This window comes from Gossypium raimondii, chromosome 9 (assembly GCF_025698545.1).
Source record: "Gossypium raimondii isolate GPD5lz chromosome 9, ASM2569854v1, whole genome shotgun sequence".
In the NCBI taxonomy this organism is placed as follows: domain Eukaryota; kingdom Viridiplantae; phylum Streptophyta; class Magnoliopsida; order Malvales; family Malvaceae; genus Gossypium; species Gossypium raimondii.
The window spans coordinates 10,439,495-10,505,302 of NC_068573.1; the positions used below are offsets into that span (position 1 = coordinate 10,439,495).

Consider the following 65,808-nt stretch of genomic DNA (forward strand, 5'->3'; position numbering starts at 1 on the left):
CTCTGTCCTCTCATACTTGAGTCAACATTATTTAATTTCATGAAATAAATACATAGTTGCTGAAAAATAACAACATTAATAATAATTATTAAAATATTGCATTTTTTACCGTAAACTTACCTTGGTACAAAATACAATCAAATATATCAACTTAGTCCTCAACCTTTTTCTTTCCCCAATCTAACTCCGAATTTCGTTCCTCTTGATCTACAATAGCAAATTTAGCTTATTTAATACTGACATTCATCAAAAAATTCCTTGACTCAAACTTTGGAAAAATTATGATTTTGCCTCTAAACTTTTAGATATTTACACTTTTGCCCCAAAGCTCAAAAATTAAACTTCATCCCTTGTTCTTATGTTTTGTGACATGCTGAACATCTTTCCCTTCTATGGTAACATCAAATTCCCACTCTAACATTTACTTATGAACATTAGGTATTTTTACCCATTATGTCATTTTACTCGTTTTCACTTAAAATCGCCTAGCAAAAATTGTTTAACAAAATAAACACAGTTCACCTATGGGTACTTTTCCAAATATGAAACCTAACATGAATTAATGGTAGAATAAGCTAAATCGAGCTAGAAGGACTCCAAAAACGTAAAGAAAACATTAAAAACGGGGCTTGGATGCACTGACTACGAGGCTTGGAAGCTTGAACAAAACCCTAGCCATGGCTTCCATGACATATTCGGCCTTATGGAGAAGATGAGCACATTTTGCCATCTTTTTCCCTTTTTAATTCTTTTTATTACCAAATGACTAAAATGCCCTTCATTAAAACTTTAGTTATTTTTATCTATGCATGCCCAGTTTTGTCCATGAAAATCTAATGGTCTAATTACCATTTAAGGACCTCTACTTTATTTATGCACTTCAATTAACTCCTTTATTATCTAAAACTCATATTTACCCACTTTTGCAATTAAACCCTAATATGCAATTCAGACATGCAATTGCTAAAATTTCTTATCGGTATTCTAACACATGCATCCAATCAATCGGTAAATCATAAAAATTAATCACAATAAACTTTTATATCTCTAATTTGTGGTTTCGTAACCACTGTTCCGTTTAGGCCCTATTTCGAGTTGTTACATAATGGACAAGTTGAGGTGTCTAATCGATAAGTTAAACAAATAATAGAAAATGCAGTCAATCTAAATAAAAAAGATCGGGCACTCAGATTGGATGAGGCATTATGGGCGTACAGAATGGCATATAAAACTCTTTGAGGTATGTCCCCTTACAAGCGTGTATATTAGAAAAATTTCCATTTGCCAATTGAATTAGAAAAGGTGTACTGGGCAATAGATGAATTGGACTTAGACCCCGAATTAGCCAATTAAAAGAGATTATTTCAGCTACAAGAATAGAAAAATCCTTATTTATGGCTTATGAAAATGCAAAGCTATATAAAGAAAAGAGTAAACTCTGACATGATGCAATAATAAAAAAAATGAGATTTCTTACCGGGATAGAAGGTACTCTTGTTCAACTCAAGATTAAAATTATTTCCTAGCAAATTAAAATCAAGATGGACAGGACCATACATTATAAATCAAGTGATACCCACGGTACGATAAAGCTCATTGGAAATAAGGGACAACCTTTTCTTGTCAATGTCCAAAGGGTAAAACATTATTTCGGAGGAACAACTAAAGAGGTAATCAAGACACAAGATTTTCAATGCAAAGTCATATAGACTCAATACGAAGGGAGAAAAGCTCCAGAAGAAAATTGGGAGATGGATGAAGTGTTAGGAAATTCTACAGCCGACGAGGAAAATATTGAATCAAGGGAGGACTTTCTATCAGAAGAATAGAAAAACCTAGTGAACATGGAAACTATTCTACATGTCACGACATCGACACCTCATATTGCGACATGGAAATAAATTCAATACAAGTACACTTCCCTTGACTTCACGACAATGGATGGGGATGTCACGACACCCCAACGTAACCTGCTATTTTGGCTTTATTAACTTAGGACGTAATTGTAGAAGTACTGTAGTAGAATTCAAACAGTTAACATAGTATATATTCATTATAAAAAGAAACTTTAACTTATAATTAACCCTTGAATTTTATCCATTTCTAGAAATTCACATCAAATCATGTGTGATTTCATTAATCCCAACTTTGTTTTATATCATGAATACATCTTTTTAGTTTTAAATAGAAGATGTGGACATATATCTACTCCATCTACAACCCAAAATGTTTGTCCAAGAACAAGGTTTTGATCCTTTAATGAGAACTTTCAAAAGAGTATGTGAAATTATAACCAAAATCAAATGGACTACCTTCTATCTAGCACCAGAAGAACCGGTGGTAATACCAGTTGTGTAGGAAATTTTTTTAGCATTAAGAGAGAGATAGAGAGGAAGAGAGGCCATATAACGAGATGCTAGCACATGTTACAGTTAGGGAGATCGTTGTTTTAGAAACTCCTCACTATATTTGCCAATATTATGGTCACCATGCTATTACAGAGATTTCCTATTCAAAACTGATTTACACTAGTTGAAGAACATAAAAATGGAGTATGTAGAAATGTCCTTAACCGAAGGAAGAGAGGAATGGACATATCAAGCGAGCACTAACCTCTCAGCGACATTCAATCAAGCATTGATGACTCCTATGCCAAAAATCTAGATGCAATTTATTTGTTCAAGAATACTGCCTACATTAGACATCTCCAATATCACTCCTTTACAAGCTACTCTGGTGTACGCAATACGATAGAAGAAACATATATGTATCGGTACTTGGATTTATCACAGTATGCTTGAATGCGTGCGGGATCAAACCAAGGGAACATTATTTCCACACTTCATAATGGATTTATGTAAGGAAGCAAGAGTCCCTATGTAACCAATGGAAAAATAGATGAGCCCTCTGAATAAATTACTACGGATAGGACATACCAGCAATTTTTCATCCTCTTCAAAAAACAAATCAAAGAGATAAGGAAACGAGGCTTACAATAGGGGAATGAAAGATTTGAAACCTAACCTTTTCAAAAATAAAATAACATAAAATTTCTACCTCAACATGAAGAAAGCACCTAATTCTCATTCATGAGCTTCAAGTAAACGAGGAAGGAAGCACCCGTAAAAAGACTACAATAATGTCACGATCAATCGGGTAACTTCATTCTTTATTTATTAGCATTGTACATTGGGGACAATTTGCTATCTAAAGTATTGGGGGAAATTGAGGAAACTAATGTCTTAATTTTGAGGATTGTTAGTCTGATTTCTAAGATGTTTATATTTTTATTTATTTCTTGTCAAAAGTGTGCTTGAGCTTGTAGAAATACAAGTGATTGATTAGGAGCATGTATATAGGTTGATTTTATTTACTCTAAATTTAGCATGATAGTGAATAATTTTAAATTTTTAGTTATTAGAATATTAAGTTCTATATATTACACTATAAATAGACATTAAGTAATTGAATATACCAAATGACAAAGAGAATATAGGTAAATGAGCATGCTAGTATGAATGATAAATGATTAGAATTGTGATTGTTTGATTGACTAAATTTGTGAATATTGAGATACCTAGGGATGACCTAAGGCATTGATTGTTTTAATCCAGAGCCAAAAAGCCAACTATATTCATCAATCCTTAATACCTATTTTTTTAGCCGGAAAACTCTTCTTGATGAACCTTCATGCAAAACTTGAGCCAAAATGTGAATTTGTACTTACACTTTTTCTTTGGTCCCTAAAATGCACGAGTTTGGATGTTTAATCATATGTATTGAGGTATAGGTAGATACATCATGGTGGTTTTGTAAAATTAGAGTGAAATAGGAAGGAGAAGCGTGATATAATGATTATGGGTCTAGCTAAGATGTGCAAAACAAAAAGAAAAATACAGAATAAAAGTCAAAGCGAGTAGAAAAAGTACTTGAATAATGAAAAAGCATAGTGAGTGAGACATGTTGAAAAATTCAAAAGTGACTAAAAAACAAAGTTACAAAATAAGAAAGCTCAATCATTAGTGCACAAAAACTCGTAAGCAGACCATAATTACTTTATCATGTTGTGACTTTCTACATGGAGAAATAATGAAGGTGAGGGAAGGAGAAATAAGGCAAGGAGTGGGAAAGGGTCATTAACGGCGAGAATAGGGGACAACACGATGTGCTAAACTACTTTTGTACTTGAAACTAAGGGTGGGTGTTCGATCGAATTGAAACGAATGAAAAAAATTTGAGTTGATGAATCTTATTTTATAATCCTAACTCAATTTGAAATTTTCTCGAATTGAGTCAAGTGAGACAGAATTTGAATCGAATATATTTGTTCGAGTTAAATAAAAAAAATGACTTTGGGTCCTTGTAACCACTGTCACTCACTGTAATCAAATTTGTTATTAACTTTCATCCCTTCATAATTTATTTATTTTTTATATACGGGTTAACTTCTTTACTTACTTAGTTGCTTCAATTATCTTTTGATTCTTGTCATTATGTATTTTGAAATTAAAAATATATTATAAGTAAAAATGTGATTTTTTAATAAAAGTTATCTTAAGGATAAAATTTGAAATTGATACCAACATGAAATTTTAACTTGAATATTTTATGTCATCTTAAACAATTGAATAATATAAATAGTAACAAATATAAAGTTTACTTTAATGATATAAATAGTAGATATAAATAAAATTATTACTATTTATGTTAAATATTTTGTTGGATGATTTTTTATTTGGGGGTAAAGGGTGAGAAGTAAAAGTTTAGGGGGAAAATAAAAAGTTTTGAGGCTTAGGAGAGTAAAATTTTAGGGGGAAAGTAAATAAGGGGAGTAAAATTTTGGGAGAAAAATATTGAAAAAAATTTGGGGGGAAAATGGGTTTGTGGTAGACAGCGGGTGGGATGAGAGTAAAAGTTTTAGGGGGAAAGTGGAAAGAAGTAAAAGTTTTGGAGGGAAAGTAAAAAGGTTTGGGGGTTTGGGGTAAAAATGTAAAATTTTATATTTTGGTATTCAGTTTCTTCAAATTATTTGAATTCAAAAACTAAACTCGATTCAAACTCAAAATTCGAAAAAAATTGAGCTGGCTTGAATAACTCGATTAACTCAAATAACCCGATTCGTTTAACTCGAAGTTCAAATTTATTTTGATTTTTTTGAATCAAATAGAATTTTGCCCACCCTACTGAAACTATTTTGATGCTTCTTGTTTTGGAATTCCATACCAACCTTAAGCCTAAAAACGTTACAAGTCAAAAAGTCCTATATGACTTAAATAAATCGATTCGTGAATGGATATTGTATTGAGTAATTGCAATAATAGCTATTTGTATTCTACTAGGATAATCAAATTACTAGTATAATTTATTGATGGATCAATATGTTTGAGGACCTTGTTGCTTATATATTTTGTAATATACTGAACTTTGATGTTTGAGGTCGAGAATGGTAAGTTATTTACATATCATGATAGAATTAAGTGTATTTAGGATTATTCCTAGTTACAATGTTCCAAAGCTCATCTTTGTATCATACTTGCTCAAGGGTCATCTTTAATATTTTTTTGTTTTTATGTTTTCTTGCTTGAGGACAAGCAATGACTTAAGTGTGGGGAAGTTTGATTTGTCGCAATTTTTTGAAGTAAATTAAACTATTTTTCGTACTTAAAGAGCTCGTATGTAAACAATTTAATGATGTTTTTACTTAGTTTTCATCATTATGTAGTAAATAATAAAAAGTGTAATATGAGCCATTTATAAAACCTTAGGGGAGAGAATAGGCCTAAAGCAAAGCTAACATATCCGGTGAGTGATCAGGACAGCATTCAAAGGTATAGGACCATGAAACTGGCCCCAATGTTGCAACACGAAGTATCGATGTCACAAAATAGTGAGTAGAGCATTCAAAATAGGTAAATTATCTTCAATGTGGCGACACAGCCCTGTAATCAAGTCTTGGCTCGAAACTGCCATAGTGTCGCGACACTGACCAAAGGGTGTTGCAGCACTGCCTTGATGAAGGGAATTAATGAGCCAAGGGAATTTTAGTCTTCACAACAAACTTTAAGTCAATGGGCGAAGGCCAACCTTAAGCCTGTAAATGGACATCTCTGAACATTTCATAATCAGTTTTGATTCAAGTTTTAGTTTACGACTTCATTTAGTTTTATTTTTAGTTTTAGTTTTCAATTTTCTTTATTTTATTTTATACTTAGGTTTCTTTTATCGTTGTAATTTACATTCGCTTCTATTTCATTCTTAGGAGAATTTGACTTGGGGATTCATCAACTCTGCGTAGATTGTGTTCTCATGCTTATTAATATATAATAAGATTCTTCTTAAACTCTATCCTTGATTTATTATTCATGTTCATCTTTTCAAGCGAGTTATTCTTCCGTCCTTAGAATTGGTAAAATCTACAAATTAGTTTTATGTCTTTATTTTTATAAAGTATGAATTTTCACCACCCTCAGATTTATCGTAATATAGTTTATATAAATTACTAATTAAATCTATTAACGTCAAAGTTAGAATTAGTTTAGTTTCGCCTCCCTTGGGTACAATCCTCAGAGTACTCCAATACTTCGTTGTATAATATATATATTACAACCTTACCCGTATACTAGCGAAAACCGCCTAACGATAATATTTGATTGAACGATTTACACTATAGACGTTAGTACATCCAGAGGCGGTCAACAATATGGCAAAGTGATAACTTATGCCTCTCGTCAGTAGAAATCAAACGAAAGAAATTATCTAACACATGACCTTGAGTTATCTCCAGTTATGTTTGCTTTAAAGATTTGGCGACACTACCTATACGGTAAAAAATGTCATGTTTACATTGATCATAAAAGCTTGAAATACTTGATAACTCTGAAAGCATTGAATTTGAGACAGCATAGGTGTCTTGAATTGTTGAAAGACTACAATTTGATTATCAACTATTATCCTAGAAAAGCGAATGTGGTAGCGGATGCTTTGAACTGGAAGTATTTATTTGCCCTGAATGTCTTGAATACTCGATTAACCCTGAAATGCAATGGTTCTATTTTGGCTGAATTGAAAGTTAGACCGATTTTTCTTCAACAAATTTGTGAGTTAGAGAAAAATGACTTCGAGTTGAAATTGGAGAGAGAATTGATTGAAAATGGTCAGACTACTGAGTTCAATACTAGTGATGGTAGCCAATTGTATTTCAGGGGTCATTTTTATGTTTCAAATGTTATAACATTGAGGAAGGACATTTTTTGTACAAAGCTCTCAATAGTGCATATTTGATTCATCCTAGTAGTATGAAAATGTATAATTATTTGAAGCAAATGTATTGGTGGCCATGTATGAAATGTGAACTATCTGAATTTGTGACTAATGTTTGGTATGTCAACAGGTGAAAGCCGAGCATCGGGTTCCATTAGGTTTATTATAGCCTGTAATAATTCCTAAGTGAAAATGGGAACAAGTCATAATGGATTTTGTATCAGGATTACCATTGACTCTGAAAAAGAAAGATGTCATCTAGATTGTTGTTGATAGATTGACAAAATCTACGCACTTTATTCTAGGTAGAACAAATTAGCTGAGTTGTATATCTCTAAGATCGTAAGGTTACAAGGTGTGCCAGTACCAATTATTTTTTTATCGTAATCCGAGATTTACTTCTAGAATTTGGGGTAAGCTACACGAAGTTTTGGGTACGAAATTAAATTTTAGTATTGCTTTTCATCCCCAAACAGACGAACAGTTTGAGTGAGTAATTCAAATTCTCAAAGATATGATGCGATGTTGTATTGTTGAGTTTGAAGATAGTTGGGAGACATATTTACCATTAGTTGAGTTTGCTTATAATAACAACTACCAATAGAGTATTAAAATGGCACCGTACGAGGCTTTATATCGACAGAAATGTATAGCTCCGTTGTATTGGTTTGAATTGAGTGAAAGAAAAATCACCCGTATCGATTTGATCCGTGAAATAATGACTAGAGTCAAGGTTATCCATAATTGTTTAAAAGTTGCCTTTGATCGACAGAAATCATATGTTGATTTGAAACAAAAACATATTGAATTTCAAACTAAGGATAAAAGTTTTCTTAAAAGCCTAACCTTGGAAAAAGCTGTTGCGATTCAACAGAAAAATGATGCTCAACCTAAGATTTATAGGGACGTATGAAATTCTTGATTGAATTGGATCTGTGGCGTATCACTTGGCTTTTCCACTAGAGTTGGAAAAGGTACATAACATTTTCCGTATCGAAGTTACACCATTATCATTTAGATCTGTCACATGTGATATCTACTGATGAAATTGAATTACAATCGGATTTGTCATACAGTGAAGAACTAGTGAGAATTTAGGCTCGAAAAGTAAAATAACTTCATAATAAAAAAGTACCAGTAGTGAAAGTTTTGTGGCATCGACATGGTACCAAGGAAGCTACATGGGAAATAGAGGAATCTATGAAATCTCATTACCTTAATTTGTTTACTGGTAAGAATTTCGAGGATGAAATTTCCTTTATGGTGCAGAGTTGTGACATCCCATTTTTAGAGATGTGAGAAACAGTGGTTTCAAGACCACAGATCTAACACGTGAGTCCGTAAATATTATTTATTTAATATTTATGAATTTATTTAATTGTCATATTAAGGTTTGGTAATTTTAATGTTTGGTTAGTTAATTCAGGAAAAAAAGATTAAATTGTAAAAGTTGCAAAAGTAAATTTTTATTGATTTTTATGTGCTAAATGTTTATAAAAACAATTTTTAATGGTTTTAAATGGCAATTAGCCATGTTTTAAAGAGCATGGATCGTTGTGGCTTTGAAATAAGTGTGATTATTGAATTTTATGTTTTAATTAATTAAATTAGTAATAAAACATCTTTAAACTAAAAGAAAAAGAAAGAAAAAATTTACTTTTCATCTTCAACCTCAAAATCAATTTTCAAGAGAAGAATAATCCCTACCTCTGATTCAAGCTTAAAGCTTTAATTTGCAAGTGATTTCTAGCTTGTTTCTTGTAATTTTTATGTTTTCAGAATCCTGAGAGCTTGATTTAAATAACCCAGGGACTATTTTGCGAAACTGTTAAAGTTTTTAAAAGATTTCATCGTTGTTTTCTTGAAGCTTTTATGGCTATTTGGTTAGTTTTGAAGCTTAAAGATGTTAATGGACTAGTTTGTAAAGTAAAAGTTGTTAATTTTGAACATAGGGATGAATATGCAATAAATTCAAAAAGTGTACGAAAATTCAAAAATTTTGTGTTCTAATGGACTTTTGGAGGATGAAATTGGGATCAAATTTGAAACTGAGTCTCAAATGTGAAATTTATTATATTTTCGATTTTAGGGACTAAATTAAGATAAATGCAAAACTTATACAGTTGTTGTATGGATGTAATTCAGCTATGGTATGACTTCAATATGTTGCTAAATGATAATTGGAATAGTTAATTGAGACAAATTATGATTTAGATCAAGAAGTTCAACAACTAGAGGACGTATGCAGAAAAGAGAAAATTGCCGACTAGTCCCAGGTAGCTAATTGCTACTGTTTTGCCAGGAAAGTTCATACAGTATAACTAAAATTCTATTGTTGTTTATGCTATACTTATGAAATGGTAACTTGATTATTATGAGTGGTGATATAATGTGAGGATAAATCTTGATAAACTTAGTAAAAGTCTAGTATACGAGGTTACAATTTAAAGCCCGGAGGTTCCAAGCCCCAACACATTTTACAAACTCAATAGACATGTATGTTAAGCCTTAATCATGCTATTTATCGTGTAGGTTTAACCCTAATGGGTAACCAGGCACTATTATTCATTATTCATATAGGTTTAAGTAACCAGGTACTATTATTCATCATTCGTGTAGGTTTTAACCCAAACGGGCAACCAGACACTATTACTTTCACCTATGTACGGAGTTCTTTTACAAAGTTTCACCGGGTCGAATTATGAAATGAAAATGTGATGATATGCTATTGGATGTTAGCAAAAGAAAGTTTATGATATTGAAAGTTAATATAAGTTGGTTATGATGGATATGTGAACTATTGAGGTTATGTTTATGGTTTGAGCTCAAAACCTTAAGTATTTGATGATTTTGCATTGTGCCTTGATAGAGATAACCATTTTGCCTAATGAATTGTGTTTGTGATTAATAATTGAGGTAAGTAATCATTTATTTTGTATGAGCTTAATAAGTATTTTATTACTTACTCGCGTTACTACTTTTTAGTAGATTTTGGACATCCAAAATGTGTCAATCGGATCAATGAGAAGCATAAACCTACCATCTCTTGTTTTGATAGACTTTTGATGTTTTAAAATTGGTTACTTGTGGCATGTACATAGGTTCATTTTGGTAACTTGTTATATGATTTATGGCTAATGCCAAGTTTGGTTTTTTTACTGGTATTATGCATATAAATTAGGTGGTGGCATGAATGGCAATAGACTTTGGTTTGTGTTAAGCAAATGTTTATGTTTGGCATTGTTGAGTTTGTGATATGAAATGATTAAAACATGATTTGTATTTTATTTAAGTTTAATGTTTTATTGGTGCCAATGAGGTCATATTGGTTGTATGTTTAAATGATTATGTAAATTGATGTTCTAGCCTTGGAAATGTGTATGTTTTGGAGTAGGTTTGAATGGTATAAAATGGCATTATAGGTCACTTTGAATGGATGGTATGAAACTTACACAAAAAAGGCAATTTTTGTTGCACAGAAGCTACCACACAGTCGTGTGTCACACTTGGGTGGTTGACACGGCTGTGCATTATACACGTTTAGGTTGGTTCTTAGTTCACAGGACCGCAATTAGTTGTACAGTCGTGTGATCCTATATTACACGATAATAGTCTGTTACACAGTTTGGGGACACGACTATGACTATGACTGCCCCACATAGCTTCAGTTTGTCACATGGCCTGACCACACGATCGTGTGACCCCTGTTTTGCCTTTTTGCCTATCTTTTTATAAAAGTTTCAAAATAGTTCTTACATGGTTCTGAGTTGGTTTTAGGGCTTTTGTAAGCTCATTTGAGTCTCGAATTTGTTTGTAAAACATGTTAAACATAAACTTAACTTGTATATATTAATACAATGAATATTATTAAGTAAATTGCATAAGAATGTTCATGTTTACTATTGTGACAAACTGTAGCTCGGGCCTGACGCCTGGACTGGGTATGGGGTATTACACTTCTAAGTTTGTTAGTAAGTTAACTTTGTATCTAATCATAATTTATTATAAAAATTTTCAAATTATCGAGTTATCAAGATTAAGTTGCATGCGAGATAAGAATCGACACAAGTTTAATATTTTCCAATCGTGTTCAAAGTAGCTAATACAATCCAAGGGATATCTTTTGCATGCTAGGTGTCTAGACTTGGTTTGCTTGAGGACAAGCAAAAATTTAAGTGTGGGGGTGTGATCAACCATGGTATACACGGTTATTTATATTCCTTTTCACGTAACTTTAGCTTGTTTTATTGGTTAAATTAAGTCATTTTAGTATATATTTATGTTCTTATAGTTTGAAGTATTAAATTATGTTTTTTAGTAGTTTTTATACTTAAATAAGGTTACATGGTCATGTAGGATAAATCAGGACCTAAAGGAGGGCATTAGAGTTGAATAGTAACACCCCGTACTCGGCCCGATCGCCGAGCCAAAATATAAGGATGCTACACCATCGTCTCACATCACATACATCATAAGTCGACACATTATTAGACAAACATCTTCTTGCTTCCTTTATTGTTATGGCATTCATACAAATTGTAGTCATACTTACTCTAAGATATATAAAACGTGCTAATATACATTGTACAATCATAAAATAAGCTCCAAACAAGCATTAGGATCACTTAGCAAAATATCCCAAAACTGTTACATAGGTATCGATACTGGTAGAGTGGTATCGATAATTCTCTCAAGTGGTATTGATACCGCTTGGAAAATCGATACCAAATTATCTTACTGTTTCTCGTCTCAAGAACCCAACTCTCAGAAAATATCGGTACCACTGAAAAGGTATCGATAATTTTACCCTGAGTATCGATACTCATGGAAAAATATCGATACCAACTAGCAAAACTGACTTCCTGCACTGCAAAAATTGTAGAGGTATCTTTTTTAAAACCCAAATATCAATACCTTTATTCTAGATCTTAAAAACACAGCATATATCATCACATAGATAATTCCTAACTAGTTCAAAAAATCATGCATCAAATACCACATAAATTTAGCACGAAAATGTCCCAAATATTAGTCTCAATATCATATTTCAAGTCTATAATTTCCAAGCATAATAGGCATGCAAACAACTAACAATCATAGCAAAGTCAACATAACATCTACTACATTGCCTTTTATTCCCAAAACAAGAATAATCAATTAACACCTACTAATAGAAACTAAAGTATTTGGCTTGGATCACCCATCGAGACCACACCGCTCACATCGGCACTACTTATCTGCAATGGTTTAGAACGAGTGGGTGAGCTTAACCAACTCATTGAATGCTCAAAATAAACACAATGTACACACAATATCAAAAGTTAAACAAGAGCATACTACAACACATTCAAAACCATATTCTAATCAAGTCAAAATAACATATTCACGTTTCATTGACTCATAAAACTAATATATACTCCTACATGCAATTACACTCAACTCACTTATATATGATTCATTTAACAATAATTCATCAAGGCTAAATGACGTATACATGCTTTAATAACCCGCAAGTCTAGCTAATATATTCACATTCATTCAGAAGTTAAATGTAAATGATCCAAACCAAAATTACATAAGCAATTTTCTAGAAGAACATACTAACATTTTCATGAAACTTAAATAAACACATTTAGCATAATATTCACATATTTAAGCGTCCATCTCACATCGTATTACCACAACAAATAACATCACATTTAGATAATAATTTGTATAGCTACCACATACTCATTTAGGCTTACATCACATTACACATATATACATTTTAAGATAATTTCACACTTGAGGCTATGAAACATAAAAGTGGGTTCTATAACCACATATCGCATACAAGGATCTCCAACACACCAAATGACTCACAGAGTCAAACATATCCCAAAACTGAAGTATAAAGCTAACACTTTCCAACACACCAAACATGTCCTGTTGAATAGGGCTTAACTCACAATCCCTGATAAGTTATAAAAGTAACATATTTTAATCCTATTCTTAATGCTTTTTTGGATGATTAATTATGCAAATTAGTGAAATTGATTCTCCTAATCCTTGAAATTCATGTTTCTATACTTAGGAGAGCATTTAGGAGTGAAAGGAGCGAAAACCAAGCCAAAATCAGACAAATAGAGCTATTTTTAGGATCCACACGGCATTTCCACAGGGGCTCGACACATGCCCGTACGAGCCACACATGCTGGCCACACGCCCATGTGCCATCCCGTGTCAATTTCTCACCCTGCTTCCCAAATACGTAGAAAAACCCAATTTTTAGGCTTTCTAGGCATTTTAAAGTCTACAAATAACAATTAGAAGAAGACATAAGGGGGCAATCAGAAAAGATCGAAGAAAACACTCGAAGAACACCATCGAAATCAACTCAAAAGCGGATTTCCTTCAAGATCGAAGATCTTCTTTTAAATTCTTTCAAAGTTTTATTGAGTTTCTTTATTTCTTGTGGTTTTTCTGACTTTAAGATGTTTTCATTCAGGATTATGAACTAAATTCCCTAGATACCTAGTGAAGATGAAACCTATGATGAATCCTTTTATTTAATATCTGTTTTTACACGATAAATACTTGATTCTTGTTCTCAATATGTATGCTTATTTCTTATTTTAATATTTCCTGGATATTAATTCATGTTTAATATGCTTATTTCAGTGGATGAAAAGTCCTTGGTTAAGAGTAGATCTAGCATAATTGAGTGGAGTTACATGCAATCCTAGAAATAGGACAACATAAATCTAATGGATTAGAGTCAAATATAATAAGAGAATCCATAGATCGAGTTAATACGATGATAGAGGTTTTAATTAGAAAGAGATTTCAATTATTCAACCTAGAGCCAGTTATTCTTACTCTCGAAAGAGATATTAACATAATTTAGGGATTTTTACAGATCAAGACACAAGTGAATAAATCTTTTAATTCAGATTTATAAAAGACGAAGTCTGGGTGGATTGTTTTTGTGGTATTGTCTATCTCACTGGTTATTATTTGATTATTTCCTTGATTTATTCTCCATTGCGTTCTTAGATAAATTAATTTAGTAATTTTAGATTAAAACATATCACCCCAATTTGTTGGCTAGATAAAAAGAAGATGGTAATTCCTAGTACTTTTGGTTCTCGTGGATACGATACTCCCTACTCACTATAGCTATACTATTGTTCGATAGGTGCGCTTGCCTTTGTCGTATTTATAGTTAGTTTAGTGACCATCAAGTTTTTGCGCCGTTGCTGGGGACTAAAATATTATGAACACTTTATTTTTATTAATTTAGCCATTTATTTTTATTTTATTTTATTTTTTTAGTTTACATTCTAATTTTTCTTTTGTTTACTTTTGGAAGGTTCCTTTATTACTGAGGAGATAGGTGATAATTAGAATAATCAACTACCTCTTGCAGTTATTGCAAATCCTGTAGATCCTACTCTTGTTCCTTATACTATGTGCAATTATGCCAAGCCCACTTTAGCTAGGGCTGAGTCGAGTATTGTGAGACCCACTATTGTTGCAAATAATTTTGAACTAACACTGAACACTATTCAGATGATTTAACAATTTGTTCAGTTTGATGGTTTGCAAGACGAGATCCATATACTCATTTGGCCAACTTTCTAGAAATTTGCGATACTTTCAAAATTGATGGCATCACTGATGATGCCATTCACCTACGGTTGTTCCCTTTCTCCTTGAGGAAAAAAGCTAAGTAGTGGTTGTACTCTTTACCACGAGGTTCTATCACTACATGGGATCAAATGACCGATAACTTTCTACTGAAGTACTTCCCACCAGCTAAGACAACCAAGTTAAGGAATGACATCTCTTCCTTTGTGCAGATTGATTTAGATATGTTATATGATGCATGAGAGAGGTATAAGGATTTATTGATAAGGTTCCCTCACTATGGGTTACCTCTATGGTTACAAGTTCAAACCTTTTACAATGGTTTGAATCCCTCAACTAGGAAAATAATCTATGCAGCAGTCGGTGGAACTCTGAATAATAAAACACCTGAAGTGGCTTATGAATTTATTGAGGAAATGTCACTGAAAAATCATCAGTGGCAAGTATTGAGGACGAAGCCGATGAAAGCAGCTAGTGTTTTTAATTTAGATTCAATCACCATGTTATTAAACCAGGTAGAAATATTAAACAAGAAATTTGATTATTTATATCTATTTACGTAGGTAAATCTGGTGATGCAATGCAATGCAAATGGAGATGGAATAAATCATCCAGAATATATACCTTTCGGTCCTAGCACGGAGAATAAGCATATCAATTATGTGGGTAATAATTCTAGGACTCAAAATATCCCTTTTGGTAATAACTATAATGCAGGTTGGAGAAACCACCCAAACTTCTCATAGGGTGATCAAGGAAACCAAAGATCACAACCCCTTCTAGGCTTACAACAACCTTATCAGCCAGAAAAGAAGCCGAACCTTGAATAGATGTTGGAAAATTTTATTTCAACACTGGAGACTCGTTTTCAAAACACCGAGACAACTTTGAAAAATTAGCAAGCATCAATTCTTAGGCTCAAAAATCAGGTTGAACAGCTTGCTAAATTGGTTTTCGAAAGGCAACAAGGTAATTTACCTAGTAATACCGAACCCAACTCAAAAGAGCATGTGAAAGCAGTTACATTGAGGAATGGGAAAGTGTTGGTTGAACCCAAAAAGAAGCTGCAACGGGAAACTAATAAGGCAAATGATGAAGGGGTAAAATCCAAAGAAATTCAGACACTAGTAGTTAAAGAATATAAACCACCGATCCCGTATCTGAAAAAAAGTTGAAGAATGACCACGTAGATGAACAATTTGGTAAATTTCTTGAACTTTTCAAACAATTACATATCAACATACCTTTTGTTGAAGTTATTTCGTAGATTCCCACATATGCAAAATTCTTAAAAGAGCTATTAACAAACAAAAGGAAGTTTGAAGAACTATCCACTATGGAACTCAACGAGGAATGTTCAGCTATTCTCCAAAATAAATTGCCAACTAAGCTGAAAAATCTAGGAAGTCTTACTATTCCCTGTTTCATTTGTAGTTTAAATATTGAGAAAGCATTAGCTAATTTGGGTGCTAGTATTAATTTGATGCCTTATAAAATTTTCAAGCAACTTGGTTTTGGGGAACCAAAACCTGTTAGGATGAGTATTCAATTAGCCAATAGATCTGTTAAATATCCTAGGGGTATCATTGAAGATATACTTGTGAAGGTAGATATATTCATATTCCCTATTGATTTCGTTGTGCTTGACATGGATGAGGGTAGTGAGGTGCCTTTAATTTTAGGTCGCCCCTTTTTAGCCACTGATAAGGCTATCATTGATGTGGGTGATGGTAAGCTCGTGCTTAGGGTAGGTGATGAAGAGATCACTTTTAAAATCTATGATGCCATGTGATTCTGTAAAGAACAAGATGATTCTTTTTATTTTATTGACTCTATTGATCATGTTATTCAAGATTCATTACAGGAAATTATTCATAAGGACACGTTGGAACTGGTCTTGTTCAAGGAGAGGAGGTAGATGGCGATAATGAGGTGATAAATGAGGCAAAAATTGGTTTAGATTCTAACAAGTCTTCACTGAGACAGAAAAATTATGAGGACACTAAAGTGAACAAGGAATTAAAATTAAAACCCTCTATTAAATAACCACCCAAATTAGAACTGAAACAATTACCAAATCACCTAGAGTATGCATTTCTTGGAGACAATTCTACATTGCCAGTGATTATTGCTTCAGATTTAAAGCTAAATGAGAAAATTGAGTTATTGCAAGTGTTGAAGGAATATAAAAGAGCTATAGCCTGGAAGATTTCTAACATCAAAAGGATCAATCCTTCCTTTTACACCCATAAAAGTTTAATGGAAGATGAGTAGAAATCATGTGTGCAAGCTCAAAGAAGGTTAAATCCTAACATGAAGGAAGTTGTTAAGGCTAGGTTAATTAATCTTCTAGATGCTGGAGCTATTTATCCTATTTTTGATAGCACTTGGGTGAGTCCTGTGCAGGTTGTTCCTAAGAAATGAGGCATGACTGTTGTGGAGAGTTTGTATAGACTATAGGAAGTTGAATGACGCCACAAGGAAAGATCATTTTCCTCTACCATTCATAGATCAAATGTTGGAGAGATTATCTAGTCACATGTATTATTGCTTCCTAGATAGACTTTCTGGCTACTTTCAAATCCCGATAGCTCCTGAGGACCAAGAAAAAACGACATTTACATGTCCATACAGTACGTTTTCTTATCGAATAATGCCTTTTGGATTGTGTAATGCTCTTGCTACTTTCCAACATTGCATGTTAGCAATCTTTGATGAACTTGTAGAAGACATTGTGGATGTATTTATGGATGACTTCTCGGTATTCGATAATTTTTTCCATCTTTGTCTTAAAAATTTAAAATGAGTTTTAATAAGATGTGAGAACACAAACCATGTGCTTAATTGGGAAAAATGTCACTTCATGGTTTGAGAAGGGATTGTGTTGCGCCATAAAATTACACTACAAGACTTTGACAGTTGCACAAGAAAATTGCACTACAGAAAAGGAATTGCTAGCTATGGTTTTCACATTCGATAAATTTAGACCATATTTATTGTTGTTTAAAAAAGTTGTTTACACTGACCATTCCACTCTTCGTTATCTTCTAACTAAATCGGATGCAAAACCTCGACTTATAAGGTGGGTTTTATTATTACAAGAGTTCGATTTGGAAATCCAAGATAAGAAGGGAGTTGAAAATCTTGTAGCAAATCACCTTTCATGATTAAAGAATCCCCATCTCAATGAGCTTAATGAGAATGAGATAAATGACTTGTTTCCTGAGGAACAACTCTTGGTTATAATCGATTCTGAAGTCCTTTGGTTTGCGGAATCGCGAATTACTGGGCTGCTAACATCCTACCAAAAAGGATGACACGTCATCAAAAGAAGTGATTCTTTGCCGATGTGAAAAATTATTTTTGGGAGAACCGTTTTCTTTTTTTTTTGTATGTGCAGATCAAATAATTCGAAGGTGTGTTAAAAAATCAGAAGCGAATAAAATCTTGGAACACTGCCACTCAAGATTATAGTGGAATTAGGACATCACATAAAATGCTTGAATCAGGTTTTTATTGGCCCACACTATTCAAGGATGCTAACAGGTATGTTGCTTCTTGTGATAGATGCCAGAGAACAAGTAATATTTCTAAACGTGATGAAATGCCTCAAACTTATATGCTTTCATGTGAAATTTTTGACGTCTAGGGTATTGATTTTATGGGTCCATTTCCTAGCTCTTTTGGTAATAAATACATTCTAGTAGCAATTGATTATATATCAAAATGGGTAAAAGCTTAAGTTTTACCTACTAATGATGCTAGAGTGGTAATTCAATTTCTTAAAAAGTTATTTTCTCGATTTGGAACACCTAGAGCGATTATTAGTGATAAGGGTACACATTTTTGTAATGCTCAATTTGATAAGGCCCTTAAGAAGTATGGGGTGCATCACCTTCAAACTAGAAGGCAAATTGAAGTTGCGAATAGAGACTCAAATGTATCCTAAAAAAACTATGGAATCAAATAGAAAGGATTGGGTGATAAAAGTAGATGACGCTTTATGGGCTTATAGAACTGTGTATAAAACACCCATAGGAACATCTCCTTATAGAGTTGTATATGGAAAGAGTTTTAATTTACAGCTTGAACTCAAACATAAAGCATTTTGGGAAATAAAATTTCTAAACTACGACCTTAAACTTACAAGTGATAAAAGATTAATGCAACTAAATGAGTTAGACAAATGGCGAGCTAATACTTACGAGAACTCGAGACTATATAAAGAAGCGACAAAGTGACACCACAACGCTCATTTGAAGCATCCCAAATAATTCACAGTTGGGGATCATGTCCTTTTATTCAATTCAAAGCTCATTATTTCCCGGAAAGCTGAGATAAAGGTGGGCAAGTCCATTCGTGGTACAAATCGTTTTCCCGTACGATATGATAGAGGTAACACATCTGACATATGACACATTCAAGGTAAATAAACATCGACTCAAACTTTATAATGGTGACGATTTTAGTAATGATAGAAAGGAGCTTCAGCTCCATGAACCTTTGTAACCGTGCGCACAAGGTAAGTCGAGCTTAGACTCTAAATAAGCGCTTTTCAGGAAGCAACTCAAATGTTTAACTTTTGCTAATTCTTTTAATTCTATATCATACTAATTTAAGATCTTTAAAAAAATGTGTTTTTTGACCCACACCACCTGGACACACGGACGTTTCCTAGGCCATGTGCACAATAAGGGGTTTAACAGTGAGTTACACAACCTGACGACATGGCCATATGACCCACACGACCTGGACACACGAGTATGTGCTAGGCCGCGTACACAATAAGGGGTCTGATAGTGGGTTACACGACCTGGCGATATGTCCTTGTGACCCACACGGCCTGGACACACGGGCATGTCCTTGGTTGTGTGGATCCTGGGACTTAATTTTTCAAAAATCTGACGGTTACACAACCTAAAATAGTCCACGCGATCGTACGACACAGCCATGTGAGCCCTGGAGCTAATATTTCCAATTTTAAATCAAGTTAGAGAGTTACATGGGCAATAAACACGGCCGTGTGTAAGATACGATCGGGCCACACGGGCGTGTGGGTCCTTAAACGAGCGTGGAAGAAGCGAAGAAGATCATACACGGCCTAGACACACGGGTGTGTCTGAGGCCGTGTGAAGTCTGGGTTGAAAATCGTTATCGTTCACAGGCTAAAAACATTCACATGGCCATGTGGCCCAACACGGGCCTAAACACGACTGTGCCATCCCTTTTAAAGCAAACCCTAATTTATTTTTATTTTATTTTAGTTTTGGCAGTATTGTTATGGTGCTTTCAATTCGTATGTTCTTTGTCTTTTCTTTTAGTTTTTGTTATGCTATTATTTTCATTTATTTTATTTTTTTACATTTTATTATTATTACCTAGTCTACTTTCTACTATGCTTTTACTTTTTTGTTTTATTTTGTTAAAGTTCTATTTTCTATTATTTATTTTATTATTATTTGATTAATCTTATTGTTATTTTCTTACTGCTTATTTTATGTGACGATTGGATTCCTATATTTTTAGCTGAGTGTTTGAACTTGCTATTGTTGATTTTAGTAGGATTCAAATTTCGTTTGTTATTATTTGAATTGCAACCTTGTGCCTATTCGTGCTTTTTCCTTGACTATTGAAATTGTTATTTGATCCACTTTTATTGCAGGCCTACCATGACGAACACAATAAGCAAGTCCAAAGTCGCCGTCCCTGCTTCCATCGAGGCCCTCCACCCCTATATCTAATTTTTAGCAGGTCACCAGTAGGACTTATATCAGCTACTTCGACTACGGCCAATCAGTTTATGCTGCTGTATTAATTGGGCCGCTTTAGAGTAGATCCAGTTAGTAGTTAGTGTGCGCGCCATCATTGCCACAACTCTTTGGGACCTGTTTTTCTCTATTGTCGAGCCCACATACATGGAGCTAACTTTGGATTTCTGTTCGACATATACTCTACAACATGTGATAACAACCCATGACGAGTCGGGCACCATCACTTTCGGACTCAGTGGCATGGTGTGCCATATGAGTGTCTCTGAGTTTAGCGTTGCTTTGGGACTATACACTAAAGAGTTTATGAGTGCCGAGAACTTCCTCCGTGTACAACGACACATCCACTACTCGCCATCTCTTTGTTGGGTAGACCTTATGGCGAGTACGTGACTTTATGACGCGAGTCACTCGAAGGTGACTTGTCTCCCTCCGGCCTTACGGTATATTCATGCTCTCTTGGCTCACACATTGACCAGTAGGAGAGAGAGCACTGGATTTGTCGGTACCATCGATGCATGCTTTCTATAGAGCATGGCCACGAGGCATATTTTTTATTTAGCCTACTTCATCGCTCTTACCTTTCACCATCAGACAGACCGCAACAGGAAGGGCCCTATCTGTTTAGGCCCTTTATGTGACTCGACTCGCTTGACACTTCGGTCTCCTCGACACACCAGAGCAGTCCTCCTCGCTTACGCTTGTTGACCAGATGTCCCCGCAGGGAATATTGAGCATGACCCATATGAGGATGATTGAACAACTTCATGGAGTAGATCCGCCTCAATACCGACTATAGCATTCTGACCCTCAGAATGAACCCGAGGACTTCACTAATGATGTCCCTTTCTATCACAAGGATCCACCTCCTCCTCCACCTTCAAGTCACCGTCCTATTTCTTCTACTACTACTTTAAAGGACCTCTCCAAGCGGTTCACTCGCTTCCATTAGAATGAATTTTTGTCAATTTGAGATTTTTTGTTGATGCGTTTTGGATTGATTTGTATATATTTGTGCATTGGTTGATTTAAACCTTAAGACATTAGAGAACCAAGCATGATGAGTTATTTTTCAGAAATTAAAAATTTTTAGGTTGTTTCTCTAAATTGAAGTATTATCTTGAAGTTTGAGATTTACAAGATTGACATAAAAAACCATGATTTTTTGTGAGATTTTGAGAATTTAGACCATATATTTTTCTTGTTCATTTTATTATTGGTTATGAGTGTGTCAACCTGATTTGTTATTCTAGAACTTGCTTCGATTATACATGTCGAGACCACACATTTGATTTGATTTACTGAGATGATAAAGGCACTTAGGTTTTAACCCACTTATCCCATAAAAGCCTACCTTTTAATTAACACTTAGTGAACCCCGTTGAGCCTAACACACCATTTCTTTATTTACCCATTAATATTAACCCATAACTCATCTCTTCATTGAGACTTTTTCCTATTTTACTGACTCCCTTTTTGTCGAGATTTGATTTCGTTAGTTTCTTAACTATGCTCTTCTGTTTGATTTGTTTAATTATTTCTAATTTTTCTAGATAAATAAATAAATAAAGAGAATAAAAAAGAAAATCGAAAAAATAATATTGATTATTATTTAGTTCTATGTTGATTGAGCTTGAACAGTTGAATTCATTTTTTGAGAAGAAGCTCGTTTTTATTCTTGAATAGTTCTCGATTGATGTAATTTTTTTAATTCAACACTTGTTTATTTTTTCTAGTTTGGAAATTTATCAATTCGATCTCGATTATAACCAACTTTTCTGGCCTTTCTCCACACCCTTAACCTAAGCCCCTTTACAACATTTTAAAGACCTTTTGATTTGTGTATCATATCATTTTGTAGTAGTGGAGATTTGATTTTCATGCAAGCCTATGGTAATGACTTTTTCTGTTTGACTATTGAGTGTTTATTCTTGAACCTTAAACACTTTGAGTGATTTGAGTGAATCTTTAGTGAGGATGTGATTTTTATCAATTCTGATTTAAATGTAATTATTGAGATAAGGGGAGACACATATGTTTTTGTGTTTAAAAATGTTAGCTTGGATTGTTTAATACTTTAGTGCTCTTTTAGTTGAATTGCCAATGCATGATTAGTTGTGAATTACTTTTAGACATTATTGATGGGAATTACAAGTTGTGAAAGATTAATTTTAATGTTAGTTGAGCATGTTGCTTGAGGACAGGCAAACGCTTAAGTGTGGGGATAATTAATAAGCTATAATTAATTTTAATGTGAGTTGAGCATGTTGCTTGAGGACAAGCAAATGCTTAAGTGTGGGGATATTTGATAAGTTATAAAAGTAACATATTTTAATCTCATTCTTAATGCGTTTTTGGGTGATTAATTATGAAAATTAGTGAAATTAATTCTCCTAATCCTTGAAATTCATGTTTCTATACTTAGGAGAGCATTTGGGAGTGAAAGAAGCGAAAAATGAGCCAAAATCAGACAAATAGAGTTGTTTTCAGGATCTGCATGGCCTAGGCATTTCCACACGGATTGGACACACGCCCGTGTGAGCCACACAGGCTAGCCACATGCCTTTGTGCTAGCCCGTGTCGATTTTGCACCTTGCTTCCCAAATACACTGAAAAACACAATTTTTAGGCTTTCTGAGCATTCTAAAGTCTATAAATACCAATTAGAAGAAGACATAAGGGGGCAGTCAGAAAAGATCAAAGAAAACACTTGAAGATTACCATCAGAATCAACTCAGGAGCGGATTTCCTTTAAGATCAAAGATCTCCTTTTAATTTCTTTCGAAGTTTTATTGAGTTTCTTTATGTCTTGTGGTTATTTTGACTTTAAGATGTTTTTATTCAGGATTATGAACTAAATTCCCTATACACCTAGGGAAGATGAAACATATGATGAATCCCTTTATTTAATATATTTTTTTACGCGATAAATACTTGATTATTGTTCTCAATTATGTATGCTTATTTTTTATTTTAATATTTCTGGGATATTAATTCATGTTTAATATGCTTATTTCAATGGAGGAAAAGTCTATGTTTAAGAGTAGATCTAGCATAATGGAGTGGAGCTGCATGCAATCCTAGAAATAAGACGACATAAATCTACCGAATTAGAGTCAAATCTAATAAGGGAATCTATAGATTGAGTTAATGCGATAATACGGGTTTTAATCAGAAAGAGATTTTAATTAATCAACTTAGACTCAGTTGTTCTTACATTCGAAAGAGATATTAACATAATTTAGGGATTTCTACGGATCAAGACACAAGTGAATAAATCATTTAATCAGATTCATAATAAAAGGTGAAGTCTAAGTGGATTATTTCCTAGGTATTGTCTATCTCATTGGTTATTATTCGATTATTTCCTTGATTTATTCTCCGCTGCGTTCTTAGATACATTATATTAGTAATTTTAAATTAAAACACATCACCCCAAAATTTTAGCTAGATAATTAGAAGATGGTAATTACTAGTACTTTTAGTCCTCGTGGATACATTATTCCTTACTCACCATAGCTATACTATTGTTCGATAGGTGCGCTTGCCTTTCTCATATTTATAGTTAGTTTAGTGACCATCAATCCCTCATCTCTCCAACATGTCCCAAGGTCTTAATGCCCAAATCATAAAACACATATCAGTGAGTACTTACAATCCTATGGCATGCTAGCTATATCCAACGGTCTCATAAGGTCACAAGGCCAAAATATCCACAATTACACAATTTTAATTACTGATTTAATGCACATCATCTTTGTTCATATTCATCAATTCACATCACATACTTGTACACAATGCATGCTTATCGAATTCACATTTAATTGCACGTAAAGTGCTGCAATAATTCTTATTAAGCCATCATGTATCCAACCACATATTAGTGCATTAAAATCAGTTTATCACATACATAACCTGTTACATTAGCTTTACATTTCATATTTCAACACATACGTACTTACCGGTTTTTGCACACTTTCACTACACATTTATATTTCTAACAAAACATTATCATTATTTTTTGGCATATTTAATATGTCCACAACACAATACAATTCACAATAGTAATCACACATGTCTCATATCACAATATCACATTATAATAATCAATCCATAAATATTCTCATAATCATATAATTTTCCAAAAGTAAAAAAAGGGAAATAGAAAGCTTACACTTGGAAATTAGGATAGAGATTTAGGTTATTCCTAAGCTCCCAATTAACACTATGAATCGTGTCTACTAGCAGCAATTCCAAACACTCACCGATTACGTTTTCGCCAAAAAGCTGAAAGTTTAAACTAGCTTTTCCTTTCCTTTCGCCTTGCTCGAAGAAGGTTCCAACACTTTGTACATAATAACCACACAATATACACAATCAATATTCAGCCAAAGACTCACTTAAACCAACAAAAAAATGCAATTCTAAGTTATATTCTTCATGAAATTGAAATTTCGACTAACAAATTTGAAACTCAAATATCTTCCTCTATACTTAATATTTTCACCTACAATTGATTCCATTCATCCAGTTATTCACCTAAGACTAATTCTTAACCTTTAAACTACACAAAACTACTCAATTCATGGTATCAAAATCTTCAACATATTTATGGCTATTTTCAGAAAAATCATTAAATCCTTAGAAATATTTAACGAAACTTTAAAGTAAGTTTAGAAACATTCTAATAATGTTAAAACAACTTGAAAAACACTTTCAAACCACTTTTTTTACCCAAAATCTCAAAATTCACCATTAACGACCTAATTTTCGGCTTTTATTTAAAACATGCGATTTAATAGCTAAAAATTCCATTTAAAAGACCAAATATCATTTAAAACCATTTAGGAATTGAATCGTTACCTTAGTCGATGAAAAACTAAGCGTTTGATCGAAAACCCAAAATACCCACAAGTTTGACAATGGAGGAATCTATGGTAGTTTTGGGTGTTTTTCTTGGATTTTATGAAGGTTTAATGATTTGGAAAGTGATAGGAATTAAAGAAATTTAGGTTTGACAAATAAAATTGTATGGGAGGAGTTGGGAGAGCATGAGATGGCAAGAGCAAATAAAAGGGAGAAGTTAACGTTAAAATAAAATTAAGTGAGGGAAGATATACTGTGAATTTTAAAATTTGGTTTATTTGCTTCATAAACACAGAATTTTGACCCTTTTACAAATCAGCCACTAGTTCAAAATTGAAAATCTTTAGAACATTATTTTCAAAAATTGATTTAACTGTTAGAAAGCCATTGTCAAATTATTTTTCAGTTCACCATGCTACCAGATTTCCGAGCACTTTGGATCTAAAATTCCTAAAATACCGCTAAAACCCCTAGGCCAATTTTGGTGTGTTACATGAATAGGATACCGAAGACGCGACACCAAGACACTAACGTTGCAATATCAAACATCGAAGTAATCAGGGTCGACGTCGTGATGTGGAGGTACCCGTCATCGTGACGTCACGACGAATTCCTACATAAACACAACCGTGATTTTGAGGGCTAAAGGGGATTCCTTTCCTAGTCAAATCCTAATTTCTACAAGGGTATTTTAGGCACTTGAGTATTCCTAGTTTTTCCTATATAAAGGGCCATTGTAACCATATTAGGGGGACAAATTTTTAGATAGAGATTATTATTTTGATTTCAGCTTTTTATTTTAGTTTTTAGTTTTATTTTCATGTTTGCTTAATTGGAAGATCCTATTCCGATGTTAGACTATCGCGAGTAGAGAGTGTTTCAGATCCGTGCTTTTATCACCATATATATGAGCACTCTCTATCTCTTATTTTGTTCTTTTATTTATATATCTTTCTTTAACATTGTTAATTGATTGTTTGTGTAAATATTAGAATAAACTTGTGCTCCATATAGATCTTGCATGACTCAATTGATTAATCTCATTAATTAACCAAGTAATTAGTTATCCAAAATTTAGTATTTATTCAAGAGAACTTAGTATATTAGGATTGACAACCCTAATAGAATACCTAGACAGGTGAGACTGAAAACATATCCTGTTAAGCAAAACTTGTACTAAGTGGTGTGATCGAAAGGATATTCGTTTGCCTAGGTGAGATCGAAAGGGTATTCCTAGATAAGGGTGGTAAGTACTTAATTAAGAGTAATTATTGATTTAGTTAATAATTAGGTAACACAATTGGATCTAGGCTAGAGTAGCTCGTGAAGTTGAAAGTAGGAATATGATAAACTGATAATTTAACTTAGGTTTAGTTCATTAATTTTATTATTTTTATTTTAGTTTAATTTAATTAGTTGTTACTATTGTTTTAGATTTCGCACTACTAATTCATGACTTGGTCAGAATAGTAATTATTTTTGGTAATTGATTAAATATTAGTTTTTTTCAATTTGTAATCCCTTGAGTATTATCCTCAAAATACTCATCAATATTTCCATGTAAACTAGCAATGTTATAATCTGACTTGCATAAACCGCACTTCATTCTTATCTTTCTATTTTTGCAATATTTACACTCTAATCTTTTGCACGTCGGGAGGCGGTCAAAAGCTCCATCCATATTAAATTTTAGCCAACAACATTCCAAGGAGACTAGTCCAACCACCTTCTTGCTCAAAGGAAAACATTAAGTAGAAAACTCCTACCACTCAACTTTAGAAATATGAGCATCACCTTTGGACGCATCAATCTAAACCAATAAATGTAGCTTCGTTAAAAAATAGTGTCATTCAAATTTATACATTTTTATTTCAAATACCAAATCATTTCGTGCAAGCCTCAATGACCACATAGCTAATGCGCAAGCCAAAATCCACCACTTCCATCCAATCCCTATGAAACCCTATTCCAACCAAAATGAAATCACACCAAACAAATCCGTGGGCTTTCTCCACTCAGCCTTCCACCACTGATAAAAATTTTCTCAAAAACTAATCACAAACTCACATTGGCTAAAGATATGATCATTTGTTTCCTCCGTTCTCTCACACCATGGGCATATAACATCTCCAATTGAAATGCCCCTTGAAATAAGAAAGACTTTTGTAGGCATTCTCCCAAAGCACCAACAACCATGGAACAATCTTAACTTTTTGGTGGAATAGTCGATCTCCATACTAAATGGAAATAAAAATCACCTTGTTGGCCATTCCCTTCAACCAATAACTTGGACAACTTCTTGACATTAAAACAACCTCCCTTATCATGAACCCAAATAATCTTGTCATCTAAACCTTGATTCAAATAAATACAACTCAATAACCCCTTTAAATCCTCTAGCAACGTCAATTCTCAATTCCTCAATTCTCTAGAGAATGAACTCTCTCCCTGTTTTAAGTGAAAGATACTGAGCAAATTCGTCAATTTTCATCCACTTGCCTAAGAACGCTCTATATAGTTTTGGAAAAAGATCCTTCGGAAGAGCATCTAAACAACACCAATCATACTAGAATAAAATACATTTACCATATCGGACCACCCAACGAAATTAACTGGAGCCATATATTTTTCTATCCCCGTCAACAGAGTTATTAACAATACCCTTCCAAATTGCAAACATCGACCTACATTTGTTCATTTTTGGCAGCCATGAAAGTTTCTGTTCACCATACTTGGCTGCACCAACTCTTCTCCACAAAGCCACCTTCTGTCATTCTTTTGTAGTAGATTGTTCATGTGACTCCGTTATTCCCATTCAAACTCCCAAACCTTCAAGACACCATAGTTACCACTACCGGATTCTTTGTTGACCATGGATAATTATTACTAACTTTTGAAATTGTAAGTGGATAATTTATTCATCCTAATAAATATAAATGTGTGGTTATAATCATATTGCTATTCTTGATGAAACTACAATTTGTCATGTAAGCAAGATGCTTTATTATATAAAGTGTAGTGTATGTACATTATTCATCATAAATAATATAAGGGATAAAAAACTAGAAAAAAAAAAACAAACTAAAGAGATCAAATCTGTATATAAAAATTCTAGGGTTTAACTCACTAGTATAACTGCATGAATTTTATGAAGTTAGAAAATAAAAAGAAAAGGAATCTAAAAACTGATATAGGAAGTGGTTTTTAGAGCAAGTTCATGGAAGGCAAGAGACAAGGTTGGCGCAGGTTTATGTATGGAGAGTATTGTTTTGTTGTAATGATTAAGGGCACACATGTGAATTGGTGGGTACATAATTTGTCGCTGTGGAATGGAGACAATGCTGGAATTGCAAGGACCCAAACTCATCCAAACTAGCTTATATAGCTTCCATATACGATCATATGAGAAAAACCAAAAAACAACAAAAGAACTCATGTTTATGTGGTTGAATGATATATATATTTACATCTATATAACATCTCGTGATATGTTCATTGGAGAATGGCTAGCGATTGATCAGAAATTCTCCTATTGCATTTCGAGTTCTTCCCGATGCTGTAGCTTCATTCATCACTTGAATATAGGGAAGGTTTTTTTTTTTTTTTTATCATTTTTGGATAGCTACCTCAGGTTTCTGTATATCTTCCCATGCATAGGCAGATCATATGACAACGAGATCAATGGGTGTTCTTTCCTTTCCCAAAATTTTTGTATAACTTATATAATATTATTGGTCTTATTGGAAATATTCACTACAACAGAACATGCCATTCACAATGTTTTCCTTTTGTTTTCTTTTGGCTGCGTTTATGTTATTGGAAGCAGGGGAAGCCAATTTTTTTTGGTGGAATTAAGTTATATATTTTATAATAGTAAAATGTAATTTTATTATTTGAATAGCATACATCTTTATAATTTTAAAAGATTAAATAAAATTTTATTATTTTGAGAGGAGGTTAAAATATAATTTTATCATTATTAATTTAAAATTCTATGAATTATAAAAGAGCTAAAAAATTTCATTTTTAAAAGAGTCGAGATCCCTACTAACCGCTTGACCCTACCATTGATTGAAAATCACACATATTATCATAATATTATAATTTAAAATAAAAATAAAATTATGATAATAGTTTTATAATTAATTATATAAGTTAATTGGATTAAACTCCGATTTTAGGAAATGCCAACGCATATAATATATATCCAAATAAACTTATGTATCAGTCAATAGCTGCCATGGAAATAACATATGTGTCAAATTATTATTTTTCTTCAACAAACTTATCCTTAATTACTTGTGAAATGATGATAATAGATTCAATTTCCAAGAAAACAAAAATTATTGAGTGCATGAATGAATTGCCAAAGTTTCTGATTTGATGAAGATGATGAGTAAGGAAAAAAATTATAGTGATTATAAGGGCAAAGAATGGCACGTGTGGAGAGAGAGAGAGAGAAGACAAAGAGGGTGACGGCTAGCTGGTGATGAGAGGGGGGGGAAGAGTCTTAAACAAAGGCCCCGTGAGGAGTGTTTGGAGGCATTCCAATATATCACAAAACTAAAACATCCACTCCTTTTGTTTCACTTCTTTCGATGGCCATTGTTTTTTCACTTCCACTCCTTCACGAGACCTCACCTCATGATTCCCCCCCATTCCCCCTTCCTCTCCTTTCTCATCAAATGCCATTTCCCCAAATACCCCCCTTATATCTAAGTGTACTTTGCACATCTCTCATATCTAAGTGTGATTTGTATACCTTCGTATAAACTATTTGGCTTATAAGTTAAAAGGTAAATGATTGCTTTACTTGATATTAGGTTGTAAGTTTAAATCTGAATAATCCTTTCTCTTTACCCTATTGGTAAAACAAAAAGTTTTTGAGTACAAGTTTAATTCTTTACAATTTAATTTTTAGATCTTGATCCCTAAATCTAAGAATATAAAACTATCAAACTATTTAGCTATATGGAACTATTTAAAAATATATTGTGAAACTACCACAATTAATTAAGTCTATGTTTTTCATCCAAACTAATTAATTATCTAGGAACTTGAAGATAACTTTCCTAGAAGGCAAGTGATATACATGCACAATCAAGACTATGGGACTAGTATGATTCTTTGCTATGAAAATAAAAGAAAAACAACATATAAAATTTTGTATATAGTGAATATTACTAATTACGTACACATGATTATTAGTTAAAATTATATATTTGATCATGCTTGAAATCGATCCCTAAATAAAGCTTAAATCATTATAAATATATTTTTGATATAATTTTATGTTAGTTGAAAACTTTCAAAATAATACATAATGTGTAATGCATATTGCTATAAAGCTTTTAAGTTTCTTTTTTTGGTCGGCCAAATTAAAAAACCAAAAGTTATATGGAGTTTTGATGCTTTCCTTAGGTGTTTTTGTGCATCATTGGCTTTTAAGTTTCTACTAAATGTAAACATCTCATACATCCAAAACACCTATATAATCTTTGCAAGGTTGCCTAAGGTAGGATTTAACTTTAAAAATTCTTTGGGACCATATTCTTGAATTGTCCATTTTCTTTGAAATAAACGTAAACGAACGTATAAAACTCAAAATATATAAAACAAATTTTTTAAAAAAATTTATGATATCCATACAAACACTCATTACGAATCCGGATAACGCAGGTTTGGATAGCATAATTATCACATAAAATGCAATAATATATATTAACAAAATTAGAAAGGGCAATGTGGTAAAATGAGATGGAATCTATATTATATTATGGTGGTAAGAAACTGAGGCATTCATGTGGGAAGCAAATAGTAGGATCCTACAGATTTGAGAGCTCATCCCTTCTAAAAATAAAAAAGCCTCTCAGAGCATTGCAGAGAGTTGAAAAGCAAAGAGAAATAAAAAATTAAAAAGAGAGGAGAAGAGGAAGAGGGGATAATAGATAATAGAGCAAAAAAGTTCAAAGATATAAGAGAGAAATTATATAAAAATTATACACAAAAAAGAGAAAAGAAAATGGTTTCTAGGGAGCACAAGAGAGCAGCACTGCATGAGAAGCTTCAACTTCTTCGTTCCATTACAAACTCTCATGCTGTAATTTCTCTATATCTATTTTTCCATAACCCTTCTAAGCCCCCCTTAATTTGCTTTCATTGCTATTCACCAGTCTTCTTTTGTGTGCCACTGTTTCTTATTGGTTTTCAATTATTCTTATTGGAGCTATAAGGGATACTCCTCCTATATGCTATCTTTCATTGAATATTCATAATCTAGCTTGTGTTTAAATTTCTGAAATTAATGAAAAGAGAAAAGGGAAAAGAAAGCAAGAGGAAGAAAACTTTATGTTACCCCCCCCCCCCCAAATTTAATTGTAAAATTACATGGCATGGCAGGTGAATAAAACAACAATCATTGTGGATGCATCAAAGTACATTGAAGAGCTAAAACAGAAAGTAGAAAGATTGAATCAAGGTATATCAGCTGCACAAACTTCAAATGATCAAAATCCATTGCCTATGGTAATTAATTTTCTCATATTTGTTCTTCCTTTTATTTTTGGTTTCAACTTCAACTTAAACTGTATTATATGTTTTTTTTTCAACATAGCAGGTTACAGTAGAAACACTAGAGAAGGGTTTTCTTATCAATGTATTTTCAGAAAAGAGCTGCCCTGGTCTGCTTGTTTCTTTATTGGAAGCCTTTGAAGAACTGGGTCTTAATATTCTTGAAGCTAGGGTTTCTTGCACTGATAGCTTTCGGTTACAAGCAGTTGGTGGAGAAGTAAGCATCTGAATTTATCTTCATACATAAATTATATGTGTATATTTAGGTTAAAGAATCATCACAACGATCTGATATAAATTATATATATGTTCTTTCTTATCCTTCAGACTAGATTTGAAACCATGATTCATTGTTCTCGAGTTATCTGAGTATGATTTTGTTAATGTAGAACTATGGATTGCATTATAATATATATTTTGCTTTCAATTTTTTTTTGGCAGAATGAAGAACAAAGTGAATCTATTGATGCACAAGTGGTGAAACAAGCAGTGTTGCAAGCTATTAAGAATTGGAGTGAGGGTACTGATCAACAGGAGTAAATGGATTTTTTGTTGTTATCTATTAACTTTCTTTTTCATGCTTTTGTTTTTTTCATATGTACCTTATTGGCAATGTCGTTTAATCAAAAATTAATCTCAAATATTGAGTGAAGTTTACCAAAATGTAATACGAGATCTACCTTTTAAGGATAACCGCATGCATGAATTAATTGGACTAAATCCAGATTCTATTAGTTTATTGTGTGCTAATTCCAGTCTAGTATCTCTTTCTGTAATTGATCCAAAAAGAAAAAAGAAAAGCCCCTTAGTAAAAAGGATAAAGTAATTAAGTCTAAAGCTTCTTCTTGTGAAGATTAAAAAGAAAGTTGCTCGTAAAATTTCACCACTTACAATCAATAGTGCTTGTTAAAGAAGAAAATAAACATCAAGGTTATATAAGAAAACGATGCATCTAAATTAGGGGTAGGACCATATATATATATTCATATAAGATTTTCAATAAAGACGATGAAAAAGTGATTATTATAACTTATTATGAAATGTTCAGAAGATTTTGTTTTTTCCTCATTGGTGCAGTAGATGTAGTTGCCATGCATGGATATTGCAACATGCAAAAGGATTTAGTTTATTGGCCTTCACAGTAACTTTTTCAAGTTTAACAGCTGCTTTTATACATACTGATGGTCTTTTCGGGCTACATATACATAATAAATTTAGTTTCCTACTTGGTTGGGACCATGCCTAATTAAACCGCTAATAGTTATAGCTTTTTGGAACCAAAACTCATAAGAAAATTCAACAAGTAAACTGATCTATAAATTTTCTTTGATAATTTTGTTCATAACAAATCATACTTCCAAAGATATATAATGACGCAACAATCATATGGGTAACTAGACTTCAACAGCCCTACACAAAAAGAAATTAAATTAAATGATTATGACAAAATTTTTGTTGTACTGAGTGTGAAATATAATAAATCATTTACTTTTTAAATTTGCACTTAATTATCAGTTTGGTATTGAAAGAATTTTTTGCATCAATTTAGTTAACCGTGTATCGCGTTGTTCTAACCATTAACAGCATTAAAAGAAGCTAATGTGGCACGCTCCCAGCGACCCACGTCACACGACATATTTTTGTGTGAAATAAATTTAAAAAATCAAAATAAATTGGGAAAACTTTAAAAAATAGAAGAAAATTAGAAAAATATCAAAAATTTTAAAATAAGAAAAATATAGAATATTTAGAAATATTTTAAAAATATGTAAATTACAAAAAACATAAAAATCCGTAAAATTAGAAAAATCTAAAAAAATTAAAAAATATATAAAAAATTTCCAGAAATTTAAAAATATATATAATTTACTTTATATATATTATTTCCATTTTTAATACATATAATACAAAAAAAATAGAAGAGAAAATAAAAAAAAACATAAAGAATTTGCTACAGGGGAGATTTTTTAGGCAATTTTTGAGGAGTGCCCAAACCAGTGCCAATTTGTAGTAGCACTATATGTTCAGAAAACTTGTCATCTTTGTGTTGACAAATTTTGGCAACAAAATTCATTGGATTGTGATTCCTGCTATCACAGTGGACGATTTTTCACCCATCCTTGATACCTAAACTACACATAGCAACATGTTTTGGAGATTGACTTGGATTTTTATCAAAGCAATCAACTTCCCATGTTTAATGGATTAGATCAAGTCGAATCAGGCTAAAATGGAATTATACCTTGAAAATTCAAGACTTATCTTGAGCTATTTGAATATATTCTTTATGCATATTATTCTTATAATGTCCTAAAAACTTCAATATGACACGTGGCATAATTTCGGCTTCGAATATTGAGAAAATTGTGAAAAAAATTTATGTAATGATGCAAAAAAGAAGATTTATGAAATGAATTTGATATTGGAGAATGAATTAAATGGAAAAAGTTGTTAAGGTGAAATATGACAAAAAGAACCAAATCGTAAATTTTGAAAAGTATGAGGACTAAGGTGCGAATTCATCCAAAAGAGGAAAATATGAATCATTATGGATTATTGGACATGAAATAAATTGGAACATGATTTGATGATATGAAAATCACTTTTGGGACTGAATTGGGAAAAAGTGGAAAATATAGGGACTAAATTGTAATTTCTCATTTTCACCCATAAAGCAAAAAATTTTAATTCTCACAAATCAAGGACTTATATTAAGACTTAAATATTAATGATGAATTTGGTTTGGATTAAGTATCAAATTTTGGGAAGAAATAATGAAAAAGAGCAAAATGGGTAAAATGATAAATTTGTCATAAAGGTAATTTAGTCAATTCTCGAGGCTTTTATGATGAAAATAATATTTAAATATGGTATTTAATATTAAAATTAATTTGGATCACCCACAGCTCATATTAAAGAATTGGACCACAATTTAACAAAATTAGGCTTGGGCCTTGGGCCCATTTGTAAGCCTTTTTATATGGAAGAAAAATTCCCATCAACCTCATTCTTCCTCCCCCAAATAATAGTAGTAGCCATGGAGGTCACCTCTATAATGACCTGATTTCTAGTGGTGTTGGAAAATGCTATTTCGGAACCCCATTTCCATAAATCAAGTCTATAAATATAAAATAGGAATATTTACGGAGTTAATATAAAACTGTATTGAAGTTTGGTCAAGTAATTTACCCGAAAAAGTAGTTGATTAAAGTTCAAGGACTAAATTATAAAAGTCCAATCGCTATTGAGTTTTAATTAAGAAAAGGCTTGGGGACCTAGATAGCAATTATTGAATGGATTAAAATGATAAATAAACCAATAATAAGTAATAGATAGTGGATGATGATGTTGGAAATTACTAAGTTTGATTAATAGAAGATTAAGGTATGATAAAATTTATTTAAGTAAGATGATAATTCGTTATATTCTTTATCATCCACCATTATTTAGAAGCAAAAGAAGCTTCAAACTCCATTGAACATTTGGCCATCAATTGTTTAAGGTAACTAAGCCCTTTTCTTGTAACCTTTAAAGATTTATGATCACGGGAGCTTGTAAACTCCATGAATCGAATGAAATTTGATATAATTTATTTACTAAGTTAACGTACATAGCTAAGACGATGTCGAGAGAGAAAGGAAAAGTGAGAGTCATCGATGAAAGATGTAAGGATTTGGTTTGTACTTGTATGATTTGAGATCAATATATATATTTGTTTGTATATTCATCTTAATTTGCATGATTGAGTATTGAGGTAAGTACATAATTGTTGCATGAATTGATACGTTATGATTGATATTGGATATTGAGAAATTGGACTGAATTGAAAAAATACAAAATAGCATGATTTAATTGATACATGATATGTGATATGAAAATGGATTGAACTATGCTATGTAGTATTGGTAATATATATACGTGAATTGATAATGACGATATGTGAATTAGTTATATAATGTAATCTAAAATTAGTTACCCTATTAGCTATTTGGGCAGAGTCAGATATAGTTAGCATACCATAAGGTTAGGTATAATGATTTGAAACCATGTTTGTCGGGCAACCTGAGGTGGTAGAACGTACCTATGCTAACAATTATCATTGCTGAGCAACCCGAGATGACAGAAGAATTAGATTGTGAAATCCATCATTGTCGGGCAACCTGGGTGGTAGTGTCACGGAGCTAGAACTTTAGTCTCACGTTCTGTGCAACCTTAGGCAATCCTTTCGATCAAACACACATAAGTCAGCCTAACCAGCATAAGTGAGGATTCGGCTAGAATTCCTCCAAGGCACAAATTTATATAGCGAAAGCAACTCTAGCCAAAAGTAAGCACAACAGAACAGAAAGCCATAGAAAACAATGCACAAGAGGTGTTTGAATAAACGCTCTCAAAGAATTCTATTACTTTTAAGAATTCAAGATACAATAGAAAATGAAATGAATTACAAGTGAGGGGGAGGCTCTCCATTTATATTTGAGCTTCCCTAAAATCGTGGTCTAGATCAAGTTACATTGACAGACGAGATTAGCCTATCCATTAAATTTAGGGATTTACAAGATTACATAATTAATTTATATAATCAAATCAAATCAATCTTATAAGATATGATTCCCCTAAATATTTTAAGATTAATTCTCATATTTACCAAGGTAGCCTATCTTTCCAAATTACATCATTGGGCCACCCAGGCTTCAATCTAACAGGCTTCTCCAACAGCTATTTCAATTGGGCCAGTTCTCGTGGTCTAAATAATCCCCATCTAATTGATAAACCTCCATGGTATTCATCTGGTGCGATGGTCATAGGCCTTGCACTTTGGCCCATGACAGTCTCCCTCACCCATTCTTGTAACGCCCTCGTTGTGCCTTCAAAATGACACTGACTTGACTTGCCTCAGTCTCATCTTGACGCCTTAGCCTTTTCCTTCCTTTGGAAATTTTGCCTCGGCTTTCGTCGTCTCTTATCTTGAACCATCCCACTCATTGGTACATCTCGATGGCAAGAAGCCACGGCTCTCTCTTGCCCACATTCGGACTCACTTTGAATGGGATACTCTTGATTCACACCACTTGGCTTCGAATTGCCCATAGTCCCTTGGCTTCCTTACTTAAGAACATTGAAAGGGTCCCTACGTTCTTGTCAAGTCAACAAGTTAGAATGCAAAACACTACCACAGTGTTCGGAATTTACCTTACTTGTCGCATTTACTCGGGTCAACTGTCCAAGTTGCATCACTACTTTTCCAGAGTTTGATGCACAACCCACCTTTCCCAAAGGTGGTAGGTCCTCCGGTTTGTCAATAGAAGTGAGCCTCATTGATCTTAGCTTCAAAGTTTGTATTGCTACTTCTTCCTCTAAGTCCGATGCAGAACTCACCTTTTCCATAGGTGGAAGCCTTACTGACGACTTGGCCAACTCTGTCGTTTGACTTGAATTGAGCCTCATTGGTCCTAGCTTCATTATTTTCATCACTTTTCCCCTAAGTTTGATGACAAAATCACTTCTTCCTTGGGTGGAAGCCCCTCTGATGACTCAACAAGCTCCGATGTTGCCTTTTCTTTTACCACAATTTTCTTTGAACAGTTTTACAACTCATGCAGACGACGACACAAGAAGCACTTTACTCGCTTCTTCTTGCTCCTCTTTGCCCTCTTGGCTTCAACTTTTCCCTTGCTCAAACCAAACTTCTTGGGCTCCTTGTCTAATACATCATCCCTTTCGATGGTAGACTTCTTTGGACATTTCCATAACCTATGCGGACCATTAACAAAAGAAGCACTCCACTGGCTTTTTCTCACCTTCGGTCTCTTTGGATTTGACACCCTTTACGCTTGAACAAGGTCTCATGGCCTTACCTTCTGGCTTGTCCTTCTTTGAATGTGCAGATTTCTTCAGACATTTCTTCAACAAATATGGCTCGTCGCAAAGAAAGCATTTGATCTTTCCCCTTTTTTTGTTGGGTTTCTTCTTCCCAACTCATGGTTTCCCATTACCACCATCATTGTCATTGCCAATGTCATCATCTTCCTCGTGATTCCCTTCACATGTGCCCCTTTCCTCAGACTTGGAATACCAAAGCTTGTCTTTCCCTAAACCAAGCTTGACCACAGACTCTGTTACCGTTAGAGCTTTTGAAAACTCTTGGAAACCTCCTCGTTTTAATTCTTGTATGACTCACGGCTTTAAACCATTCTTGAAGACAAGTAATGCCCCTTTCTCGGTCACATCTGAAATTTGGAGCATGAGTTCCTTGAACTCTCGTACATACTCCCCCACTATGCCTTGTTGTGTAAGCCATCGTAACTTTTCTCGAGCTTCCTCCTCGACAAATTCTGGATAAAACCGTCCCTTCAACTCATGTTGGAACTCTTCCCACATCTCAATCTCACAATGCCTTTTATATGTGGACCTGCCTCGCCACCATAAAAGTGCAAAATCAGTAAGAAACATGGAATTAGTATTTACCTTACTCACATCCTCCATGATGCCTTTAGTAAAGAAGTTGTGCTCTATCCTCCACAAGAAATTATCCACACTGCATGCAGACTTTGTCCCCGCAAACTCTTTCGGCTTCGAGACATGTTTACAGTTCAGTGTTGCACTCGACACTCCATTCCCTATGGTTGATCGTGGCCATTGTTTCCTTCTTCAAAGCCATCACCATGGCTTCGAGAGCATCTTTCCTCTCCATCAACTTCTTCTTATGGGAATTCAACAACTCTTACACACTATCCCTATTGCAAGTGAGATACATGATCACAAAGTCCCTAGACTTCTCCCTCAAATCATCTATGCGCTCACCAAGCATATTGTCTTACCCCTTCATATTCACTATGGACATTTCGAGTTTATCCACTCGTTCCTATGTTACCAACAACATATCCTTCCAAATGACTAGTTTTCTGGTGCACTTTTTTTCAGCAACTTCTTTCGACATCTCGACAGTGCCTTTGTAACCAAAGCTCAGATACCACTTGTTACGGGGCTAGAACTTTAGTCTTGTGTTTCGTGCGGCCTTAGGTGATCCTTTCGATCAAACACACCTAAGTCATCCTAACCACCACAAAGTAAGGATTCAACTAGAATTCTCCAAGGCACCAATTCATATAGTGGAAGCAACTCTAGCCAAAAGAAAGCACAACAGAACAGAAAGCCACAGAAAACAATACATGAGAGGTGTTTGAGTAAATGCTCTCAAAGAATTCTATTACTCTTTAGAATTCAATATACAATAAAGAATGGAATGACTTACAAGTGAGGGAAACACACTCCATTTCTATTTGAGCTTCCCCAAAACTGATGGTCTAAATCAAGTTACATCAATGGACGAGATTAGCCTAACCTTTAAATTTAGGGATTTACATGATTACATAATCAATTTACATAATAAAATAAAATAAAATCTTATAAGATATGATTCTCCTCAATCTTCTAATATTAGTTCCCATATTTTCTAAGGAGCTTATCTTACCAAATCTGCATTATTGGGCCACCGAGGCTTCAATCTGACAAGCTTCTCCAAAAGCTCTTTCAATAGAGTCAGTTCTCGTGGGCTAAATGATCCCCATCTAATTTGGAGACCTCCATGGGATGCATCTGATGCAATGGTCATGGGCTTTGTACTTTGGCCCATTATAGTAGTATGTATATATTTTAATGTGATGTGACATTTGAAACTCGTATAATACTGGGAAATAATTGAAAATCATATTAGGATTGAATAATATAGTAGGAAAATAAATCTCTCTCTTATAGAAACTGATAGAATTGTTATTCCTGAAAAAAGAATGTGCACCTAGAAATAAGTTCTGAAAATTTTGGCAGAATAATTGTCACACCTCAAGTATTTCTAGTCTGTACTTTGGTTGGTTTACCAAGTGAGCTTGGCAGTGACTCGCGTATGTAATCTATCATAATTTGGTGTAGCAAATTAAACTAGTTTTCGCATTTGAAGAGCTTGAATACAAGCATTTTTATTATGTTTATTTGAGTTTTTAGAATTTCATTTACATTCAATTAAAAATGTAATTTGAGTCTTTTATTGACCTTAGGGCTCGAATGAGGATTAAGGGTGAGCTAATATACTTTGTGAGTCTGCAAGAAACTGTTAGAGGGTGTACCAACTCAATACTGATTAATGTGTTGCAACACGGAGAGTTTAATGTTGCAACATAGGGAGTAGAGAGCGAAAATTCCAAGACTATCTTTAGTGTCGCGAAACAACCAAGGGATGTCACGACACACCCTTGAAGCTACCCTAAGTATGAGTACGCTACCTTGGATGTCACGACACTAACCTATACTGGAAGAACTTACGAGCCAAGGGCAATTTGGTCTGCACAATCAAATATTAAGACATGAGAGCGATAGTTGACCTAACATTGAGGACGACAACAACCGTAATTTTCTTTGTAATTTTTTTTGTAATTTTAGGCTCAGTTATTCCTTTGTCTTAAGCTAAGTTCTTTTCAATTTTGTTATTTGCATTTGTCAGGAGATCTGTTTTGTAGAACGTGATCAACTCCTTATGGATTTTGTGCTTCAATCAACTTAATTCAGGATTCTCTTAAACCTTCGTCTCTTGATTTTTATTAATGTTTATTTTCTACATCAAGTTTATTATGTTTTTGAGATCTATGAGGAACTAATCCCCTTATAGGGGGTTAGCAAGTGGAGGTATGAGCAATTGATTATTGTGCAGGGTTTTCTTAGCGGATTAGTTGTTTGGGAAAGGAAGAACTTAAACCTTAGGCTTGAAGACCGTAAGAATTTATCTAGGTGACAATTAACCCAAAATTGGTATGATCTATCCGTGAACACCTTAACCCTGAACCAGTCTAGATTGTGAGGTCGAGAGATAAGTAGTTCTTGCTGACTCGTTATTCTAGTACAGGATCGAGAGATCCTACTAAGGTAATGACTAGTTGATTGAACATGGAACCCGAAGCAACAGTTAGTTATGAGTACCCAAGCGAGCTAATCACTCATGATCAGATCTGATCTAGTTTCAATATCAAATTTCTCAAAGTCTTACCTTTATATTATTTTATTCTTTATTTATAAAAATACCAAAAATATTTCTTTATGTTTATTCATGATATAATTTATTTAAAGTACTAATTAGCTCTATTTGTGCTTAGGTTAGGATTAATTTAGTGCTCGCCTCCCTTGGGTACGATTCCCAGAGTACTCACCTACTTCGTTGCAACTATATTACAACCTGACTCGTATACTTGTGGATACCCCTATTTGATATATTTTGTATAGGATTCTTACTCTGGATGTTGGTACGTCTTGAGGCGATCAAGTTGTTGGCGCCATTTTCGAGAAGGCAACATCACTAGATTGATTTTAATTTTTGCATTTATTAGAATAGTTAGGAAATATTTAAATCAGAGATACGGTTTTATTTTTTCTCATTATTGTTAACATCGTTTATTCTCTTTTTGGTTTAATGTATGACTCATAGTAGGGGAACACCTATAGACCCAACCATAGATCCAGAAAAAATAATTTGTAGGAATTATCAACATCAACAGCAACAGCAAATGCAGAACCAACCGCCTGTTACAGGCAGTTTGCCACCACGAGACAACCCGTTTGACAAAATTAATAATAATAACCCAAAAAAATCTACCACCACCACCATAGCTAACCCCAAATATACATATGGGACGCAAAGAAAGAACCTTAAGGGATTACGTGCTACCAAGTCAAAAGATGGTTCAAGAAGTATAAGAAAGCCAACCATCACGACTAATAATTTTGATATCAAACAAGCAATGATCCAAATTATCAAGAACAATTTGCAATTTAGAGGCTAATTTGTCATAATTTGGTGTAGCAAGTTAAACTAGTTTTCACACTTAAAGAGCCTGATTACAAGCATTTTCATTACGTTTTAGTTAAATTTCTTTAGTTTTTCATACATTCAATAAAATGTGCAAATTGAGTCTCTTATTGACCTTAAGGGCCGAATAAGGCCTAAGGGAGCTAACGTACGTTGTAAGTGTGTAGGAAACCATTAGAAGGCATTTTAGGTCGATACTGGATGTTATGTTGCAACATAGGAGGTTTGATGTCACAAAATAAGGAACATAATGAAGAAAACTCAAGTCTACCTTCGATGTCGCGACACAGACTAAGGGTGTCGCAACATACCCCTGAAGATGGCTTCAGAGGAGTATATTGGTTACAATGTCGCGAAATAGGTCTTGGTGTGTCGCGACATCAACTCTGAGATGGAAATTAAACATGAAGCAAGGGTATTTTAGTCTACATAATTAAACTTAAAGCTCAGAAACATCAGCTGATCTAAGATTAAAGACAATGACCACCCGAAGGCTATAAATAGGCTCTTTTGGCACATGTTATACATACATTTCATTAACCTAGTTTCTTTCTTTAGAATTATTTTTGTTTTCTTTCTTAGGTTTTTAGAGTTTTTGTCTGTTGTTTTCTTTCAAGAGATCTGAATTGTGGAATCATTCAACTCTATGGATTTACGCTTAATATCAAGACATCAGTTATATATTGTTTATGAACGCCATGAGGAACTAATCCTTCTATGGGGGATTAGCAAGAAGGAGGTATGATATGTTAACTATTTTGTAAGGTTACTCAATGGATCAGTTGTTTGGGAAAGGGAGAACTTGAAACAAATGCTAGGCCTGACAACCTTGAGAAGTCATCAAGGTGGAAATTAACCCAAAATTGGTATTGCCCATCCATGAACACCTTAACCTTAAACCAATATGGATTGTGAGGTCGGGAGATAAGTAGTTCTTGCTAACTCGTTATGTTAGTGGAAGATCGGAAGATCCTACTAGGGTAGCGAATAGTTGATTGACGAGGAACTCGAAATGACAGTGATGGAGATTACCGAAGTGAGCTAATCACACCTATTCAAATTTGATTTATTCTTCCTTTTTTTAATCTCTTAAATTTTATCTTTGTTTTAGTTTTCTTATTATCAAAACCCAAAAAATTCTTTATTTTATATTATTCATACTATAATTGAATGGAAAGTACTAATTAGATCTTTTAGTATTTAGGTTAGAATTGATCTAGCGCCCTCCTCCCTTAGGTAAGATCCTCAGAGTACTTACTCACTCTGATGTAAAACTATATTACAACTAGACTCGTATACTTGCAGATACCACCTCTAAATTCTACATTTTAGTGTAGGATTCACAATCTGGACATTAGTACATCCGGAGGCAGCCAAGTTGTTGGCGTCGTTGCCAAGGGGGCAACGTCATTAGGTTAATCTTAATTTTTGCATTTAGAAAGAATAATTAGGAAATTTTTAAGTTATAGATACGACTTTATTTTATTGCTACTGACTTTATCTTTCTAAGTTTAGTGTATGACTCGTACAATGGGCACAACTATTGTAGCACCCACAGATTCAGAGAGAATAATCCTAAGATATTGCAAACAACAACAACAACATCAACAGATGCAAGAACAAGCACCACCAGCCACAGTAAACATTCCACCTGAAAACCCACTATTTGGTGACATTGAAGGTAACATTCTAGGAAACTCACCAGTACCACAGTTATTCGAGAATGTACATATGGCACAGGACGAAAGAACTTTAAAGGGTTATGCCTTACCAAGTTTGGACATGGTTTATGAAAGTATAACAAGACCGACAATTATAGCTAATAATTTTGAGATAAAATCGACTATGATTAAAATGGTCCAAAACAATCTGCAGTTTAGGGGCACTATGACAGAGGACCCTAAGTAACATTTAAAATGGTTCCTTCAACACTGTGTCACTTTTAAGTATAACGGGGTCACTGATAACATTATTCGTCCTCGATTGTTCCCCTTCCCCTTGATTGATATTGCTTTTTCTTGGTTAGACTCGCAAGCGCTAGGATCTATCATGACATGGGATGAACTCGCTAGAAAGTTCTTACAGAATTTTTCCCAATCAGAAAAGTAGTGAAACTAAGAAGAGAGATTGTTGTTTTTAGATGGATAGAGGGAGTAAGGTTCTATAAGGCATGAGAATGATTCAAAAATGCCCGCACCATAGATTTCTTGAGTGGATGTAACTACAGGTATTTTATAATGGGTTGTATGTAAATGCACGATCAGGATTAGATGGAGCAGCAGAAGGAGCCCTTGAACTCCTACTAGTGGCCAATTGAACGATTTACATATGTTCAGAAACCGGTTACGATAAAAGCTATTCAAGAGGATGAGAAGTACTGATATTTAGTGGATAGACTCAACCGTATGAAATTAGCTTCTACATCGTCAATTCATGGATGGAACAAACCACTCTTCTACACCGTCAATTAGCTATTCACGAGCATGAGGGAACAAACCACTCTTCCACTATATCAACAACCAAGCTGAGGATGTAAATTACGTCGGGAACATGGATGGAAACCCTTATTTGAATACATATAATCTTGGCTAGAAAGATCACCCGAGTCTGAGATGAGTGGAAACCAATGAGCAGGTACTAATTTAAATCAAGTTAAAAACACTAATTACCAACCTCCTTATTTGTAGAAACTCCAAGATGGGGTCAACCCAAATGACCATACTGCAGGTGGGCAACGATTGGACATAATAGAGGGACAAATAAAGTCAATAGGAACTGATGTCCAACAGGTGCAGTCTAAGTGCACCAATTCAATAAGAACATTAACTAAACTCGAAGATAAAATGAGCCAATTGATGATCATGATGGATGACATCAAAAGACATATTGGCATAAGTATTCCCAGCAACACGGCAGATAATCCACGGAGAGAACGTAAGGAGTATGTGAAAGCAATTGCACTCCGATCGGGCAAAGTGCTGAGTAGCCCAGAAACTACTACTCTAGAGACAATTGGGGAGAAGAATGATGACCCTCAAGAAGTACCCCTAGAAACAGAAAATGAGCCAGAATTAGAGGAGGTAATCACATCGATAGTAGAGGTAGAGAAAGAAATAACTAAAGATTCTACCATTCCAAAAATCCCATTCCTTTCAAGACTAGAATAAAAAAAATCAGGATAAAGATGAATTTCTAAGTTTCCTAAACTTGTTTAAAACATTAAATGTTAACCTACCTTTAATTGAATTAATTGAAAAGGTTGCCAAATACACTAAGTTTTTAAAGTAAATGATGGTTAGGCGTAACAAAATTAAGGTAGGAGAAGAGAAAATAAGCCATAATTAGAGGAGGTAATCACATCGACAGTAGAGATAGAGAGGGAAATAACTAAAGATTCTGCAGTTGCAAAAATCTCATTCCTTTCAAGACTAGAATAAAAACAAAATTGGGATGAGGATGAATTTCTAAGTTTCCTAAACTTGTTTAAAACATTAAATGTTAAACCTACCTTTAATTGAATTAATTGAAAAGGTTGCCAAATACATTAAGGTTTTAAAGCAAATGATGGCTAGGCATAAAAAAAGTAAGGTAGGAGAACAAGTTACTATAAATGCTTCCTGTAACGTGATTATTTTAAGACTTGGGAAGTTTTACCATTCATATAGAGATAGGGAGAATTCATTTTAATAGATCTCTATGCTATCTAGGAGCTAATATTTATTTAATACCTCTATCGATCTTTAAAAAACTCAGCTTAGGGGATCTGAAAACTACTCAAATAACATTACAATTGGTTGGCAGGTCTTCAATACATCCAAAAGGGGTACTGGAAGACATGTTAGTCAAAGTATGAAGTTTTATTATCCTTGTAGATTTTGTAGTACTTGATTTTTGGGAAGATCGTGAGATACCAATCTTATCAGGAAGACCCTTCCTATATACTTCTAGGTCCACCATTGATTTATAGATAAGCAAATTAACTATGAAAATCAGTGGTGAGAAAAAAAAACGTTTAATTGTTGTCATTAATCGAGCAAGGAAGATAGGAGGAAGTTAGGGGAGTAACGTAAAAATTTATTTATTTCTAACATCCCCAAGTCACGGGACGCACTTCCTTTCATGCATACAGAAAGAATAAACAAGTTTAAGGAAAGGGACAAACGGGCAAAGGTGGAATGGCGTGATGGAAGATGGACCAATATCGATAGAACAGGAAAATCCTCCATTGGTGAATTAGTGACACTGTTGGATTAATCCGGTAGTAAAACTGAAAAATTAGTTGAATTGCTGCTTAACTTTTGTAAATTATTGTATATGTAACTAATCACCTAATTTAGATTTTGAATTTAATTTGATATAGGTTCATCTCTAAATCAAAACATCCATACAACTGAAATTTTTAGTCGAAACAGAGTCAGTGTCACGACATCACCCCAATATGTCGTGACATAGCACACAGTTTCTATCACACCTCGAAACTACAGCGTTTGTCGCAACATCAAACCTAGTGTCACGACAAAGTTAGTCTACCAGGGAACCCATGTGTCGCGACATCGCTACAATTTTTTGCAGGGTTAATCCGACCCAGTCACGTAACTTCATTTAACACGATTTTTAACCCTTTAAAACCCTATTTTATATCCTCAAACCATACCTACTTCTAATTAAAACACCTCTTAACCCCCCCAAATTCTTTCAAATCCTTCAAAACCTCTTAAACCTTAAACCCTAAATTTCTTAAACATTTTATTTATTTTTCGCAAACTCTTTAACCATATTCCAGGCAACAAGGAATGGAAAAATCAGGAGAAAGCAAGGAATTCAAAAGAAATGCAATTTTATATTAAAGGTTAAGGGTTCCTAAATTCAAATTTTTTTACTATTCCATGGAATTGTTTGCTTAGTATTGTATTAAGATATAATTCCACATAGAAAAGTTAGAAGAACCAATGAATCCAAACCATCGATGGATCCAAACCGCCTAATTTTGCAAACCCAAAAATTGGGAAATATATTACTGAAGTTCAAGGAAAAACCTTAGTTAGGAGAGGGGATTTGATCCGTTAATGGTTTTGTGTAAGGAAATATGACATTTAGTTAGATATCATAGGTGGGACCATTTTTGGACTATCCTGAAAGAGAATGACATGGTCCCCGTTGTTCAAGAGTTTTTATGCGTCTTTACGGGACCATAAGTCTAGAAATACTGAAGGCCATATGTGGGATATGGTACTTGTGTAAGGGAAGAAAATACGAGTAACCCCTTGAATCATATACGTTTTTTTATAATGCTCCATATTACGAGAATGGTTCCATTGATGAAACCATCTAGAATACTTCAGAGATATAAATATGGATAGTATTATAAAGTTCTTGACTGAAGGTAGGGGTGAATGGTAATATCAAGCAAGTACCAATGTCCCAGTATGCTTTCATCAAGCGATCATGTTTCCTAAGGCCAAAATGTGGATCCAATTTTTGTGCACAAGAATCGTACCTACTTTAAATGTTTCTAACGTTAATAGTTTTAGAGTAGTGTTACTCTATGCAATTTTGTAGAAAAAGCACGTATGTATCGGTAAATGGATTCATCATAACATGAGAAGATACATTGGTAGCCAGAAGGTGGGAGTTTTCTTTCCCCATCTAGTGACGACATTATTCAGAAAGGTAGGTGTACCTATAACATCCATTGAGCAGTCATTGAAACCTTCCAAAAGTAGTTTTGGCGATACCTTGTTCCAAAAGTACATCAAACTGCGATCCAAACAAATCAAGGATTGGGACAAATGACAACAAGAAGTGATGGCTACACTGACTTCATCATAGAGGTTGACACTAACTCAACAAGACATCGGTGAAAGTAGGAATCCAAATCTTGATTAGATGATATAGTGGATGCAAGAGTCATGATCAATATTCCAAGAATTTGCAAGGCAAAATGACATTTGGGTCCCCAAATATACAGCTGACATGTTCGGGCTGACGAATACAGAACAACAAGAAGAAGTGCATGAAAGCGAGAAGGAAGGAAAAGATGAGAAGAATGATGGGAGTGAGGAGATGAATGAGGAGGACGATTGAACTATTTTAATTTTATACTTGTATTAATTTTTAGATGATTTTAATTTAGACTTTGTAGGAGTAAGAATAATAAATAGATTTTTTCTTTTTGTTGAACTTTGTTGAATTTCCTATGTAGGAACCCAACACGAAGGGGACACAAAAAATTTGAGCTAACACGATCAAAGGGGAAGGACCCACTATTAGAAATTAGAGCGACCGTGATCATTTTGGTAACTTCCTTCCTTATGTATTTATGGCCTACACATTTAGGACAATGTGTGAACTAATGCATAAGGGTAAACTAGGAAATTTGCTTCATTTTCATTCATTTTTCTTATCTTTTGTTTGCTTGAGCTTGAAGAAATAGAAGTGATTGGCTAGGAGCATGTACATGGGTTGCTTGAGCTTGAAGAAATAGAAGTGATTGGCTAGGAGCATGTACATGGGTTGCTTGTGTTTATGAATAAATTTGGCATGAAGAGAGGTGGTTTTAAATTTTTTTTATTAGACTACTAAGTTCCATATGTTACACTATAAATAGGAATTAAGCAATCAACTGTACCAAGTGATATAGAAAATACAATTAAACGAGCATGCTAGTACGCATGATAAATAGTTGAATTTGTATTTGTTTGGTTGATTAAATTTGAGCATGTTGAGATATTTAGGGATGACCTAGGGGTTTGTTTGCAACACATCCAGAGCCAAAAAGCTGTCCTAATTATATTTCACCTTTAGTACAAATTCTTGATGAACCATATTATATGCCCTGAGCCTGAACACGTCAATTTGTATTTGGCCTTGTACTTTGGTCCTGCATCGCACGATTATAGAGGTCTAGCTATACGTATTGAAGGTTAAGTGGATACATCATGGTCGAGTTTGTAAAAATAGAGTGAAATAGGAAAGAATAGTGTGATATGGGAATTATAGGTTAGCTTAAAAGTGCAAAACAAGAAGAAAAACCAAAAAAAAAAGTTCATACGAGTAGAAAAAAACCCCTGAAAAGCCATAAAACATTCCTAAGTGAAATAAGTTGAAAAAGAAAAGTGACAATGTCACAAAAATAGAAAAAACTTGTTCATTAGTGCACAAAAAAACACGTAGGCTAGTCGTAGTTACTATGTCATACTATGATTTCTTATGTGGAGAGATAAGGAATGTGAGAGAAGGAGAAATAATGCGGTGAACGAGAAAGGGTCACTAAGGGGGGATGAATAGGGATCAATACAATATGCCAAACTCGTGTTTGTAACCTTTTTTGATGCTTATTATTTTTTAAATTCCATACCTGTCCTAAGCTTCAGAATGTTACAAGCCAAAATATCCTATGTAACCTAATCCTAATACATGAATGGACATCATACTAGGCATGTGCATAAATAACTATTTGTATTCTGCTCGGATAATTGAAGTACTTGTATGATTTGTTGATAGATTTCTATATGTGAGACCCTTAATACTGTAATCAACTAAACTTAGATGATTGAAGTCAAAGGTAGTAAGTTTTCTATTCATCATGTTAAAGTTTTTAGTAAAACATGAAATGCCTAAGTCATATGCTCCAAAGTCAATACTTGTATTATATTTTCTCAAGGGTCGTCATATTTTTTTTTCATCTTTGTTTATGTTGTTTGAGGACAAGTAATGACTTAAGTGTGTGGGAGTTTGATTTGTTGTAATTTGATGTAGCAAATTAAACTAGTTTTCACACTTAAAGAGCCTGAATACAAGCATTTTCATTACATTTAGTTATGTTCCTTTAGTTTTAATTACATTCAATAAAATGTGCAAACTGAGTCTCTTATTGACCTTAAGGGCCAAATGAGGCCTAAGGGAGAGCTAACGTACTTTGTAAGTGTGTAGGAGACCATTAAAAGGCATTTTAGGTTGATACTGGACGCTATGTCACAACACAAGAGGTTTGATGTTGCAACATAGGGAACATAATAAACGAAACTCAAATCTACCTTCGATGTCACGACTTAGACTGAGCGTGTTGCGACATACTCCTGAAGATGGCTACAGGTGAGCATATCGGTTGCTATGTAATGACACAGGTCCTGGTGTGTCACTACATCGACTTTGGAATGAAAATTAAACATGAAGTAGGGGCATTTTGGTCTGCACAATCAAACTTAAAGCTCGGGAACATATGCTGACCTTAAGTTAAGGATGACGACCACCTGAAGGCTGTAAATAGGCTTCTTTGGCACATGTTATACACATATTTCATTAACGTAGTTTCTTTAAAACTAGTTTTGTTTTCTTTATTAGGTTTCTAGGGTTTTTTTTCGTTCTTTTCTTTCAAGAGATCTAAATTGTGGAATCATTCAACTATGTGGATTTACGCTTAATATCAATACAATCAGGATCTTTCATTTACGCTATGTTTTTTTATTTAATTACAATGTTTTCTCTTTACATCGATTATATATTGTTTATGAACTCCATGAGGAACTAATCCTTTTATGGGGGACTAGTGAGTGGAGGTATGATCTGTTAATTGTTTTGTAGGGTTACTCAACAGATCAGCTATTTGGGAAAGGGAGAACGTGATACAAACCCTAGGCCTAACAACCCCGAAAAGTCATCAAGGTGGGAATTAACCCAAAATTGGTATTGCCCATCCGTGAACACCTTAAACCCAAATCAATCTGGACTATGAGGTCAGAAGATAAGTAGTTCTTGCTAACTTGTTATATTAGTGGAAGATCGAAAGATTCGTCTCGGGTAGTGACTAGTTTTTTGACGAGTAACCGAAAACAAAATTTGAAAGAGATACTAAAGCAAGCTAATCACCTGTAATCATATTTGATTTATTCTTCCTGTTTTTAATCTCTTGAAATTTATCTTTTTATGTTGTTTTATCTTTAATATTATGAATGCCCAAAAAATCATTTATTTTATATTTTTCGTACTATAATTGAATGGAAAGCACTACTTAAATGTTTTAGTGTTTATGTTAGAATTGATCTAGCGCTCGCCTCCCTTGGGTACGATCCTTGGAGTACTGACCCACTCCGTTGTAAACCTATATTACAACTAGACCCGTATACTTGCAAATAGCGCCTCATAATTCTATATTTTAGTTTAGTATTCACACTCTGGATGTTAGTACATCCGAAGGCGGTCTGAGGGATAGTGACGGAGGACACAAATAAGCATTTAAAACGATTTCTTCAACTTTGTGACAGTTTCAAATATAATGGGGTCACCAGGATCTATCACGACATGGGATGAACTTGTAGGAAAGTTTTTAAAAAATTTCTTCCCTATCAGCAAAATGGTCCAACTAAGAAAAGAGATCGTAACTTTTAAAAAATTAGAAGGAGAAAGTTTTAACGAAGCTTGGAAGCATTTTAAAATGCTCATTTAGAGATGCTCACACCATGAATTACCTGGGTGGCTACAATTGCAAATGTTCTATAATGGGTTGGACGGACACGTACGACCAGGACTAGATGGAGCCGCAGGAGGACCCTTGATGAATAGACCATACGATGATGTGTATGAATTAATAGAAAGTATAGTAATGAATTCCTACCAGTGGCCAACAAAACGTTACACATATGACCAGAAGTTATCCACGATTAAAGCTGTCCAAGATGATGGTTGATACCAACAAATAGTGGAAGGGTTAAACCATATAGAATCCTCATCCAATGTGTCATCAATATATGGAGGAGACAAACCTTTCTTCCGTTACATCAATAATCCTACTGAGGATGTGAATTGCATTGGGAATAGGGCTAGAAACCCTTATTCGAATACTTATAATCTGGGATAGAGAGGCTACATGAACTTGAGATAGGGCAGAAATCAAGGAGAAGGTAATAACTCTAACCAGGTTAAGAATTCTAATTATCAACCTCCTTATTTACAGAAGCCTCAGGAAAGGACCAACCTTAATGACCGTACTATATGTGGTCAACTCTTGGATCAGATCGAGGGGGAAATGCAATCTATGATGATGGAAGTGAAACAAGTGCAATATGAGTGCACCAATTCTATGAAAACCTTTACTAGACTATAATACTAGATGATCCAATTGATGAATATGATGGGAGACATTAAAAGACAAATTGGCATTGGTATTCCTAGATATATTGAAGATAATCCTCGAAGGGAAGTGAAGGAGTATGTGAAAGCAATTGCGCTCTGCTCCAAGAAAGTACTGAATAGCCCAAACACCCTGACACAAGAAGAAACCAAAGAGAATGTTGAAACTCTTTGAGAGGACCCCCAAGAAGCTGATGAAGAACCAAAACCAGAGGAGATAGCCAAGTCGACAGTTGAGTCGGAAGATGAACTAGTTAAAGAACCCGTACTCGCAAAAGTACCATTCTCTTCACGGTTGGAAGAAAAACAAAGACAGAATGAGGATGATTTTTTTAATTTTCTGAACTTATTCAAAACGTTAAACATTAACTTGACTTTAATTGATTTAATTGAGAAAGTCCCTAAGTATGCCAAATTACTAAAAGAAATTATGTCTAGGCGTAGGAAAATTAAAACAAGAAGCAAGTTAACATAAGCGCTTCATGTAGTGCGATTATATCTAAACAAGTTCCCCAAAAACTAAAAGACCTGGGAATTTTTGTAATTCCTATAAAGATAGTGGATATTCATTTTAGTAAACCTTTATGTGATTTAGGAGCTACCTTAAAACTAATGTCTCTATCTATATAAGAAAAACATGGGCTAAAGGACCTTAAAAACACTCAGATCACACTACAGTTGGCTGACAGATCTTTAGTGCATCCAAAAGCAGTATTGGAAGATGTGTTGGTCAAGGTGCACAACTTCATAATCCCGATAGTTTTTGTGATGCTCGATTTTGAGGAAGGCTATGAGATAACCATCTTCTTAGGAAAATCATTCTTAGCAAAGTTAAAATCCACCATTGATTTAGAAAGAATGAATTAACCGTGAGGATCAATGGTGAAACCAAAATTTTTAAATCTGGTCACCAAGAAGATGAGGTACAAAAAAAGAGATTAGGGAGACAATAAATCTCGTGTGTTTTATAGTAATCGAGACACTTTAGGAGAGAAAATTTGACTCAAAACTGAGCCTGTTTCGCAACACGAAGTCCCCGTGTTGCAACACTTCATCTAGTATCAAAGGATCGAGAAAATTATCTCAATGCTGGGACAAAGCATCTCTATATTACAACACAGAAGACAACCTACCCAGGTTTCGTTATCGCGACATCGAACCAGGATGTCGCGATAACGAAAAATGTCGCGTGTAAAATGATATACGATTTTGTGCAAGTATACACATCGATTCAAGTAATAAAGTGATGAGTGAGTATTGTTCCCACGAAGATGAAATTGAGGCACAAAAGTGGTCAAATTATTATAATAAAATGAGATTAACGCTATAGAAAAATTCAATGATAAACATGTAGTGGCAATTGGTGGAGTAATGATGTAAGTAATATGTGGAATTAATGAATAACTGGAAATGCTATGGAAAAAGTGGAAGCAGAAATGTAATGGCAATAAACAACTAAATAGGTTGTGAGAAAGTTAGTATGACAGAGAATAAGGATAGAGTAATGTTGATTCTGAAGGTCGGGATTACCCAGAATCAACCCTTATTATCAATAATCCCTTGGCAAAATCGTATCTATTTTACTGCACAGAAGAGTTTTAAAATGGTCTGCCTCTCATGAGAGCAAAACCTTAAGTTACCTTTCTTGTATTTATAGGCTTTTTAGATATCTTCTGTATGATCATGACTCTATTTCTAGAGTCGACTACAAGTGTCAATTGAATACTTGCTCATTTCATTTAATTTTAATCCTACCAATCCAACCTTTTCAGAATTAGAATTAGTTTTAAGTATGCGAACAAACTTCTATGTCTAGAAATCATTTTATTTTAACTATGAAATAGAAACAATCAAATGAAATAGTAAAGTAAATTAGATAAATATTATATCCATAAAAATAGTTAAGGTATCATTGAAAGTAATCCCAAACCTATGAGATTTAGATCACGGGCTGGGAAATAAAATTCCAAACCAAAACATTATTTTACATTGCATTCATTTACTTCAATTCAATCATTCGAATGAAATAACAGAAGAACTTTGGAAAGTAGTTTTAGCTTTTCTAGTCCACACTTTGGCAGCATAGCATCCTGTGATGGCTAAGAAGGACTGCCTTCGATTTCCTTTCCTTTACGAAGCCAAACCGTAATTCATGCCTAAGGATTTCTCTCACTCTTTTTTTGTAGTTGTTTGTGAAGTCCCCTTCATCAGTTTTTTAGATAGATTAGGATAGGGCCGTCCAACAACTCATGATTATATTCTCCTCCCTTAGGGGGATTTATCTGGTACAAGTTTCAATTTCAATTTGAACTAGGACTGTTACGCAGAAAATGTTACACTGGTCTTCTCGGCATTACTATGACATCTATGCTGGCAAACTATCTGCACTTTTCCCTGACAAAGCTTACCCATTTATTTTCTTGTTTCAAAACCTATTCCTGCCACACTAAGAGAATAAACTCCACCACAAGCGATTAAAAGCACTTAATTCCAACATAGTCCAAGTCCTAATGCAATATTAAAAATGCTAACTAAAATGTCCTAAATGCAACAAACTGTACTTAAGTACAAGAAATTAGCTAGGTCTAAAGGAATGAAATATAACACTTTACAAGATTTATCACACCCCCAAACCTGAGTTATTGCTTGTCCTCAAGCAAAATACATCTAAATGCATGAATGCACCCATCTTGCATTGGTAAAAAAAAAAACTTTCTTGTACTACCTAGCTATTCGAAAAATAATTTATACCTTCGTTCTCAGCAATCTTCTCTTTTTCTAAAACTGATTCAAATGTCAATGGTTTTTTCAGCAAAGGCAGTGTAAAAATTTCTCCTTAAAAACAAAATTTCCTTAGTAACTATGCATTCTCTCTTTTGACTTATTGTAACAGCCCGTTTTTAGTGAAATCAGAATTCTGGTTTTGGGACCATAAATCTGACGAGTAAATTATTATTTTATTATTTTAATGTATATATAATTTTAGTAAGGTCGTATAAAAATTTCGTTAACAAATTTTGACGTTTGGATGCTTAATTATATAAAAAGGACTAAATCATAACAGGTGCAAAAGTAAAGATCTATTAGTTAAAGGTATCAATTAGCTATGAAATTTTAAATTAAGGGGGTTTATATGGAAATTAGACCATTATTATTAGTGGAAAAATATTGACATAATAATAAATGATTTTGATGTTTTAAGTCAAGGTTAACATAGTCATTTAATAAATAAAATTAATCAAAAGAAAAGTAAAAGATGGTATCATCCATTGTTGTTTTCTCCACCAAAATTTTAGGGTTAGAAAACACCATTTTAAAGCTTTGAAGTTTCGGTAATGTCTAGCTCTTTCATGATGGTGTTTTGAGGTTAGTTTTTAATAATTTTTATGTTTTCGGGATCGTTGTAGTTTAACCTATCTTGCCTAGGGTTTTTCCATGAATTTTATTGCATGTTTCTTGAGGTTTAATGGAGGAATATGAATCCTTGTTGTTAAATAAACAAGTTTTGTAAACTGATTTTTTATGAAAATTTCATTTAGGGACTTATTTGTAAAAGCAATAAAATTCATGGTAAAATTTTGAAATAATGGTTTATATGAGTTGACATGGGTTCTTCATGGATTTGACTAGCATGGACTAGGGATGAAAATGCTTAGATTTTAAATTATGAGCTTAAGGACTAAATTGTAAAAGTTAAAATGTAAAGGGCAAAACTATAATTATGCATAAATTTGATGTATGGATTGAAGTGAAGGTTGAGATTGACTGAAATACTTAATTAAATATAATTATTTAGTTAGACCAAGATAAATCTCAACCGGATCTAAATCGAGGAAAGGTGAAAATCACGGATTAGGTCGATAGTATTTCTACGTTCTAGTTGTCGAGGTAAATTCATAGTATTTCAATATTTAAATGAATTTATACTTATATATTTTTATATTATATTTAATTATCCCCTGTTTGTACTTCAGTACCCCTGAATTGCAGTTATTTGCCCCTGTTTGTACTTCGGTAGCCCTGAATTACACATACGTGCCCTATTTACACTTCGGTAACTTTGAATCAAGTAAAATATGAGTTGTTTTTAAATTTTGGTTAAGTTTAATGATACACTATGTTTTTACTAAGATCTATAAGCTAATTCATTTTTTTGGTTTGTTTTGTAGATCGTTGTTGCTAACTTTTGGACGGATCGAACCTTCGGCTCACACTATCCATCGATGTTGGTAGTTTTTGTGTCTCTTAGGGTAGTGTCATGTATATGTGGCTGTATAAGTTGTTTTGGTAAATTATGAAAATATACTAAACTAAGTTGTTAGGTACTTTATTAAGATTGTAAATAGGTATCATTGGTACAATTAATATGGTATGAAATTGAACACTTGTTGTTTGTTTTGAATTGTGAGTGAATTAGATGTTATGCTAGAAATTTATAAATTTTTACATGTTTTAGTTGTTGATGTTGGATATAATTGTGGTTTCGATTATGGGCACATTGGCTGGTTGTTTTTTGGACATTAAAATGGTATGTTAAGTTGAGCTACTTGTTGTTTCAATCGTGGTATGCTTTAAGATGATATTGAATTAGTTGTGTATGTTTTAAATGTGTTAATGAATATGTTTAGATAAGTTTGTTTGATTGTGATTGAGGTGCCTTATACGGCATATTGGAGGAATGGATTTGGTCATTTGAAGTCATCAATTTAAGCATGTTTTCGTATGTTTTTGATGCCTTGGTTATGGGGGTAAATTGCTTGTGGGTACACATTTGGCTTGGTGATGGAAATGGCTTGATTTTGGCCAATTTCATGTCCACACGGCCTAAAACACGAGCGTGTGTCTCAGTTGTGTGTGACACACGACCATGTGACACGGTTATGTGTCCCCTGTAGGTTAAAAAGAATTCAACTCAGGCAATTATACGGCCTAGAACACAGCTTGGCACATGGGCGTTTGAATTTCGAATGTTACACGGCCTGGCACACGGGTGTGTGGCTTGGCCGTGTGACCCAACTTAGAGAGTTACATGGGCACGGACATGGGCTGGGACACGGCCGTGTGTCTCTATTTCAATTCTTACATGGCCCGAGACACTAGCGTGTGTCTCAGCCATGTGAGTCACACGGCCGTGTGACCTCTACAGTTAATTTTTCTAACTTTTTCCTGAACTTTCCAAATGTTTCTAATTTAGTCCCGAATTGTTTCTAACGTATTTCTAGGGCCTCGAGGGCTCAGTTAAGGGACTATATGCATGTATATGAATGGGTTATGTTATGTTTATATTAATGTTTGAAATGTATGTTCTTATGTTACGTTTATACGGTAATGTACCATAACCCTATTCTCGCGACAGATACGGGTTAGGGTTGTTACACCTATCATATCTTTTTATTTACTTAGTTCATTTGTTACCTAAACAGAAGTAACTTTAAGCCCATATAAATATATATTATTCACATTTTCATATATCTCTTCTTCTTTTTTTCATCGAACGTAAATTATTATTAGGGGATTTAGCATGTCACAAAATTCTTTAACTTGACAATCACGATAGAGTATACAACGAATTCCTGGGTACTCAATCATGTCACAATTTAAACCAAAAGTCACTCATGAAGCTCAGGATTTTAATTAAAAAGATGGATGGAGCATATAACTACCTCTTTAGCTACTTAGTCATTTTTTCTACAGCGGAGTGCCCCTAAAATTATACCGCACACTCTTACTTAGGTCCTCCTTTCTAATCAATAGCACGATGGAGCAAACAAAGTGATGTTGACCTATATAGCAACTCTAAGCATTAGAGTGCATACTTATTTAAACAAAATGTCATAGCAATTTAAATAATGTTTGGTTTCAAAAATCATTAGGGTCATTAAAAATATACTTACTATATTTCGAAAATCCATAAAAGACAGAGTATAGGACATCCCATTTTTAGAAATAAATTTCAAAGAAACCTAACTTAAGCTAACTTCACCCAATCTATTATTACCTGTTTTAGGTATATCGAAAAAAATTTAAGCTTATCATTGAAAATCATAAAGAAAAATTGAATTTCTTATAGACAAAGCAATATTTCAATAGTTACTATGGCATGGAAAAATATGCTATGTACCAAAATGAACATACAAAAAGCAACCTAGTTGCACAATACACCCCAAACCTAAGGGATGCATTGTCCTCAATGCATGTAAAATTATGAACAGTATAGAACAAGTATGAATAACACACAAATAAGAGAAAAAAATATGCAATGCATGAGAGAAAAACAAAACTTAACCTCCTTGGAATGGAACATTGACACTTCATTCAATTCTTTATCGTGGACTTGCGAGCACTGACTTTGTATCGCATCTTCCTTTTCCATAGGTCAACTTCCTCACCTTCATTGTTGGTCTTCGTTAGTTCATCGATCAGTTGATCGATTGCTTGATCCTGTGCAGTCATAAAGATAAGTGAAGATGTCGGTTCAGGAGTTTTACCTTTTTCAGTGGCAGTAGCTGGTGTAGTGGTAGGGACATTTGTTTCTACCTTTCCTTCTTCTACATCCTTCTCTAGGTGAGCAGCAGTTGACTTCTCTAAATCCACCTTTTCATTTATCTGCAGTGACTCCTCCAGTTACGGGGTCAATTCTGGCAGCGAATGGAACTAGCTCTTTGCCGCACTCATTAGATAAGAGCAAAATAGATGGGAAAGTAGGAAACTCTGGCATGATTCTCAAAATTTTTTTCTAGAGGGATCTTCTTAATGCCAAATCCCTATCTTTCACATGCGTCTAAGCCTAGCGTTCGTTGCTTTGTTCCAACTCTTCCATCATCTGGTATTGGTGCACCTCAAACAGAGATAACCTCTATTCTAATTATTTTAGAGAAGTAAAAAATTTCTAGTCATGAGAGGTGGGAGATGTTGCTGTGGGAATACCTATCATAGAGGAGGCTTGACTATGCTGTGATGTTACGGCAAACTCAGTTCCTCGTAGCTTGACAAAAATTACTCGCGTTATCCCACTCTTATTGGGGGTAACGTCCTTAACATCATCTAAAGGCATATTTTCCATCTTACATATGGCAAAAATAAGGGAAGGAAAATTTAAACTCCTAGCATTCTTATTAGCACACCTATGGATCTCTAGGAAGATAATATTTCCTACATTTAGCAATCTTTCTTGTAGAATAAAATGTAACAACGACATTCTTTCTTTTGAAACAGTTATGTTATGCATAGATGGCATAAGACGACTATTTAAAAGGTGGTACCACAGCTTCCAAATTGGTTTTAATGTAGCTCTTTCAACTGTGTAACACTCCTGCTTGAAATAATCCACTGTGTTCCTTCAACACATAAATCATCGAATACTTTTTCCAACCTCTCCGGTGTAATATTCTCGAAAAATTTAGAAAGCTCATCTCTAACCTCCTCAATGTCGAACTGGGCATTAATATGGTCTTCGCTGAATTGCATAGATTTACTCTGCACATAAATGAAGGAAGAATCTAGGGAATTTATCTGAGCGTAAAACTCTCTTACCAATTTAACCAAAACATCACCTGGGTGTGACAAAATTTGCTCCAGTTGTGCTTTTCCACAATCAAGGATACTGATTCATCATACCCCATGTGGGGTTCAACCTTCAATACAAATCCCTATTCAAAACAAAATGGTCACTTTAGACTATTAGCTGAATACCTTGTGGCTGCAACAGTATCGAAGAATAAATTTGGTTATGGGACGCCAATGTGTGAAGATTCTGCTTTTTTTGGAAGTACTCCTTGCACTAGCCATTAATAGAAGGTTAGGGAAACAGAAACAGAAAATAATGGAGTAAACACAAATAGCATAGAGGTTGAAGATGAGAGAACTGTAAAAATGTTAACTTTGTGATAAGTGGAAATGTGAACAAGTTGAAGAAAAAAAAAAGGATAATGATGACAGTTTTTAGGGAATGGGAAACATGAGGGAGAAAGGTTATGACGTGGAGGAAATTTTAAAAATTGATAAGACTTTTGGGGGGAATGAAATAATGGAGCCCTAATTGTGGGCCTCACACTTTGGGTTTCCCAATATTCACTAAATGCAACGGCATAAAAATATTTCCTTTGGAATTTTCTAATCGATCAACTCTTTTATTAACACCTCATCATTCAATTTATCATGGGATAACGTTTCTTTGTAATGCTGCAGAAAATTGTTGCTCTGAATACACTAACAAATCCTGCTTCTTTTATTCTACTGATGTTCATAATAATAAAAACTGAAATGAAATTGAATTAAAAGTAAAGAGAATAAAAATTAAAATAGCAATGGGAAATAGAACGGAAACCAAAAAAACTTTTTTTTTTAAAATTCAAACATCACGAAGGCTAACGCTTTGCTTGTCACGTTCTACAAGAGCACCCTAGTAATGCTTCAAGCATTATCCATGAACCTTGAATGTAGCCATTGTTCTTAGGTTTTTAACAACAACAGCACCATACGGATATACTGGAATTACTTTAAAAGGTTCTAACCATCGAGATTTTAACTTAACAGGAAATAATTTAAGCCTGCAATTAAACAATAATACCTGTTGTCCAGGTTCAAATTGCACTGGTAGAATTCTAGCATCATGCCATCGCTTGGTATTTTTCTTATACAAATGAACAATCTCATACACTTGCAATCAAAACTCTTTCATCTCATTCAATTCTAGCAATCTCTTACCGCCAGCAGCTGACCAATCCATGTTCAGCTTCTTAATTGCCCAAAATGCTTTATGCTCAAGTTCAATAGGTAAGTGATATGGCTTACTATAAACAAGTTTAAAAGGTGACATCCCTCGTGGTGTTTTAAATGCAGTTTGGCATGCCCATAGATATTCATCAAATTGACTAGACCAATCCTTTCAAGATGGATTCAACATTTTTTCTAAAATTTGTTTAATTTCTCTATTAGAGATTTCAGCTTGGCCATTCGTATGTACGTGATATGCAGTGGCAATTCTATATTTCAGCCTATACCTGCGCAAGGCATTGGCCATCACTTTGTAATCAAAATGGGATCCCTTGTCACTAATAATGTCTTTCAGTGTACCAAATCATGTAAAAATGTTCTTATGCAAAAATTTCAATACTGACTTAGCATCATTAGAGGCTAGGGATACTACTTCTACCCACTTAGAAATATATTCTACTACCAAAAGTATGTATAGCGTGCCCACGGATGGTGAAAATGGACCCATAAAGTCTACTCCCCATACATCAAACAATTCAATCTCTAATATACTTTGCAATGACATTTCCTTTCTCCTAGACACATTTCTTGTTCTTTAACATCGGTCACATGACCTATAGAATTCATGAGCATCTTTAAATAAACTTGGCTAATAGAATCTTGACTGGAGTACCTTGGCAGTTATTTTCATCCCTCCAAAATGTTCTCCAAATGGGGTTGAGTGACTATGTTGCAAGACACTATGCATCTCATCATTGGGGATACACTTTCGAATTATTTGATCTGCATAATGCTTGAATAGGAAAGGTTCATCCCAATAATACTGTTTGGCATTGTGAAGAAATTTTCATTTTCTTTGAGCATCAAAGTTAGGTGGCATTACACCACTTACTAAGAAGTTTACTACGTACAGGTACAAAGGTAATGCCTTGGAAATAAGCAACTGTTCATCTGGGAATTCTTCCTTACTATATTTCTTGCTTTCATCTTCATTCCTCGATTCTATTATTGAAAAACGGTTAGCTACTTGATTTTTGGTTCCCTTCTGATCTCTAATTTCTAAATGAAACTCTTTTACCAAGAGTATCCACCTAATCAATCTTGGCTTGGCATCTTTTTTCTGTACCAAGTACTTGATAGTTGAGTGACCTATGTAGACTAAGACCTTCGTTCCTACTAAAGAAGAACGAAATTTGTTGAATGCAAAGACTAATGCCAGTAATTCATTCTCCATAGTGGAATAATTAAGCTGAGTCTTTGCCAACGTCCTACTAGCATAATATATCACATGTAGTACCTTATTTCTCCTTTGACCCAAAACTGCTCCCACAGCATAATCACCGGCATCGCAAATGAGTTCAAAGGGCAATGTCCATTATTGAGCAACCACAATCGATGCTGCTACAAGTCACCTCTTGTGTTCCTTGAAAGCCTACAAACATTGGTCATCAAAATTAAAAGGTTTATTCTGTTCAGGTAAAGTACACAAGGGTTTAGATATTTTTGAAAAATCCTTGATAAATCTTCTGTAAAATCCTGTGTGTCATAAAAATCTTCTAATACCCTTAACACTAGTGGGTGGTGGCAATTTATTGATCACTTCTAATTTTTCTCTATCCACTTCAATTCCTCGTTGTGAAACCCTATGTCCCAGGATAATGCCTTCACGGACCATGAAATGACATTTTTCCCAATTTAATAATAGATTCGTTTCTTCACAATGGCATAAAACCATCTCCAAATTTCTTAAGAAATCTTTAAAATCATTTCCAAACACAAAGAAGTCATCCATAAAAACTTCAAGGAAATTTTCCACCATGTCCGAGAATATGGCCATCATGCAGCACTAGAAAGCTATCGAGGCATTATATAACCCGAAAGCCATCTGCCTGAATGTAAAAGTGCCATATAGACACATGAAAGTTGTCTTCTCTTGATCTTCAAGTGCTATGGAGATCTAATTATATCCTGAATAACTATCTAGGAGGTAATAAAAAGCCTTACCAGCTAATCTTTCCAACATTTGATCGATGAATGGCAAAGGGAAATGATCCTTCCTAGTTGCTTTGTTAAGCCTATTGTAGTTCATACACACTCTCCATCTGGCAACCGTATGATTTGCTATAAGATCGTTGTTGTCATTAGTTACTACTGTGACACCCCCTTTCTTGGGTACACATTACACTGGACTTACCCATGAACTGTCAGAAATTGCGTAAATAATGTCAGCACCAAGCCACTTGATAATTTCTTTCTTGACAACTTCCTTCATAATTAGAATCAGTCGTCTTTGTTGTTCAATGGATTTGCTATGGCAATCTTCCAATAAAATTTTGTGGATGCAAAATGTAGGGCTAATTCCCTTTATATCGGCAAAGGTTCAACCTAATGCTCTTTTAGATCGCCGTAACACTTCTAACAACCTGCCCTCCTGCTTAGGTGTTAGCTTGGCAGAAATTACAATTCGAAAAGTATTGTTATTTCCCAAATATGCATATTTCAAATGTTGTGGAAGAGGCTTTAACTCAAGAATAAGAGATTCCTCTAAAGATGGTTTAGGAAGCGTAAAAGTTGTTCTGTTAAATCTAGGGATTCAAATTTCTTTTCTGGCCTATCCATTATCCCTTGGGTTTCCATATATTCACCAAGCTCTTCAAAACTTGTTGTGTCACCTTGCTCTATCAAATCATCTTCATTGTTAGAATTGTCATAGAAAAATTTTATGATATTCGTCCATAGCTACTTCTATCAAGCTAATGGTGTGACATTCCTCATTCTCATCTGCGCATTTTAACACATTAAACACATTAAATTGACTTGCTTATCATTCACTCTCATGCTTAGCTCGCCTTTCTGTAAATCAATTAGGGTCCTGCCAGTAGAAATAAATGGTCTTCCAAGAATAATTGGTACATTATGGTTAGCTTTACATTCTAAAATAAGAAAATCTGCAGGAAAAATAAATTTATCCCCCCTTAGCAATACATCTTCAATTTTACGTTCTAGATGGGCGTAAGGATTGTCAGCCAATTGCAAAGTTACTATGATAGGTCTCGCTTTTCCAATTCCTAGCTTCCTGAGAATAGACATAGGCATTAGATTTATACTCGCTCCTAAATCACATAACACCTTACAAACATAATGATTTTGAATGGAACATAGGATAGTGAAACTCCTTGGATCATTCAACTTTGGAGGTAGCTTATTCATAAACATTGTTGTGCACCCTTCAGTGAGACCAACAATCTCAAATTCTCTCAATATGCGTTTGTTCGACAGTATATCTTTCATAAATTTCACATAATTGGGCATTTTCTCCAAAGCTTCAACTAGCAATATATTAATATGGAGTTGCTTCAAAACCTCCAAAAATCTTTTAAATTGGGCATCTTAATTAGAATTATAGAATCACTGTGGAAAAGGTAGAGGTGGTCGTCCTTCAGGTGGCCGATATTGTTTTGTTGTGGCATTTTTGTTGAGAACATAATCTAGTTCTGCCATAGCATTCTTCTACTTATCATTTTTAGATTTTGTATGCTTTTTAGATGGTTCTGGGGTCTTTACCTGATTGTTACTTGCATTATCCTCATCTATCGCAGCATCGTGAGCAACATCACTCAACTGAGTCTCACTTCTAAGGGTGATTGTTTTACAATGCTCCTTACCTTGTGTTCGTGAGTTCTCGGTATCACTCGACAATGCTCCTTGTGGTTTGGAATTTAGAGCATTCTCTATTTGCCCTACTTGATTTTCAAGAGCTTGGAGAAATGCAATCTGACTCTAAATAACATCGTTTTTTGCCATGTATTCCTTTAACAAGACTTCAATAAAAGTAGGAGATGATGCTTGACCATATTGGGTATTTTGCCTTGACATAGGTTGAACATAAGCAGGTGGTGCATTGTTCATATTCTGTCTTGTGGCTTTGTTGAAATTTCCTACACCTTGATTACCCTAACTGAAATTCGGATGTTGCTTCCACCCAGAATTGTAGGTGTTGGAATATGGATTTCTATTTCAATTGTAATTACCCATATAATATAATGACGCTGGGTTTGATGGGCATTCGTGAAACACATGACTTTCCCCGCAATAAAAACATGACGACTTTGCTTATTTCATCTCATGGACTACAACTGGATTTTTCATGATCTTAATCATATTAGCTGGAGAAGATACCTGGGCAGTTAACGAAGTGATTGCATCGACCTCGATAGTATCAGCAACTCTCTTACCTGTCCCAACTCTCATGGTCAGATACTAAAATCGTTGATGGCAATCTTTTCCAAGATCTCGTATGCTTCATTATAAGTTTCATCCAACAACGTATCATTGGCAAACTCATCAACTACCATCTTCATATGCACATTCAACCCATTGTAAAACATCTCTATTTAAGTCTAGTTCTGGAATCCATACACATTTCTGAATTAACTCCTTAAATCGTTGCCAAGCTTATACAACGTCTCATCCTCCATTTGCTAAAAAGATGTAATATCATTCCTCCACTTGGCATTCATAGTAGGCGGATTATATCGTAGCAAGAATCTCAGGAAAAGGTCATTCTATGAGGTCACTATTCCTGATGACAACGCATTTAGCCATGCTCTCGCATGATCTCTTAAAGAATACGGAAACAACTTAAGTCTCAAGGTGTCTTCAGGAAAACTTGTTGTTTGAATGAATCACATATTTCTAGAAAGAGTCTTACATGTAATCTCAGATCTTTAGTGGGCAGTCCACCGAACTATCTTACTGTTTGTAACATCTAAAACATTATCGATTTCAACTCGAATTACTGAGCTTGAATTGTTGGTCTGACTATTCCTGGATTCAAATCATCCAGCATTGGGATGACATGCTCTCTAATTGGCCTATCTCGTTCATCCACCACACACCCAATGGAAGGATTTTCATTGCGATCATTTGGATTACTATTAAGATCATTCCTGTTTCCAACCATTTTTCTCAATTCTTTTCTCTTTCTCCACAAGGTTCTATCAATCTCTAAATCAAAAA

At 34.1% G+C, this 65,808-nt stretch overlaps 1 protein-coding gene, 1 non-coding gene and 1 pseudogene across 3 annotated transcripts; 1 reads left to right on the forward strand and 2 right to left on the reverse strand.

The window, feature by feature from the left end:
• Nucleotides 1-15,068: 15,068 nt before the first annotated feature.
• On the reverse strand, nt 15,069-15,175 carry LOC128032967 (small nucleolar RNA R71). Its single transcript, XR_008189305.1, has one exon. It is a non-coding gene; the product is annotated as a small nucleolar RNA R71 (small nucleolar RNA).
• A 16,131-nt stretch (nt 15,176-31,306) lies between these two features.
• LOC105798400 (transcription factor SCREAM2) lies at nt 31,307-32,786 on the forward strand. 2 transcript variants are annotated; one of them, XM_012628449.2, is made up of 4 exons: nt 31,307-31,623; nt 31,923-32,048; nt 32,137-32,310; nt 32,535-32,786. In XM_012628449.2, exons 1-4 carry the CDS (start codon nt 31,546-31,548, stop codon nt 32,631-32,633), a joined length of 477 nt encoding a protein of 158 aa, XP_012483903.1. In that variant the 5' UTR covers nt 31,307-31,545; the 3' UTR covers nt 32,634-32,786. The 2 variants fall into 2 exon arrangements, with proteins under 2 accessions (XP_012483903.1, XP_012483905.1); XM_012628451.2 differs by having other exon boundaries at nt 32,140-32,310.
• An 11,271-nt stretch (nt 32,787-44,057) lies between these two features.
• LOC128032982 (small nucleolar RNA R71) lies at nt 44,058-44,151 on the reverse strand (annotated as a pseudogene).
• Between the last annotated feature and the right edge of the window lie 21,657 nt (nt 44,152-65,808).

What these genes read in the sequence shown, in the direction of transcription:
- LOC105798400 (XM_012628449.2), top strand. Translation starts at nt 31,546, where the DNA reads ATGGTTTCTAGGGAGCACAAGAGAGCAGCACTGCATGAGAAGCTTCAA. An exon ending in CCATTACAAACTCTCATGCT is followed by an intron (nt 31,624 to 31,922) that starts GTAATTTCTCTA and finishes ATGGCATGGCAG; the next exon opens with GTGAATAAAACAACAATCAT. An exon ending in TACAAGCAGTTGGTGGAGAA is followed by an intron (nt 32,311 to 32,534) that starts GTAAGCATCTGA and finishes TTTTTTTGGCAG; the next exon opens with AATGAAGAACAAAGTGAATC.